Source organism: Miscanthus floridulus, chromosome 12, assembly GCF_019320115.1.
Source record: "Miscanthus floridulus cultivar M001 chromosome 12, ASM1932011v1, whole genome shotgun sequence".
NCBI lineage: Eukaryota > Viridiplantae > Streptophyta > Magnoliopsida > Poales > Poaceae > Miscanthus > Miscanthus floridulus.
Genome location: NC_089591.1, coordinates 11,332,656 through 11,404,744, shown reverse-complemented (window position 1 = coordinate 11,404,744; position 72,089 = coordinate 11,332,656). Strand labels below are relative to the sequence as shown.

Genomic DNA, 72,089 nt, shown 5'->3' with positions numbered 1-72,089 from the left:
ACAATGCGACAACAACAATTCTACCCTACCAAGAAGGAGACTCGATCTGCAACCTTGAAGCCTCTACTAAAGTTATCAACAACTCTGACAGCACGGAAACAAAGGCCGATGATGGAACAACTCACGCTCGAGAAGTTTTCATGATTCACCGTCCTGGATCACCATTGGTCCCCCTAGAAGCGCCCGACATCAGGTCTTCAGATGAATCTGAGTCCAACATATCACCATTTATCCAAGGGCACGATGGTGAGACTAAGAGTCAGAGGCAAGCCAGAGAGAGAAAGAACAAATTGAAACAAGTACGTCAACGCCGTGCTAAGCAGCGAAAGGAAACTTGGATCAAATATGAGTTAGACCTAGCTGAGTACAATAGAAGAAAATCAGAGCGAGAGGTCGAAGAAGGACGAGCAGCAAATACACCCTACGATAAGATCCGAGAAGCACTAGAAGAACTCAGGGCGACTTCACATCCCAATGAAAAACAAAAATAGCTCTGGGATTTCCTCCAATCAACAGTCCTAAGGACGCACGATGGAAGGGCCCGCTCAAGACTACCTGACAGGTCAACATCTCATGAGTAGGAAGATCAAAATCAAAGAAAGTCCACTTTCGAGAGACTTGGACCAAGTGGAAGTCACAACAGATAAAGTAGAAGAAATCATAGTCAAAACGACCGAGTGAAAGGTCCTAATGGCTAGAGGGGGGGGTGAATAGCCTAATAAAAATTTCTATAACAACACTTAACAAAAGGTTAGACAATTATGAGGCGAAGCAAGTGTTGCGCTAGCCTACTCAAAATGCAAGCCACCTACCACAATTCTAGTTTAGATAGTGTCGATTCACACAAGAGGTATGACACTACCCTATGTTAGTGTGCTCTCAAAGACTAACTAAAGAGCCACACCAACTAAGCAAGCAAGCTCTCACAACTAGTTACACTAAAGAGCTTGTCAACTAGTTTATGATAATGTAAAGAGAGTGATCAAGATAGTTATACCGCCGTGTAGAGGAGTGAACCAATCAATCACAAGAATGAATAACAATGAAGACCAATCACCTTGGAATCAAAGGATGAACACAATGATTTTTACCGAGGTTCACTTGCTTGCCGGCAAGCTACTCCTCATTGTGGCGATTCACTCACTTGGAGGTTCACGCGCTAATTGGCTTCACACGTCAAACCCTCTGTAAGAAAAATGGACCCTTGGCCCATTTACTTTGGATTTTGGTGTTTGATGACCAACACAATAAAATTGGACTAATGAATTTGCAAGTGTTTATTTTGTAGTCCAACAGGGTGCAAGACGTGACTTGGACGAAGGCGACGTGATGATCCGATGATTAACACCTTAAGCAAGACTTTAGGAGCACAAGAAAAGACCCAAGATATCAAGCAAAGTCCAAGCATGAAGATAGGAACCAAGCCGTACGCAAGATCGCGAAGAAACGAGCTCGCAGAGGCGACCGAACGCTGGACCGAACGCTGGAAGCGCGACCGAACGCTAGACCGGTGGCTCGGCAGACAGGCAACTGGACGCAAGGACTGGACGCTGGCGGCAACCGACCGGACGTAGGAATGCAGCGTTCGATTGAGTACAGCAAGGTTCCAGAGTGACACATCTGCGACCGGACGTGTCTAGTGGCAGGCGACCGGACGCTGGCCAGCGTTCGATCAGCATATTGCCGGCTCAACAGTCGGGACGACCGAACGCGTCCGGTCAGGACGATTTAGTGTCCGGTCAGTAGCAGTTTCACAGGAATTCGACCCCAACGGCTACTTTCTCAGTGGGGCTTATAAATAGACCCCCCCAACTGGCCATTTGAGAAGGGGGAGCTGAGGAAACAAACCAAGGGTGTTGATACACCATTTTAGTGATCTCCACTTGCATAGTGCTTAGTGTTTCATTAGGTGATTAGCGTAGGTGCTTTGCGAAGTGCTTAGGTTGATTAGACCACCGCTTAAGCGCTTGCTCTAGGTTTAGGCCTAGTGTTTAGTGAGGTTAGCATACCTCTTGCCACCCCATGCTTGCGAGCACAAGTGTTGTACATCGGAGGGGCTTGAAGTCTTGCGAGATCACACCAACCGTGTTTGTGGTGTGGCCGCCACCGTGTACCGGAGGGAACAAGGCCCGTGGCGTTTTGGCCGGAAGCTTGATAGTAAAGACGACAGGGAGCATCCAGGAGAGGCTTGCCGGAAGGCATGTCGGAGACCCACTTGCGCATGGGGAAGGCCCGAGGCTATCCACGGAGTTACCCGACCGGGAGCTTGGCCCTTGTGAGGGATTCCTTGCGAGGGGCTCCAACGAGGACTAAGGGGAAGCTTGCACGCTTCTTGATACCTCAGTAAAAATACCGGAGTCATCGACGGGAGTTTGCATATCTCTACCTTGCTCTTTAGCTTCCACATTTACATTGATTACTTTACTACTTTTGCGGTAGAGATAGCAATAAACTAGCAAAACCGTAGTTGCACATTTAGATAGTTTATCTTTTGCATAGGTTTTGCTAAGGTTAGAAAAAAGAGGCCATAGTTTTGAGTTAGTATTTTTAAGTTTCCTAATTCACCCCCCCTCTTAGGCATCACGGTCCTTTCACCCTCAATAGGGTGCCGCACAACCAACACAAGATGAGGATCACACAAGCCACGAGCAATCCACTAGAGTATCTTTTGGCGCTCCACCGGGGAAAGGTCAAGAACCCCTCACAATCACCACGATCGGAGCCGGAAATAATCACCACCCTCCGCTCAATGATCCTTGCTGCTCCAAGCTGTCTAGGTGGCAGCAACCACCAAGAGTAACAAGCAAAATCCGTAGCGAAACATGAACACCAAATGCCTCTAGATGCAATCACTCAAGCAATGCACTTGGATCACTCCCAATCTCACTATGATGATAAATCAATGATGGAGATGAGTGGGAGGACTTTGGCTAGGCTCACAAGGTTGCTATGTCAATGAAAATAGCCAAAGATCTGAGCCATAGCCGGCCATGGGGCTTAAATAGAAGCCCCCATGAAATAGAGCCGTTGTACCCCTTCACTGGGCACACTGCGCTCTGACTGGATGCTCCGGTCAAATTGACCGGACCCTAGACTCAGTGTCCGGTCCACTAATGGACGCCACGTGTCGCTAGCTTCAAACGTTGTTCGTTAGTTTTCAACAGCTATGAAGTTGACCGGACGCTCCGGCAAAACTGACCGGACGCTGGAGCCTCAGCGTTCGGTCGAGTACAGTAAGGGTCAAAAACCGGTTTTCCTCGACCGGACGCGTCCGGTCCACCTCGACCGGACACAGCCCAGCATCCGGTGGTAAACCCTAGCCTCTATACCACCAGTCAACGCGACCGGACGCAGGTAGTCAGCGTCCGGTGCTTTTGGATCCAGCGTCCGATCACTTGACCGACGCTAGCATCTCCTCTGTTTTCACTTCTAACTTCTTCACCCTTGCTCCAATATGCCAACCACCAAGTGTATCACCTTGTGCACATGTGTTAGTATATTTTCACAAATATTATCAAGGGTGTTAGCATTCCACTAGATCCTAAATGCACATGCAATGAGTTAGAGCATCTAGTGGCACTTTGATAACCGTATTCCGATACGAGTTTCACCCCTCTTAATAGTATGGCTATCAAACCTAAATGTGATCACACTCTCTAAGTGTCTTGATCACAAAAACAAAATAGCTCCTTTGGTTTATACCTTTGCCTTGAGCTTTTTATTTTTCTCTATCTTCTTTTCAAGTTTAAGCCCTTGATCATCGCCATGCCATCACCATTGTCATGCTATGATCTTCATAAGCTTCTCTACTTGAAGTGTGCTACCTATATCATGATCACTTGATAAACTAGGTTAGCACTTAGGGTTTCATCAATTCACCAAAACCAAACTAGAGCTTTCAATCTCCCCCTTTTTGGTAATTGATGACAACCCTTATACAAAGATATGAATTGAAATTCAATTGAATCCATGTTGCTTGCCCAAGCATATTTACCATTTGTAAAAGGATATGGACAAGTTTCATGAACCCTAAATGGTAGCAATTGCTCCCCCTACATATGTGCTAAGAGTTTGGATTATTGCTTGCACATATGCTTTAGATAGGAAATGTAGGAGTCAATGTCTACCATATGATGCTAAGGTATAAAAGATGGACCTTTGAAGCGTGATGCCAATCGGAGTGCACCAATATACCATCCTTAGCACCATGGTTAGCTCAATATCACTTGGAAACATATTTTGAAAAGATACCACTTATAAAGACTTACTTGGAAATGAAAGTTATCTAGTGATTTCATTTCATCATTCAATCTTACAACTAACATTCATCACACAAGCATGGATGTGTAAGTTTAATACTTGTGCCATGCAAGCAAACATATGAAATGCACATTCAAATGCACCATACAAGTTCATGAGCTTGCTCCCCCTACTTGTGTGCTCAAAATTTTAGTTGATCCCTTTCCTTTTTCATATCTCTCCCCGATCTTTGTTTCTCTCTCCCTTTGTCATCAATGACCACAAAGGTTCTAAATGTAGATAGAATGTCAATGTCAATCAACGGGGTGAGGATCATTTTCCCAAATTTGGTCCAATCTAGATCATTTACCAAAGATATTTAACTCGGTTTGATCCAAGGACAAGCTTCTTCACACCTCCAAATAAGGGTTATCTTGTACCATGTTGAGTTAAACACTTAGAGCTCATATTCTAGATTAAACATTAGGTTTACAAGCCCATAAACATGTTATATGCCATCACTAGATCAAGTCAAATATAGAAGCAATAGTGATACCATATAGACATCAAAATCATTTGATTTTCATGAATGAGCCTAAAATAGAACCATTTGAAAGTTCCTAATAGGATTGAAAATATGACTAGATGCACTAAACATGTCCTTAGCAAGGATGTATGTCATGCCAATCAACTTTTACCTTGGGATGCTCGAAGGAGAGGCATGTCATATTGGTGGGGGTGCATCAACACATATTTGAGAAATCCAATATGTTCAACTCATTCCTTAGCTTGCAAAATCTTTTCTCATCCAACAGCTTGGTGAATATATCGGCAAGTTGATCTTTGGTGCCTACACTCCCAATGCAAATGTCCCCTTTTTGTTGGTGATCTCTTATGAAATGGTGGCGGACATCAATGTGCTTTGTTTTTGCATGTTGAACCGGATTGTTTGTCAACTTGATTGCACTCTCATTGTCACATAGCAATGGCACTTTCTTGAACTTGATTCCAAAGTCACTCAAAGTGGCCTTCATCTAAAGTACTTGTGCACAACAACTACCGACGGATATGTATTCGGCTTCGGCGGTTGATAATGCAACACTATTTTGCTTCTTTGATGACCATGAAACAAGTGATCTTCCCAACAATTGACATGTGCCTGAGGTGCTCTTCCTTTCTACCTTGCATCCCGCATAATCCGAGTCGGAGTAACCAACTAGCTCAAACTTTGCTCCTTTGGGATACCACAAACCAACATTTGGTGTATGCTTCAAGTACCTCAAAATTCTCTTTGTAGCCTTCAAATGACTTTCTCTTGGTGAGGCTTGAAATCTTACACACATGCATACACTAAACATGACATCCGGCCTTGATGCAGTCACATAGAGTAGGCTTCCAATCATAGACCGATATAACTTTTGATCTACCATGTTTCCACTTGCATCACTATCCAAGTTGCCATTGGTTCCCATTGGTGTGCTAATGACTTTGCTATCAATCATGCCAAACTTCTTGATCATGTCCTTGATGTACTTGCCTTGACTCACAAATGTACCATTTTTCAATTGCTTGATTTGAAGACCAAGGAAGTAACTCAACTCTCCAATCATGGACATCTCAAACTCATTAGCCATCATCTTTCCAAACTCATCACAAAATTCTTGATTGGTTGATCCAAATATGATGTCATCAACATAGATTAGCAATACAAATAGATCTTTTCCAATCTTCTTGATGAAAAGAGTGGTGTCAACCTTGCCCATGGTGAACCCTTTAGAGAGTAGGAAATCTCTCAATCTCTCATACCATGCTCTAGGTGCTTGCTTTAAGCCATACAAAGCCTTCTTCCACTTGTATACATGGTTGGGCTTCTTATCATCTTCAAAACTAGGAGGTTGCTCAACATATACTTCTTCATTGATGTAACCATTGAGAAATGCACTCTTAACATCCATTTGATAGAGCTTGATGTTGTGAGCACAAGTATAGGCTAGCAAGATTCTTATTGCTTCCAATCTAGCAACCGAGGCATATGTTTCTCCAAAGTCAAAACCTTCAACTTATGTATAGCCTTATGCTACCAATCTTGCTTTGTTCCTTACTACTATCCCATCTTGATCTTGCTTGTTTCTAAAGACCCATTTGGTTCCAATCACATTGTGTTCCTTTGGTCTTTCTACCAACTCCCATACTTGATTTCTTGTGAAGTTATTCAATTCTTCATGCATAGCATTCACCCAATCAACATTCTTCAAAGCTTCATCTATCTTCTTTTGTTCAATGGATGACACAAATGAGAAGTGTTCACAAAATGATACCAATCTTGATCTTGTTTGTACACCTCTTGAAATATCTCCAATTATAGTGTCCAAAGGATGATCTCTTGACACATTGGTTGGTTGGAGGATTGGAACTTGATTGCTTGCACTTGCTTGATCATTAGGTTGAGATGATGTACTAGCCACTTGATCTTGTTCATTTTCATGAGATCCAATTGCACTAACTTGATTTGTATCATCTTACACACTTGAGTTAGAGAGCACTTGCACTTGATCATCTTCATCATCATTCACTTGCCTAGGCCTCAATTCACCAATATCCATGTTCTTCATGGCATTTGAAAGTTGAATGCCTCTAACATCTTCTAAGTTCTCATTCTCTGCTTGTGAACCCTTGGTTTCATCAAATTCAACATCATGAACTTCCTCAAGAGTACCACTATCCAAATTCCAAACTCTATATGCTTTGCTTGTAGTGGAATAGCCAAATAGGAATCCTTCATCACATTTCTTGTCAAACTTACCCAATCTAGTGCCTTTCTTCAAGATATAGCATTTGTAACCAAAGACCCGAAAATATGCAATGTTGGGCTTTCTACCATTCAAGAACTCATATGGTGTCTTCACTTTCAATCGGTGATAATAGAGGTGGTTGCTACAATAGCAAGCCGTGTTGATAGCTTTGGCCCAAAAGGATTGACTCACATTGTACTCACTAAGCATAGACCTTGCCATATCAATGAGTGTTCTATTCTTCCTCTCAACAAGGTCATTTGATTGGGGTGTGTACTTGGCCAAGAATTGATGTCTAATTCCAAATTTATCACATAACTCATCAATTCTAGTATTCTTGAACTCACTACCATTGTCACTTCTAACTCTCTTAATGGTTGTTTCAAACTCATTGTGAATGCCTTTGACAAATGATTTGAATGTTACAAATACATCACTTTTGTCCACTAGAAAGAATACCCATGTGTATCTAGTGTAGTCATCCACTATCACAAATCCATATTTGTTTCCACCAATACTAGTGTATTGTGTTGGCCTAAACAAATCCATGTGCAATAACTCAAATGCTTTACTAGTGCTCATCATGCTTTTCTTAGGATGGGTGTTTCCAACTTGTTTGCCGGCTTGACAAGAGCTACAAAGCTTATCCTTTTCAAACACAACATCTTTCAAGCCTTTAACTAAGTCATGCTTAATCAATCTATTCAATTGTTTCATTCCAACATGACCAAGCCTTCTATGCCATAACCAACCCATGCTAGACTTAGTGAACAAGCATGTAGATAATCTAGCTTCACTAGCATTGAAATCAACCAAGTATAGATTCTCATATCTAAAGCCTTTGAAGATCAAGTTAGAGCCATCTACACTTATGATTTCTACATCATCTATTTCAAATATGCATTTGAATCCAAGATCACACAATTGAGCCACGGATAGCAAATTGAAGTTCAAGCTCTCTACTAGCAACACATTGGATATGCTCAAGTCATTGGATATTGCAATCTTACCAAGCCCTTTGACCTTGCCTTTGCCATTGTCACCAAATGTGATACTATCATAACCATCATTGCCATTTGTGTTGATTGAGTTGAACATTCTTGCATCTCCGGTCATGTGTTGAGTGCACCTACTATCAAGAACCCAATGCCTTCCTCCGGCTTTGTAATTGACCTACAAAAGAAGATCAATTCTTTTTAGGTACCCAAACTTGCTTGGGTCCTTGAAGGTTAGTAACCAAGCTCTTTGGCACCCAAATGGCTTTCTTCTTTGAGCCCATCCATGGTTTGCCAATGAACTTAGCCTTTACACCATTTGTACCCTTAGTGAGCATATAGCATGAATCAAGCTTTATGAAGGATACATTAGCATTTTTGCTTTTGTTGGTGCATTCATGCTCTCTATGACCAACTTGCTCGCAATTAGTGCAAAACCGACCATTGTTCTTCACAAAACTTGTCTTGTGAGGAGCAAAGGCTGCCTTGCCTTTCTTGGGGGTATAGCCCAATCCTTCTTTATAGAGAGAAGCTCTTTGGCTACCCAAGGCCATAAGCAAGCGGTCCTCACCACCATAAGCCTTAGCCAAGGTGTGAGTGAGCTTAGTGACCTCCTTCTTGAGGTTCTCATTCTCAACCACTAGTGAGGCATCACAAGTGAGACCATAACTACTAGATGAGGTAAAAGTGGAAGTGCTACAAGAGGGGTCAGTAGTAGCAACAATGATAGGCATAGATAGTGATGTATCAATTAAATCACAAGTTACACCTACATCACAAGTTTCAACATGGTTCTTTTTATCTTGTTCATTGAGCAAAGTGGAATGAGCTTTTTCAAGCTTTTTGTGAGCCGTGCCAAGCTTCTCATGGGCTTCCTCTAGCCTCTTATGAGATGCATTGAGCTCATCAAAGGCTTGCTTAAGGGCTTTTAGTTCCTTACGCAAGCTTTTGCATTCTCTTCTCTTGATATCAAAGTGTTCTCTAGCATCTTCTAGCATGTCAAATAATTCATCCTTAGTAGGTTCATCATCATCACTATCACTATCATTTTTGTTTTCATGTTCATCATCATCAATATGTTCTTCATCACTTTCATCATCACAAGATTGTACCTTAGTGGCCTTAGCCATGAAGCATGATGAAGATTCGAAGAGAGAAGGCTTCTCATTGATGGCAATACTTGCAAGAGCCTTCTTCTTGGTGGTCTTGTGATCATCACTATCATTGTCATCATCACTCGAGGAAGCATCACTATCCCAAGTGACTACATATGAACCACCCTTCTTCTTCTTGAAGGCCATCTTGTCCTTCTTCTCTTTCTTTTCCTTCTTGTCCTTCTTGTTCTTCTTGTTGTCATCATCATTGTCACTATTGTATGGGCATTGAGCAACAAGATGATCTTTACTTCCACACTTGAAGCACCTTCTTGACTCTTCTTTGTTCTTGGATGAAGACTTCTTTCTTCTAGCACGGTAGCCCTTCTTCACCATGAACTTGCCAAATCTCTTGACAAATAGAGCCATCTTCTCATCATCATCATCATCCCATGATTCATCTTCTTCACTTGATGTTTCTTGCTTTGCTTTGCCCTTGGATGATGTGGCTTTGAATGCCACGCTCTTCTTCTTCTCATCCTTCTTCTCATCTTTCTTCTTCTTCTTTTCTTCCTTCTCATCATCATCTCTATAAGTGTCATCGGTCATTATATCTCCCAACACTTGGTTTGGTGTCATGGTGTCCAAACCACTCCTCACTAGAATAGTGACCAATGTACCAAATCTTGAGGGTAAGCATCTCAAGAACTTGTGGGAGAAGTCCTTGTCCTTCACCTCTTCTCCAAGTGCTTTGAGATCATTGATAAGCACTTGAAGCCTATGAAACATCTCTGGCACACTCTCATCCTCCTTCATCTTAAAGCTTGCAAACTTTTCTTTGAGGATATATGCCTTTGCACCCTTCATGGCTTGAGTGCCCTCAAATGATTCTTCCAACTTCTTCCAAGCTTCATGTGCCATCTCAATATTCTTGATTTGCTCAAATATTCTTTCATCAATTGCATCATGAATGGCACTTAGAGCAATGTCATTGTTTTGGAGAAGCACTTCTTCGGCGGCGGTGGGATTCTCCAGATCACCAATCTCAATTTTGGTTTCTACCACCTTCCACACCTTTCTATTGATTGACTTGATGTGTGTTCTCATCTTTGACTTCCAATAAGGATAATTTGTGCCATCAAATTGGGGTGGCTTCTTGGTGTTGTTGATTTAAGCCATTTTAACACTGAAGGTTGTTAAGCCTCAAATAACGGTGACCTCGGCTCTAATACCACTTGAAAGGTCCTAATGGCTAGAGGAGGGTGAATAGCCTAATAAAAATTTCTACAACAACACTTAACAAAAGGTTAGACAATTATGAGGCGAAGCAAGTGTTGTGCTAGCCTACTCAAAATGCAAGCCACCTACCACAATTCTAGTTTAGATAGTGTTGATTCACACAAGAGGTATGACACTACCCTATGTTAGTGTGCTCTCAAAGGCTAACTAAAGAGCCACACCAACCAACCAAGCAAGCTCTCACAACTAGTTACACTAAAGAGCTTGTCAACTAGTTTGCGATAATGTAAAGAGAGTGATCAAGATAGTTATACCGCTGTGTAGAGGAGTAAACCAATCAATCACAAGGATGAATAACAATGAAGACCAATCACCTTGGAATCAAAGGATAAACACAATGATTTTTACCGAGGTTCACTTGCTTGCCGGCAAGCTACTCCATGTTGTGGCGATTCACTCACTTGGAGGTTCACACGCTAATTGGCTTCACACGCCAAACCCTCAATAGGGTGCCGCATAACCAACACAAGATGAGGATCACACAAGCCACGAGCAATCCACTAGAGTACCTTTTGGCGCTCCGCTAGGGAAAGGTAAAGAACCCCTCACAATCACCACGATCGAAGCCAGAGACAATCACCACCCTTTGCTCAATGATCCTTGCTGCTCCAAGCCATCTAGGTGGTGGCAACCACTAAGAGTAACAAGCAAAATCCATAGCAAAACACAAACACGAAGTGCCTCTAGATGCAATCACTCAAGCAATGCACTTGGATCACTCCCAATCTCACTATGATGATGAATCAATGATGGAGATGAGTGGGAGGACTTTGGCTAGGCTCACAAGGTTGTTATGTCAATGAAAATGGCCAAAGATCCGAGCCATAGCCGGCCATGGGGCTTAAATAGAAGCCCCCATGAAATAGAGCCGTTGTACCCCTTCACTGGGCACACTGCGCTCTGACCGGACGCTCCGGTCAAACTGACTGAACCTTGGACTTAGCGTCCGGTCCACTGATGGATGCCATGTGTTGCCAGCTTCAAATGCTGTTCATCAGTTTTCAATGGCTATGAAGCTGACCGGACGCTCCGGCAAAACTGACCGGACGCTAGAGCCTCAGCGTCTGGTCGAGTACAATAAGGGTCAAAAACCGGTTTTCCTCGACCGGACACGTCCGATCCACCTCAACCGGACACAGCCCAGCGTCTGGTGGTAAACCCTAGCCTCTGTACCACCAGTCAACGTGACCGGACATAGGTAGTCAATGTCCGGTGCTTTTGGATCCAGCGTCCGGTCACTTCATCGACGCTAGCATCTCCTCTGTTTTCACTTCTAACTTCTTCACCCTTGCTCCAATGTGCCAACCACCAAGTGTATCACCTTGTGCACATGTGTTAGCATATTTTCACAAATATTATCAAGGGTGTTAGCATTCCACTAGATCCTAAATGCACATGCAATGAGTTAGAGCATCTAGTGGCACTTTGATAACCGTATTCCGATATGAGTTTCACCCCTCTTAATAGTACGGCTATCAAACCTAAATGTGATCACACTCTCTAAGTGTCTTGATCACAAAAACAAAATAGCTCCTTTGGTTTATACCTTTGCCTTGAGCTTTTTGTTTTTCTCTTTCTTCTTTTCAAGTTTAAGCCCTTGATCATCGCCATGCCATCACCATTGTCATGCTATGATCTTCATAAGCTTCTCTACTTGAAGTGTGCTACCTATCTCATGATCACTTGATAAACTAGGTTAGCACTTAGGGTTTCATCAATTCACCAAAACCAAACTAGAGCTTTCACTGAGTCGAACAACCAAGAAAGGCCAGAAGCAAAGCACCTACTCGGACAGCCATGCAAAACTACTCTCACCAAGACAATAGTTGGCAAGAAGGGGGCGCTGAATCAGAATACACATAAGCTAGAACACATGATAGATTCCCCTGTTTTGCAAATAGGCTTGCTTCAATACGACTACCTCATAAGTTCAAGCCGTCCAACCACTCCAAGTATGATGGCAAGACCGAACCAAGACAGTGGCTCAGAATTTACTTGCAATTGATTGAATTGGCCGGAGGAGATGATGACATCAAGACCTTGTTCTTTCCCATGGCCCTCGAAACCATGCCTCTTCAATGGTTTGACAAATTGAATCTAGGATCAATCAGAAACTAGGAGGACTTGCAAAGGGCTTTCTATGAAAATTTTGCGGGTATCATTACACACCCAATCACCCACACAGAGTTAAAAGGACTGAAACAGAAAGGAGGCGAAAGTCTCAGAAATTACTATCGATGATTTGGCGAACTACGAGCTCAAGTACATGACATCACCCAATGAGAAGTAATCAAAGCTTTCTCTCACGGAATCATGGCTAGGTGGCAATTTCAAGACTTCTGCAAAGAAAATCCAAGAAACAATGAAGAATTCAGACGAACAGTGGAAAAGATGATTACTGTAGAGGAAAAGACACGAGAAAGATTCCCGGATAGAAACAACCGAGACAACCTGGATAGGCAAAATCATCGAAACAACAGATAATAGGAAAGAAAACGTGGACCAGACAACACCGTAGCAGTGACCGACAAATCAAGGAAGTTTTCCAAGCCCAGAAGGTATGACGACATTGAAAACATGCATTGCCCCTTGCACCCCAAAGGAAATCACACCATCGAAGATTGCTACACCTTCAAAGATCTATACACGAGGAAAGATAGTAAGGAGAATACCAAAGAAGGCAATCAGAAAAAAGAAGACAACCACGAAGATAAGGGATTCCAAAAATCTAGGGGGCCAGTAGCAGTAATCTTTGCCAGGGTTCTAGATTCCAGAAACAAACATCAAGAAAAGCTGGCCTTACGAACCATCATGGCAGTAGAACCTGCTACACCAAGATATCTCAATTGATCAGAGTATCCAATCCAATTTTCAAGAGAAGACCAATGGACCAGCGTAGGAAACATAGGCCATTACCCACTGGTTCTAGATCCAACCATTGCCGGTATGACTGTTACGAAAGTACTAATCAATGGAGGAGTTGGGCTCAACATCATTTTTCAGAAACTCTAAGAAAGATGGGACTACAACTCGCTGGGATGATTACACCAACAAGCACGCCTTTTTATGGCATAGTACCCGACAAGGCAGCAATGACACTTGGACAAATCACTCTACCGGTTACTTTTAGGACTCTCTCGAACTACCGTATAGAATTCATTAAGTTTGAAGTTGCGGACTTTGATTCATCATATCACGCAATCCTCGGGCGCCCAGCACTAGCAAAATTCATGGCAATACCACATTATCCATACCTATTGTTTAAGATGCTAGGGCCTAACGGTGTCCTTTCTCTTTGGAGTGATTTGAAGCATGCTTTTGACTGCGATGTTCAAGCAATCCAAATTGTAGCAAAAGCACAAGCCACCGATGAAAGAAAAGAAATAGCCACTGTTGCAGCAGAAATGAGCCTAGAAGAGCTAGTGATATCGGCTAAAAAAACCCAGCATCTTAGCACCACCAAAAGAAGCCGATGTCAAGCAAATTGACCTAGGCACCGGTGATCCCTCCAAAACAGCAACAATCAGCGCTCACCTCTCGGCAAAATAGGAACTCGCGCTCACCAACTTTCTTCGGGACAACAAAGATATCTTTACTTGGAAGCCGGCCGACATGCCAGGGTCCCAAGAGAGTTGGCTGAGCACGGAATTGATATCAATGAAGGCTCCAAGCCTGTGAAGCAACGACTACGACAATTCTCACCTGACAAGAAGGCAGCAATTAAAAAGGAAATTACAAAACTAATGGCAGCCGAATTCATCAGAGAAATCCTCCATCTAGATTGGCTAGCAAACCCAGTTCTGGTATAGAAAAAGAATACGGACGAGTGGCGCATATGTGTCGACTACATAGATCTCAACAAACACTGCCCGAAAGATCCGTTCGGGCTACCACGCATTGATCAGATAGTTGATTCAACAGCAGGATCTGCCCTATTATCCTTCCTTGATTGCTATTCAGGATATCACTAGATTGCATTAAAGGAACAAGACCAGAGCAAGACATCTTTTATCACTCTATTCGGTGCCTACTGCTACAAAACCATGTCATTTGGACTCAAGAATGCTGGTGCAACTTACCAAAGAGCTATCCAAACATGCCTCGATGATCAGATCGAAAAAAAAATGTAGAAGCATACGTGGATGACGTAGTGGTAAAGACAAAGAACCCGGATACACTAATTGAAGACTTAAAGCAAACCTTTGAAAACCTAAAAAGATGGAGGTGAAAATTGAACCCAAACAAGTGTGTATTCGGAGTTCCTTCAGGACAACTACTCGGATTCTTGGTCAGTCATCGCGGAATCGAAGCAAGCGCCAAGCAAATTCGAGCCATAACAGAGATGGGCCCTCCTCGAAGTGTCAAAGATGTATAGAAGCTAACAGGCTACATGGTGGCCCTAAATCATTTCATATCAAGACTCGGCGAAAAAGGGTTACCTTTCTTCAAACAGCTAAAGAAGACAGACAAATTTGAGTGGACAGAAGAAGCCAATGAAGCTTTCAAGAAGCTCAAAGCATACCTAACTTCCTCACCCGTTCTCACACCCCCGAAGAAATACGAAGACATGATGTTGTATATTGCAGCAACTTCCACTGTGATCAGCACAGCGATTGTCATAGAAAGAGAAGAAGAAGGGCATGTATATAAAGTACAACGCCCCATATATTACATCAGCGAAGTACTGTTAGAATCAAAAATCCAGTACTCGCATGTACAAAAACTACTCTATGCCCTACTGATCACTTCACACAAGCTTCGCCACTTTTTTGAAGGCCACAAGATTACCGTGGTGACAGATTTCCCACTCGGAGACATCCTGCACAACAGAGATGCAACAGGGCGCATATCTAAGTGGGCAGTTGAACTTGGTGCTCTCAATATCGATTTTACCCCATGGAAGGCAATTAAATCTCAAGCCTTGGCTGATTTTGTTGCTGAATGGACAAAAATTCAACAACCTATGTCAAGTACTATCCTTGATCATTGGAAGATGTACTTTGATGGATCACTCAAGCTAGGCGGAGCCGAGGTAGGCGTCCTCCTAATTTATCTAGACGGAAAACAACTCAAGTACGTCCTTCAGATATTATGGCGAGCTACAAACAATGAAGCAGAATACGAAGCCCTCATCCATAGGCTACGAGTGGCAATTACCCTCATAATCAAGCGTTTACTCGTTTACGGCGATTCAGCAGTGGTAATCAATCAAGTCAACAAAGATTGGGACTGCACCAAAGAAAACATGGGCGCTTACTATGCTGAAATACGAAAGCTCAAAAAACATTTTCAAGGATTAGAAATTCTACATGTCCTACGTGATTCTAATATTGCGGCAGACATCCTCGCCAAGCTTGGATCAGACAGGGCGAAGGTCCCACCTGGTGTATTCATAGAGGAGTTATCAGCTCCCTCTATCAAACAACCCAGTGAGATAACCCCTGAAATCTCAGCCAAAGACACCCAGATTTTGATAATCACCACTTCATGGACCTAGGTTTTTATTGATTACATCAAAGAGAATAAGTTGCCAGTGGAAAAAGAGGAAGCTACCCGAGTTGTTCGCAGAAGCAAGAATTACGTCCTAGTAGGAGACAAGCTCTACAGAAGAGCCGCATCATCAGGAGTACTCCTAAAATGCGTCTCATTTGAAGAGGGCAAAGAGATCCTAGATGAAATACACTCAGGTTGCTGTGCAAATCATGTCGCTTCAAGAACACTAGTCGGTTAAGCATTCCGCACCGGTTACTACTTGCCAACCGCTTTGAAAGACGCAGAAGAACTCATCAAAAGATGCAAAGGTTGTCAAATGTTCGCAAGACAAGCTCATGTGCCAGCTCACAACCTCATCTGCATCCCACCCGCTTGGCCTTTCTCCTGCTGGGGGCTGGATCAAGTAGGACCTCTCAAGAAAGAAAAAGGCGGTTTTGAGTACATCTTCATAGCAATTGACAAGTTCACCAAGTAGATTGAGTACAAACCACTCGCAAAATACAGCGCAGCCAAAGCAGTTGAGTTCATCCAAGACATTATGCACCGCTTTAGCATGCCCAATCGAATCATCACAGATTTGGGTTCTCCCTTCACAGCCGCTGAATTCTAAAGTTGGGCATAGGACTACGGGTTCAGAATAGATTACGCATCAGTCGCACATCCAGAGGCCAATGGATAGGTAGAAAGGGCTAATGGACTCATACTAACCGGATTAAAACCAAGATTGTATGAAGAACTAGTGGACTATGGATCAAAATGGATTGAAGAATTACCCAAGGTCGTATGGGGGCTATGGACTCAAATAAGCAGAGCCACCGGATACTCACCTTTCTTCCTTGTTTACGGATCAGAAGTCGTACTACCTGCCGACTTGATCTGGACGTCACCAAGGATAGAACAATATGACGAAGGAGAAGCAGAACACACCCGAAGGTTAGAACTCGACAGTACAGAAGAAGTCAGAGTAAACGCTACCCTTCAATCAGCAAGATACCTCTAAGAATTAAGACGCCACTACAACAAGAATACCCAGTCTCGATCATTACAAGTCGAAGACCTAGTCTTAAGAAGAATACAAAAAACTGACGGACACCATAAATTACTCAGTCCATGGGAAGGTCCTTTTATCGTCACAAAAGTCACCGGACCAGGCACATACAAGTTGACAAACGAAGACAGAAAAGAAGTCAACAATACATGGCACATCAGTCAGCTAAGAAAATTCTACGCATGAAAACAACTCAAGGGAAAATATATATACAAGCTACAAGAGGTCAATGTTCATGATCAATAAAGATGATGCTCATCGACAACATTTGTACTATTATGACTTATCAATGTTCATGATCAATAAAGATGGTTCTTTCTAGACAACATATGTCTTATTATGGCTTTCCCTAAGTTGTTTCCAATGAGCTCAACCAAAAAGCAAAATGGCTGAAAAGACGCCTGAGCATACCGGCCGAGAGCAAAAGAACTGAAAACATGCTTGAGCCCACCGATGAGGGTAGATAACAAGCTAACACCCAAACCAAAAAGCAAAATGGCTGAAAAGACGCCTGAGCATACCAGCCGAGAGCAAAAGAGCTGAAAACATGCTTGAGCCCACCGATGAGGGTAGCTAACAAGCTAACACCCGAACCAAAAAGCAAAATGGTTGAAAAGACGCCTGAGCATACCGGCCGAGAGCAAAAGAGCTGAAAACATGCTTGAGCCCGCCGATGAGGGTAGCTAATAAGCTAACACCCGAACCAAAAAGCAAAATGGCTGAAAAGACGCCTGAGCATACCGGCCGAGAGCAAAAGAGCTGAAAACATGCTTGAGCCCGCCGATGAGGGTAGCTAATAAGCTAACACCCGAACCAAAAAGCAAAATAACTGAAACTAAGCCTGAATGTAAATCAAAGCAACTTCAAGACAAGACCCTCCAGCTCCTTATTCCAAATAGCAAGAGGCTCGGGGGCTACACTTAGAAGATCCCAAGAAACGCTACACGGTTTCGCTCAAGAAAGCACTCAGACAACGCTTGTTCCTGCTCAACAAGACTTGAAGAAAACAAGACGAGGCTTCCAGAGCTCTACCATGAAGTGCTCGAGGGCTTGCCGGTCCTAGGATATTTTTGCAACCAGAGATAGGACCAGATGCTGACCACACTCCGAGCTAAGCTGAGAAGAAGCTGGAGATATCCTAAGTCTTTTTAGTACTAACAAGAACACAAAGTTTGCCGAGACAATGGTCTATACCGAGTTGTTTACAAGTCACAGACGAAAGCCAGACAAGCACTCGACAAATCAAGGAAGTCCATCAAGACATCAATCTACATATACCGAGTTGTTTACAAGGCACAAACGAAAGCCAGAAAAGCACTTGACAGATCAAGAAAGTTTGTCAAGACAATGATGTACCTAAGCCGAGTTGTTTACAAGACAAAGAAATACAGACAAAGAAGACATCAACAAAAAATAAAGATTCTCCATTTAGTTTTCAAGTATAGTGTTTTGTTACAGAAGCTAGAATACAAAGGTCGATTACATTAGGCATTATCATCAGGAGAAGAAACATCAATGTTAAGATTATCTACAATCTTCCTGGCTAAGTCATCGACCTCAGGCTCCAACCTCTCAACAGCATCCAGGTACTCTTGGCTCTCGGCTTCATCAGCAACTTTGGACAAAGGGAAGTCCGGAGAAAGAACCTGGACTTGGGCAAGAACGTTCCTGGTACAAAGATGGGCACACCGCTTCACGAACTCTTGGAAATAGGTCGGCACTTAGGGAATGAATTGAGCCCAAGAATGACCATCGTCTGCTGAAGTCCGAAGAAGGTCGGCTACTGACCAAAAAGACTTCCACAAAGCTTTCTAGTTTTCAGTAGCCATTGCCAACTTGCCAGTCAAGTCCTCGACGATCTTTTGGGCCTGCACAAGATCTCTGTCAGCTCCACGCCTAATCAATTTAGCAAGCGCGAGTTCTTCTTTAGCCTAAGTAATTACCTCCTCAGCCTTATTGTGGCTAGTTTGAACGAGTGTCTTCATCTCCTCAATACCCTCTGAGAGCTTCTGCTTTCCAACTCAGAGAGCTAGACCAAGCAAAAAAAGACAAGTCAGCAGAAAAGCGAATTTGAATACAAAGGGAAGCGAAAAAGAACTCACGATACCATGGCACTCCTTCTTTATGGCCTCCACATTTTCCAAGGCCTCCTGAGTAGCTGCATCCTTTTGCTTTTCTACCTCAACTACCTAGGCACAGAGAGCCTTCTCCTCATTCTGATGTGTCTGACGCTCAGACTCCAACTCAGCCTAATAGAGGTCAAGCTCAGTCTTTAGAGTACTCACCTCAGAAGACAACTTTTTCTCGTTCTCAGACGAGAAAAAGAAGTCGGTATGATCATGAGAAAAAGACTGAGCAAAAAGAGAGAGAAAAACAAGACATAAGGATAGAAGAAAAATGAACATCCAAAGAAAAAATTGCAGAAAAACTTACCTGGAGCCTTTCCCCAAAAGAAGTCACAAGGGTCGACAAGCTTCCCCAGGCAATGGTTAGCTCTGACAATCGATGAGTGGCATTAAACTACTGCACCACATCATCAGCCAAAGGCGGACCACCAGAAGCAAGAAGAGGAGAGGGAGAAGATGGCCGAGGCGAAGAAGGCACGACCAGGGCAATCTCCTGGGAAGCAACGACCAATCCCTCTGATGAACCCGTTGCCATGGCCACGATCACCTCGGGAGCCAGAACGGCCAATCCCTCAGATGAACTCGCCGCCATGGCCACGGTCACCTTAGGAGCTGGCAATTCAGCAGCAGCGGACTCTGTCCCCCTCACAGCCACCTCGGCGACCGTGCGTTCTGAGTCCTGAGACTCAGTACGCAAGGGCGCACCAGAGGTTTGACAAGAAGTCGACTAGAGGCTCGGGGAAGACGAAGGCCTAAAAGTTGACAAGGAAACTCGTCAAAAAGAATAAGAAAAAAGGAGAATAGAAGCAAAGAAATAAAACCAGAATTCACTCACTCAGCTATCTTCTTCTTCATAAAGCCAAAAGAAGACCTCATAGGGGGAACCACAGCAGCAAAAACGTCACCGCCACCCTACGACATGAGCGGCGCGGCATGTACTGGAGCCCCAAAGGAACTCAAACCACCCTGTGATAGGAGTGGTGTGGCAGGTACTGGAGCCCTCGAAGAACTTGAACCAGATGACCGCCTACTACAAGGGAACAAGACCAAAGTCAAAACAAGAAGAGGGTTTCAACAATAGGAAAACAAGAAAAGAACTCACCGACGAGTAACGAGGGGAGCATCATCATCCTCTTCCTCCTCACTCTCGACCAAGGCCACCATAGCGCCAGCTAAAAAAATGACAAAAGTACTCGGTCAAAGATAAAAACAAACAGCAAAGGGACAGAGCGTATTAATATGCTCACCTAAGAGCATGCTAGCTACAACTGGAGTACCTAGATGAGTACTCGACTGGCGAGACTTCTTGGCAGCAGATGGAGCAGAAGAAGAACTATCCGCTCGCCCCCTCTTTCTGAAAGTACGAGGAGCTCGAGGAACTAGATGAGGAACATACTCTTCATATACGTTAGAAAATGTGGAAGAAACACTAGGAAGCATCATGGTAGTTTGAGACTTACTGGTCAAGGACGCCCCAGCAAGACTACCCCCAGCCTCCACAGTTGCAGGGAGATCATCAAGGGGAATTGGTTCAGCGAAATTACGCCCAATTCCTATAAAAAGAGTAAAACAATAAGACAAGGAAGATTAAGCAAAAGTGGATACAACGAAAGAGAATCAAAAGTACCCATATAAAGAAAAGAACAACTCACAGTAGGGGGTGGGTTCTTTGCGCTGTACTCAAGTACGGCAAGCGGAACAACGCTTACTCCTTTTAGCATCTTCTGGAGATGCTCGAGCACTTCCTCATCGGTCAACTCAAGGGCAGGGACCATATGAGAAGGGTCCTCCACCCCAGAGTACTCGAAACCGTAATGTTCGTGCTCCTTCAAAGGTTGAACTCGGCGGCGAAGAAAACTTGAAATAATCCCGAAGCCAGTCAAGCCTTGTTGTTTCAGAGTGCAAATCTTCTCGAGAAAAGGCTTGATCGTCTGGAGCTCAGCAGTCATCACCAGGTTCTTTTCCCATTGGTCATTAACCAAGGGACCAGATCCAGAGTGAATAGAAAGAGGAGGAATCAAGTTAGCAGCATAGAACCAGTCAGCACGCCAATCCTTTATAGAATCAACCAGGTCATAGTAAAAAAATTTGCTCTTAAGACCCTAATGAAACTAGATCCCACAGCCACCAAGAACATTGGTGCCATCGCGGCGGGGTTGTGGCTTCAGGCGGAAAAAGTAGCAAAAGAGGGAAAGAGAAGGAGGAATTCCAAGGAAGGTTTCACAAAGATGAATGAAAATGGAAAGATGAAGGACAACATTGGGGGCAAGGTGATTCAGGCTAATCCCAAAATAGCCGAGAAACCGATGAAGAAAAGTAGAAGCCGGGAGACAAAGTCTAGCACGGATAAAGGAAACGAAGAGAATAATCTCACCAGGACCTAGAGCAAGGACCCGATGCTCGCTCAGAGCCCTCCATTCAGCAATGTCCTTGCTCTAGATCAGACCATCGCCAACAAGCTCGTGAAGCTGGTCTTTAGTCATTATTGGAGCCGGCCAAACCTTCTGGGCAGCCCTCATGGCCATGAACTCTTGGTTCTCGATCACGGAAAGTGATGATTCCTCGTCCACAAAGGCTGCCTTGGACTTGCTCGTGGCTTTCTTCCTACCCATGTACTAGCGGAAGCAAAAAGGCACTAGGGAAAGAGAAGGCTCGGACGGTAGCGCTCAGATGACGGCGGCAATGGCGATGGCGGAGTTGCGAAGGCTAGGGTTTCAAGGCAAAGGCAGGGTACCAAAGAAAAGGAGGAGAAAGACCTTTAGATAGATTTTACACTAGTAAAAACGTGGCCCACCAGGCCCATTTTAACATGGCATGAGGACGCAACGGTCCATTTACCGACGCAGCTAAAATAATGAACGGCTCAAATCCACACAACGGTATAGTTCAACGGGCAGATTTCAGACTTATCTATCCAGCACAATGGTGGAGTTATCATATTACCACAAAAAGAACTCATCAACAATAAAGCAAAGAAGGGTTACCTCACAAGGAGCGCAACAACCTGGTCCTTATAGAAAGAACTCAGAAATCTCATCAACAACCGGGACATCAGGAGAATAAAGAATGACAACTCAGAAGGCAAGATTCTTTCCATTATAAATGGTTTCAAAAAATAGAAGATTATATATCTTATAAGACCCAACAAACTCGGTACCACGACAAGCAAAGTAGCAAAGAGGAACCCGAACACGTCTAGGCTCTGGAACGACTACGTGTTCCAAGTTGCTACTCGGTAGAACAAACCGCACTCGGCTACACTGTTTTCTTCAAAGGACGGACGTAGTGCATCCAAGGCGGAGATCAGCAGCACGGTAGGACAACATGGAGCAGAGAAGGCCGGCAGGCATCTGTCTACCCAAGTTTGATGTGATGCTGGATATGGTGTTGATCTGCACCGGACAGTCTCAGGGTAGGCGGCGAGGATCAACCCAGAACTGCCAGATGAAGGAACGAAGCCCACATCATAAGACTTCCTCCAACTACCGCCACGTACATCCTGGTACATTGCTGCTGTGGGATTAGTCTACCTCTAATCCCTATCACAAGACTCCCTCCAGCTACGACAAGATACGCAAGAACTGTAAAATATGCCCGGGGGCTGCTCTACTTTATAAACTAACATATTCATGACTACGGAGACTTCAGACCACACAACAAAAATGCTCGATGAATCAAAATAGCACAGGAGGAGGATATTTATAGGCCAAAGAAGCGGTGCACATGAACCAGGAGCACCAGCGGAACAAACCTAACAAAGGACACAGTGAAAAGACAGAATTCAATGAAAGAGGACTCAGGCGTGAAGGAACAGTACTCAAGGACAAGCATATTCGAAAGGATATACCAACACTGTACAACTCGTAAACAAACAGTATTTACACTCAACCACCACCATACAACTACATCTGACAACAGCAGACAACCAGAGAATATGCCAAGACCCTGTATCCGAGTTCTTTCTGAACAAAAGAACCTGGATATATGCTCGGGGGAGGCCTCGGGGGCTACACTTAGAAGATCCCAAGAAACGCTACACGGTTTCGCTCAAGAAAGCACTCAGACAACGCTTGTTCCTGCTCAACAAGACTTGAAGAAAACAAGACGAGGCTTCCAGAGCTCTACCATGAAGTGCTCGAGGGCTTGCCGGTCCTAGGATATTTTTGCAACCAGAGATAGGACCAGATGCTGACCACACTCCGAGCTAAGCTGAGAAGAAGCTGGAGATATCCTAAGTCTTTTTAGTACTAACAAGAACACAAAGTTTGCCGAGACAATGGTCTATACCGAGTTGTTTACAAGTCACAGACGAAAGCCAGACAAGCACTCGACAAATCAAGGAAGTCCATCAAGACATCAATCTACATATACCGAGTTGTTTACAAGGCACAAACGAAAGCCAGAAAAGCACTTGACAGATCAAGAAAGTTTGTCAAGACAATGATGTACCTAAGCCGAGTTGTTTACAAGACAAAGAAATACAGACAAAGAAGACATCAACAAAAAATAAAGATTCTCCATTTAGTTTTCAAGTATAGTGTTTTGTTACAGAAGCTAGAATACAAAGGTCGATTACATTAGGCATTATCATCAGGAGAAGAAACATCAATGTTAAGATTATCTACAATCTTCCTGGCTAAGTCATCGACCTCAGGCTCCAACCTCTCAACAGCATCCAGGTACTCTTGGCTCTCGGCTTCATCAGCAACTTTGGACAAAGGGAAGTCCGGAGAAAGAACCTAGGACTTGGGCAAGAACGTTCCTGGTACAAAGATGGGCACACCGCTTCACGAACTCTTGGAAATAGGTCGGCACTTAGGGAATGAATTGAGCCCAAGAATGACCATCGTCTGCTGAAGTCCGAAGAAGGTCGGCTACTGACCAAAAAGACTTCCACAAAGCTTTCTAGTTTTCAGTAGCCATTGCCAACTTGCCAGTCAAGTCCTCGACGATCTTTTGGGCCTGCACAAGATCTCTGTCAGCTCCACGCCTAATCAATTTAGCAAGCGCGAGTTCTTCTTTAGCCTAAGTAATTACCTCCTCAGCCTTATTGTGGCTAGTTTGAACGAGTGTCTTCATCTCCTCAATACCCTCTGAGAGCTTCTGCTTTCCAACTCAGAGAGCTAGACCAAGCAAAAAAAGACAAGTCAGCAGAAAAGCGAATTTGAATACAAAGGGAAGCGAAAAAGAACTCACGATACCATGGCACTCCTTCTTTATGGCCTCCACATTTTCCAAGGCCTCCTGAGTAGCTGCATCCTTTTGCTTTTCTACCTCAACTACCTAGGCACAGAGAGCCTTCTCCTCATTCTGATGTGTCTGACGCTCAGACTCCAACTCAGCCTAATAGAGGTCAAGCTCAGTCTTTAGAGTACTCACCTCAGAAGACAACTTTTTCTCGTTCTCAGACGAGAAAAAGAAGTCGGTATGATCATGAGAAAAAGACTGAGCAAAAAGAGAGAGAAAAACAAGACATAAGGATAGAAGAAAAATGAACATCCAAAGAAAAAATTGCAGAAAAACTTACCTGGAGCCTTTCCCCAAAAGAAGTCACAAGGGTCGACAAGCTTCCCCAGGCAATGGTTAGCTCTGACAATCGATGAGTGGCATTAAACTACTGCACCACATCATCAGCCAAAGGCGGACCACCAGAAGCAAGAAGAGGAGAGGGAGAAGATGGCCGAGGCGAAGAAGGCACGACCAGGGCAATCTCCTGGGAAGCAACGACCAATCCCTCTGATGAACCCGTTGCCATGGCCACGATCACCTCGGGAGCCAGAACGGCCAATCCCTCAGATGAACTCGCCGCCATGGCCACGGTCACCTTAGGAGCTGGCAATTCAGCAGCAGCGGACTCTGTCCCCCTCACAGCCACCTCGGCGACCGTGCGTTCTGAGTCCTGAGACTCAGTACGCAAGGGCGCACCAGAGGTTTGACAAGAAGTCGACTAGAGGCTCGGGGAAGACGAAGGCCTAAAAGTTGACAAGGAAACTCGTCAAAAAGAATAAGAAAAAAGGAGAATAGAAGCAAAGAAATAAAACCAGAATTCACTCACTCAGCTATCTTCTTCTTCATAAAGCCAAAAGAAGACCTCATAGGGGGAACCACAGCAGCAAAAACGTCACCGCCACCCTACGACATGAGCGGCGCGGCATGTACTGGAGCCCCAAAGGAACTCAAACCACCCTGTGATAGGAGTGGTGTGGCAGGTACTGGAGCCCTCGAAGAACTTGAACCAGATGACCGCCTACTACAAGGGAACAAGACCAAAGTCAAAACAAGAAGAGGGTTTCAACAATAGGAAAACAAGAAAAGAACTCACCGACGAGTAACGAGGGGAGCATCATCATCCTCTTCCTCCTCACTCTCGACCAAGGCCACCATAGCGCCAGCTAAAAAAATGACAAAAGTACTCGGTCAAAGATAAAAACAAACAGCAAAGGGACAGAGCGTATTAATATGCTCACCTAAGAGCATGCTAGCTACAACTGGAGTACCTAGATGAGTACTCGACTGGCGAGACTTCTTGGCAGCAGATGGAGCAGAAGAAGAACTATCCGCTCGCCCCCTCTTTCTGAAAGTACGAGGAGCTCGAGGAACTAGATGAGGAACATACTCTTCATATACGTTAGAAAATGTGGAAGAAACACTAGGAAGCATCATGGTAGTTTGAGACTTACTGGTCAAGGACGCCCCAGCAAGACTACCCCCAGCCTCCACAGTTGCAGGGAGATCATCAAGGGGAATTGGTTCAGCGAAATTACGCCCAATTCCTATAAAAAGAGTAAAACAATAAGACAAGGAAGATTAAGCAAAAGTGGATACAACGAAAGAGAATCAAAAGTACCCATATAAAGAAAAGAACAACTCACAGTAGGGGGTGGGTTCTTTGCGCTGTACTCAAGTACGGCAAGCGGAACAACGCTTACTCCTTTTAGCATCTTCTGGAGATGCTCGAGCACTTCCTCATCGGTCAACTCAAGGGCAGGGACCATATGAGAAGGGTCCTCCACCCCAGAGTACTCGAAACCGTAATGTTCGTGCTCCTTCAAAGGTTGAACTCGGCGGCGAAGAAAACTTGAAATAATCCCGAAGCCAGTCAAGCCTTGTTGTTTCAGAGTGCAAATCTTCTCGAGAAAAGGCTTGATCGTCTGGAGCTCAGCAGTCATCACCAGGTTCTTTTCCCATTGGTCATTAACCAAGGGACCAGATCCAGAGTGAATAGAAAGAGGAGGAATCAAGTTAGCAGCATAGAACCAGTCAGCACGCCAATCCTTTATAGAATCAACCAGGTCATAGTAAAAAAATTTGCTCTTAAGACCCTAATGAAACTAGATCCCACAGCCACCAAGAACATTGGTGCCATCGCGGCGGGGTTGTGGCTTCAGGCGGAAAAAGTAGCAAAAGAGGGAAAGAGAAGGAGGAATTCCAAGGAAGGTTTCACAAAGATGAATGAAAATGGAAAGATGAAGGACAACATTGGGGGCAAGGTGATTCAGGCTAATCCCAAAATAGCCGAGAAACCGATGAAGAAAAGTAGAAGCCGGGAGACAAAGTCTAGCACGGATAAAGGAAACGAAGAGAATAATCTCACCAGGACCTAGAGCAAGGACCCGATGCTCGCTCAGAGCCCTCCATTCAGCAATGTCCTTGCTCTAGATCAGACCATCGCCAACAAGCTCGTGAAGCTGGTCTTTAGTCATTATTGGAGCCGGCCAAACCTTCTGGGCAGCCCTCATGGCCATGAACTCTTGGTTCTCGATCACGGAAAGTGATGATTCCTCGTCCACAAAGGCTGCCTTGGACTTGCTCGTGGCTTTCTTCCTACCCATGTACTAGCGGAAGCAAAAAGGCACTAGGGAAAGAGAAGGCTCGGACGGTAGCGCTCAGATGACGGCGGCAATGGCGATGGCGGAGTTGCGAAGGCTAGGGTTTCAAGGCAAAGGCAGGGTACCAAAGAAAAGGAGGAGAAAGACCTTTAGATAGATTTTACACTAGTAAAAACGTGGCCCACCAGGCCCATTTTAACATGGCATGAGGACGCAACGGTCCATTTACCGACGCAGCTAAAATAATGAACGGCTCAAATCCACACAACGGTATAGTTCAACGGGCAGATTTCAGACTTATCTATCCAGCACAATGGTGGAGTTATCATATTACCACAAAAAGAACTCATCAACAATAAAGCAAAGAAGGGTTACCTCACAAGGAGCGCAACAACCTGGTCCTTATAGAAAGAACTCAGAAATCTCATCAACAACCGGGACATCAGGAGAATAAAGAATGACAACTCAGAAGGCAAGATTCTTTCCATTATAAATGGTTTCAAAAAATAGAAGATTATATATCTTATAAGACCCAACAAACTCGGTACCACGACAAGCAAAGTAGCAAAGAGGAACCCGAACACGTCTAGGCTCTGGAACGACTACGTGTTCCAAGTTGCTACTCGGTAGAACAAACCGCACTCGGCTACACTGTTTTCTTCAAAGGACGGACGTAGTGCATCCAAGGCGGAGATCAGCAGCACGGTAGGACAACATGGAGCAGAGAAGGCCGGCAGGCATCTGTCTACCCAAGTTTGATGTGATGCTGGATATGGTGTTGATCTGCACCGGACAGTCTCAGGGTAGGCGGCGAGGATCAACCCAGAACTGCCAGATGAAGGAACGAAGCCCACATCATAAGACTTCCTCCAACTACCGCCACGTACATCCTGGTACATTGCTGCTGTGGGATTAGTCTACCTCTAATCCCTATCACAAGACTCCCTCCAGCTACGACAAGATACGCAAGAACTGTAAAATATGCCCGGGGGCTGCTCTACTTTATAAACTAACATATTCATGACTACGGAGACTTCAGACCACACAACAAAAATGCTCGATGAATCAAAATAGCACAGGAGGAGGATATTTATAGGCCAAAGAAGCGGTGCACATGAACCAGGAGCACCAGCGGAACAAACCTAACAAAGGACACAGTGAAAAGACAGAATTCAATGAAAGAGGACTCAGGCGTGAAGGAACAGTACTCAAGGACAAGCATATTCGAAAGGATATACCAACACTGTACAACTCGTAAACAAACAGTATTTACACTCAACCACCACCATACAACTACATCTGACAACAGCAGACAACCAGAGAATATGCCAAGACCCTGTATCCGAGTTCTTTCTGAACAAAAGAACCTGGATATATGCTCGGGGGCTGCAACAGGAGAGGTTTTTAGTTCTTTTGAACAACTCAGATTCAAGACCCTCCAACTTTTTATTCCAAATAGCAAGAGGCTCGGGGGCTATACTCAGTGAGTGCACTTTTTCCTTCAAAAAAGCGCACGTCACCAAGAGGATTACTTCAAGACAACAGTCTTTCAAACAACATAAGATTTAAGACCCTCCAACTTTTTGTTCTAAATAGCAAGAGGCTCGGGGGCTACACTCAGTGAGTGCACTTTTTCCTTCAAAAAAGCGCACATCACTCAGAAGACTTCTTCAAGACAGACGACTTCAAGGCTACACAACAAAAAGAACCCGGACAAAGCTATATCCAAGCTCTTTTCGACAAAGAACCCGGGTATATGCTCAGGAGCCCTTCGACGAAGAATCAGGGCAATTTTAAGAAAAGACCCTCAAGCTTCTTGTGCCAAACAGCAAGAGGCTCAGGGGCTACATCCAAATGGGAGTACTTTTTTCTTTAAAAAGGTACACACCACGCAAAGATCTCACGAAGCGCTATACGGTTTCGCTCAAGAAAGCACTCGGATGATGCTTGTTCCTGCTCGACAAGACTTGAAGGAACAAGACGAGGCTTCTAGAACTCAACCATGAAGTGCTCGGGGGCTTGTCGGTGCGGGACCCATAGGATACCCTGCAAGTAAGGGAGAAGATCTAGTCTAACTAGAATTCTTTCCCTGTAATCTTAGTAGTAGTATTATTCTGTAATCCTACTAGGAACTCTCATTGTAAACCGACTAGGATTCTGACCTCCTGACTATATAAAGGAGGGCAGAGATCCTAAGTTCGGGGACTCTGAACAACAATTGTACAACACAACACTTTACAATCAATCCAACGCAAAGGGTAACGCCGAACTGGACATAGGGCTATTACTCGATCAAAGATCGAGGGTCCGAACCAGGATAAATCGACTGTCTTTTGTGTTTAATGTCGAGTTTTGCATAAGCTGAAACCTGAACATACTGCCTTGGGTACTCCCATGACAGGCTATCGGTGGTGAAAATTGGACAGGCACATAACGGTTCGTTTTGAATGAGGGGGTATAAATACTTTCTCTATTCACTTAAGGGATCACTTTTGTTTATTTCAACAGCTGAGTAACACCCTTGAGAGTGCCAAAGAGAGCAAGGTCCTAGTGAGGTGATTGAGATTTGAGAATCCAAGATTAAGGCCTCATTAGTGAAAACAAGAGTAGCAAAGTGTGCATCCACCCTTTTTATTAGGTTTGTTGTGGTCAAGTGAGAGTTTGTGCTTGTTACTCTTGGTGATCGTCATTACCTAGACGGGTTGATGGTGATTGGGAGTTTGGTGATCATCCGGCGGAGCTTGTGGATGACCCAACTCAAGTTGTTAGCGGTCGTGGGTGATTCACCGCGGTGGAGTGTCGAAGAATCAACCCGTAGATAGCACTTAATCCTTAAGCGGATCAAGGGGGAGCTACACCCTTGCGCGGCTGCTCTAACAAGGACTAGTGGGAGGTGGTGACTCTCCGATACCTCGGCAAAACATCACCGTGTTCCCCCTTCTCTCTTTACTTTAAGCATTTACTTTGAGCAATTCGATTCTTGTCTTTACATTCATAGAATTGTCATGCTAGAGTAGGATTGGAACTTAGGTTGCAAAACTTTTGTGCGGTAGAACATTAGAAACACTTTCTAAGCATAAGGGGTGAAGTGCCCTAGGTGTAGGGTTTAATTATTGCAAAAAAAATAGAATTAGCCTAATCCACTCCTTCTTGGACATCTTGATCCTTTCAAAAATTTAGCAGTACAAGCAACTAAAACAAACTTGTTTCTTTCTCTGGGAGTTAGTTAGAGTATATCCAATTTTTTCAAAAAAAAAGTTAATTGGTAAATTACTAAAACTTTTTTTAATTACACATTACGATGTAGACGCTCACAACACGCACACACACTCATCCCTAGCCGAGAACTTGAACCCAGGTGGACCAACTGATCTACGATTGGCTTGCAAAAATCGCTAAAACTTTCATGTCACAAAAAAATAGGAGCATGTTTGTTGCCTTTTCAGTATCCAAGGTCTGAAGCTTATTTTCACGCACATGCAACATTTAAGTAGACGCCTCCTCGGCTTACTGTTGCATGCCTGCATGCACCATATCTATATGCAGGCCGTGTTTGGTTCCAAATAAGTCATCTACTTATAAGTTAAAAAGTGAAAAAAGTGACTTATTTTGTCAAACACTACCAACTTATAAGTCACCCATGCTTATAAGTTTTAAGTTGGTTCACCCCTGCTTAAAACTTATAAGTCACCCTTTTTCACGTGGGGCCCACACCTTTAATGAGCTTATAAATCATCTACAACCAAACAGACATGACTTATAAATTACTATTTTTCAATCACCTGACTTAATAAGTCACTTCTTATAGAAACCAAACAGGGTCGTCGGCGTTTTCTTTCTTGCTACTACACTATCAATGACATTTTCTCGTATATTGTGTTTTGCTTGTGAATCGAAGCATCACGTGTGGGGACTAGTAAAAATTAATGGCTTTCTTGGTCTATGTGACGAGTACTTGGCCTTTGTATACTTTTACATTTTTTCTTTTGTATTCCAAATCAGTTCCGTTATTTTAATATTTTCTTTCTTTTATATATTTATATTGAAAACCTTGTCCTTTCTCCTTATTCTTTTCACACGTCCTTCTATCTCTAGATTGACCGATTAGATACACGCATGTATCTTTCTGTGTTTGGATCGATTTCGTGAAAAGACCGAGAGTTAAGATAAGATGTTATTGGAGAATTTTTTTTTACATTTGTATTGGAAACAACCTTCTCTTTTTCATTATTTTTCTACACGTCCTTCCATCTTCAGATTGGCAGATTGTATGTATGCACGTATCTTTCCGTGGTTGGATCGGTTTTCCCAAGTGCGAAAAGATTGAGAGTTAAGATAAGAAGTAATTGGAGAGAGTCTTTTTTTTTCAATTTTATCAAAAAATCAAGATTGGGAGTGGTTTTTAAATATCTCAGGAAATGTTCATAGAACAAGTCCAATAATAAGGTCAAGTATTTAGCTATATGTCAAACAGTAAATGTTAAGTTATATAATAGTTGTCTCTTATTTATATATAAAAACTTTTAATTATTTTTTTATCTATATCACATCTTCTCTTTTCTAATCCTCCTCAAATTCACTTATACCTAGACTCACCACTGTATAGATGGCTACCATGCCCAGCTAGTTATTTGTACGAGAGTCGAGCTCTCTTTTCTTCTCTTCTAGGTAGACTTCTACATTAATATTTGTTTGGCTGTAAAATTATTACTGTACCCGCTCTTATTTCGAGACCACAGACGGACGCAAGTGTTTACTCACATACAGTAGTAATTTTTATTTAAAACATTTATTTCCAATTGAGAAGGAAACCGAAGAGTCGTTCTGTGATCCTCTGCTTCGTAACCTCATTCAAGACACCGGGCCGTACGCTGCAGTGCAGCGTCCAGCATCGCCATGCCATTGCCCAGCGACCCTGGTCCTGCTGCGCGCGCCATGGCGAAGCAGTTCAAGGTCCTGCTTCCTCCTTCCTTCCACAAGCTGGTAAGCACAGCCTCCCTCGATCGCCGGTCGACGCTTTACTGTGCTAACGAAACCCACTGATTGCGCAGCGCATCACCGATGAGCTCGCCGGGTGCTTCGACACCGGCGAAGGCGAAGGGGCGCCAGAGCCGACGGCCCTCGTGGTCAGCCCGTTCGGCAAGGTGTGGCGCGTGGAGGTGGGCCGGGACGGCGACGGTGCGTTCCTGGGGCGCGGGTGGGCGGAGTTCTTGGCTGCACACGGCGTTGAGCTCGGTTGGTTCGTCGTGCTCCGGCACGAGGGCGGCGGCGCGCTTACCGTCAAGGTGTTCGACACCAGCTTGTGCATTAAGGAGTTCGGCGCTGCGGCTGCAGGTAAGCATTTATTTCCAGGAAAATCCTGGATGATGCTTATTGATTTAGGGACCCTAATCTCCTAATTGGTCTGGGACGTTGAGAAACTTAATCGAGGACGTCAAGATTGCAGTGCTGAAAATATATAGCACATTCAATTTTTAAGATTTGAGCTCTACTAGTCAATGAAAAAAAAAAGATCAATTCTAATTGAATGGTCCCATGAATCGCAGTTGAACCTATTGCACTTGTAACTAATGATGATATTGTATTGGTAACATTATTTTTAGTAATTAATTAAATATACTACATCTTCTAATTCCAAATGCAGGGTGTTTACGGTAGCGACACGGTCTTCAATATAATGCATTGACTTGTATTTTTTTATCGAGATATATACCATTTCAAATAGAGAAAAATATATAATGTAAAAGTATTTTCCAGTATGGGTGACATCAACTATGTACTGTGAATTTATGCAACTTCTTGTATATTGATGGTCAAGTTAAAAAAGTTAATTTGGCTGTGACTTGAATTCTAAAATTATCTGCATTTGGAATTGTAGCTAGTATAATTTTTCAGTTCATATTGAATTATTATTGATATGGAAATCACATTTTCTTCAGTTATGACATCCAGAAGCAGCAAAGGTGTTATCTGTAAGCCACAGTTCATCAGGATTTTTCATCCGTATCTCTCGGAAAAGATGGTATATATGCAAACTCTGGATAATATATTCTGATAAGAACATACATCATAAGAATATACATCTTGTTGAACATTTAAACTTTAGCTGTATCATGAACATTGCGCCTTTTTACTTTGCATGTGTTATCGCAGATATTGCCTGCTAGGTTTGTGAAAGATTACATCAGAGACGAGTGCCTAAACAGCCAGACGGCCATCATTCTCAGCCCCATTGGCAAATTTTGGCATATTGAGCTTAAGAACGATCAATCAGGCATCTTCTTCACAGGTGGCTGGTCACAGTTTCTGGAGTTCCATGGAATATGTAATGGTGACGTTTTGCTCTTTAGATATGAAGGGAACATGGTTTTCAAATTCAAAGCATTTGGACTTAGTGGACGCCAGAAAGATTTCAGGAACCCGAACGCTGGGATTCAACCAAGTGAGAAAATGAATTGCTGTTTAGTGTATTGAGACTACTGGCAGACATGAGGGTATGTGTATAACTTTTGTCTTCTCATTGACAGATGCGGAAAAACAACAGGAAACACATTCTCCCATCAGGAAACGTAAAAGCAATGATGAGAAGTCAAGCAGTGAAGAAAACAAGAGGCCAAAAAGTTCAGTGACATCCCCAACACTGAAACTGAAAGAACCCTATCAGATAGGGACAACATCTTGGATAAGGAAAAAGATCAACACCTATGCACTTGAGCGCCTTCTTGTAAGCTCAGCATTTGGTCTTCTTGAGTATCTTCTCTCTTTTTTGTTATTTTATTATTTTGATGCTTTATTACATTGCGTCTTTTATCATACAATTATATCTGTTACTAACTCCAGTCATGTAAACATGGGTTTCAGACTTTTTATGGCACAGCTTGTTTTGTGCATCCTTTCCTTATCTGAACTTACAGTATTCTTCACTGGATATAGTATAACTTCTAGTCCCTCCTTTTATCTGTACCCCTCTAGTATTTCTTCACAACCTAGAATCTGGTTCATTTCAATAAGCAACTGAAGTGAGGATTTTTTTTTTCCTGAGGAATCAAAATTAACATGCATGCATGTTATAACCAAAATAAATAGTATTTTAGCAAGAAAAGCTTTGGCATGATATAACATGTTGATGTAATAAACGACAGTAGACTTATGCATTTGATAATGCAAAGGTGGAATCCGTTATCCTTTATCTAAAAAAATAAAGAAAAAACTTTGACCAAATAATAGAGCTTCCACAGTATTTCTCATATATATTTCTAAGCCAACCCACATGAAGAGGCACTTAGCAATTATCCAATAATTAGTATTTACCCACTAGCGATCAAATGTTGATACTTAATGAAATAAGCTGTTACATCACAATGCTTGTAGTCGTTGTCAAAGAAGTTCTGCGATTGGATCGGGTTCCAGATGAATTGCACAATCACCCTTAAGATAAAAATGGACAGCACCAGATCATGGCAGGTGCGTGGTGCTGCATGCAAGAACTATCGCTACATTCTCGGAGAGGGCTGGAAGAGGTTCTGCCAGGAGAACAGTCTCAAGACAGGCGACCTGTGCACCTTCACCATCATCGAAACCACACTGTGGCATGTCACTATCATGCACTGTAAGAACAAATAATTTTTTTTTTCATATGTAGAGATTGTTCGCAATAGATTGAATGTGAGTTAAATACTAAAGTGCATGTTCATTTTGTTTTATGATGCAGCAACATTAGCAGATACTTTTAAGCAAAAAAAGTCACCTTGTTCATCCAGTAGGGACCACAAGACCAACAAGGGTAGTTCAAGTAGTGAAGGAACAAAGAAGCCAAAATCCTCCATGACATCTTTGAGCAAGGTTCCATCATACACAAGATGTGTCTACGACATTGGGCCACCATCTTGGATACGGAAGGAGATGAATACCAACTCAATAACAAAGCATTTTGTAAGGATGATCATTCTACCGTCGATTCTAGGAAGTTAGGAATATGGTTAAAATTAAAGTCATTCAAAATATGAACTGATTGAACACCTCGTTTTGATATTTTTAATTAGTCAGAGCATACATGCACATGCTATCAAAAAGTATAGTACTCAAACCTACATGAACAAGAATTAAGATATATTAGTGGTTTGTATCCACTGTGATATATACATCAATAACTGACATATATAGCTTATTACAATAATCAGTTGTGTAACTAACCTGATTGTGATTATTCAGTCTTTGGCATCGACCTTCTATCATCCCTCCTATTATCTGTAACCCTCTAGTTTTGCTTCACTACCTAGAATCCGGTTCATTGCAATAAGCAATTGTAGTAAAAGGATCTTTTTTCTGCAAGGTTGAGAAATAGAAACTAACATGATGCATGCTATAACCAAAATAAATAGTACTTTAGCAAGAAAAGCTTTGGCATGATATAATAGGTCGATTTAATAAACAACAGTGGCCTTATGCATTGGATGGTGCAAAAGGATGGAACCCATTGTCCTTTGTGTAAAAAATAAATAAGCATTTTTGACAAAATATTAGGGCTTCTACAGTATTTTCATATGTATTGCACCAAGAAAAACTTGTAAGCCAACCCACCTGAAGAGGCACTCATAACTAATTAGCAATTATCCAATTAGTATTTGCCCACTAGCGATCAAATGTTGATGCTTCATGAAATAAGTTGTTACATCACGATGCTTGTAGACGTTGTCCAAGAAGTTCTGCAATTCGATTGGGTTCCGGATTACTTGCACAATCACCCTTAAGACAGAAATAGACAGCACCAAATCATGGCAGGTGCGTGGTGCTGCATACAAGGACTCTTGCTATATTATTGGAGAGGGCTGGAAGAGCTTCTGCCAGGATAACAGGCTCAAGACAGGCGACCTGTGCACCTTTAACATCATCAAAACCACACTGTGGCATGTCACTATCACACACTGTAAGCACAAATATAAATCAGTTTATTTTTAATATGTAGAGATTGTTCACAATAGGTTGAATGTGAGTTAAATACTAAAGTGCATGTTCATTTTGTTTTATGATGCAGCAACATTAGCAGATACTTTTAAGGAAAAAGAGTCACCTTGTTCATCCAGTAGGGACCACAAGACCAACAAGGGTAGTTCAAGTAGTGAAGGAACAAAGAAGCCAAAATCCTCCATGACATCTTTGAGCAAGCAGGTTTCAAAATCTGTCTACGACATTGGGCCGCCATCATGGATACGGAAGGAGATGAATACATACTCAATAACACAGCATCTTGTAAGAATGGTCATTCTCCCGTTGATTCTAGGAAGTTAGGAATATGGTTAAATTAAAGTCATTCAAAATATGAACTGATTGAACACCTCGTTTTGATATTTTTAATTAGTCATCAGAGCATACATGCACATGCGCTATCAAAAAGTATAGTACTCAAACCTACATGAACAAGAATTAAGATATATTAGTGGTTTGTATCCACTGTGATATATACATCAATAACTGACATATACAGTTTATTACAATAATCAGTTGTGTAACTAACGTGATTGCGATTATTGCAGTCTTTGGCACGGGACTTCTGCGATCAGATTGGATTGCAGCAACACTGCACGATCACACTCAAGACCTCAATCAACAGCAATAATTCTTGGCAGGTTGGTGGTCTCTGGCAAAAGGTTGGTAGTTACGTTATTGAGCGGGGATGGAAAAGGTTCTGCAGGGAGAACAAAGTGAAGGTTGGTGACGTCTGCACCTTCAATGTCATCGAAACCAAGCTGTGGCATGTCGTCATCACACGTTGTCACTAAGCTATGGCTTGGGCTGTTGAGTGCGTGGCTTCAACACCTCTCTGTAGGGAACTTTGCTGCCTACTGATGTCCCAGCAACTTGCAGTTACATGTTTCAACACTCTAGCTTGACTGCATGAAATTAAACTAGCTCATTGTGTTAATATGCTGTATTTTGCTTCCTATGGATGTCCTATCTTCTTGCAGTTACATATTTTAGATTTTTGGCTTAACTATGTACATAAAACTAGCTTATGTCAAGTATTCATGTTATGGCCAATTAATGGTGATCCGGCGTTACCGCTAATGAATCACGAGCCAATGAATCAGTGATTGAAAGAATATATTCACGATCAGACATTAGTGCAACGTCACTGATATAGACACTTGCAGGCTTCCTAGTTGCAGCGAGTCAGCACTAGAATATGTGCTTTTGGTCAATGGCGGACTCAGCCAAAAATTTCAGGTAGGGCAACTGCCATATACATATACTAAACTTGACCGATATTCTGATCTAACCACATATATGTATACCATATTTATATTGGTACATCACATAACAATTATATTATAATCGGTAATTTGGCAACCAAATAGTAGAGGTGGAGATTGAAGATGATTACCTCTCAAATGAAAAGCATATAAGAAGAGTTTTTGTTCCATAGTCCATATAATTTGCCACACATCAAATGATGATCAAAACAAAAAGGCATAGAATTTGAGCTGCCGGCCTACTCATGGTGCTGCTGCCAGCTCCAGCTTCTTCTCCCACACCCACAGCTTCATCTCCTCCCCCAACCATCACACTATCACCAAGAACCTTGACTATCACAGTCATAGGATTCTCACTTCACAGAAACCATAGCTTCAAGAATCAAGCCTTGAGCAGGGTCAGAGGCAAGCATTGGGTCCTGGGGGTGGCCGAGTGGGGATTAGGGCTCCGGCCTCAGGGGCTGGCCGCCTGCGCCTGGCCGAGCCGCTGCGCGCCGATGCTGGGCGTTGGGTGGTGTCTGGGGCTCTGGTTCTGGGCCGGAGACCGCTGGGCGCTGGGAGCAAGGAGCAAGAAGCCAGGAGCCGAGAGTCTGGCGCCGGGGTAGCGAGACATGGGAGTTGGGAGGCTAGAGGCAGGGGCGGATCCAGCGGCGGGGGGGCTCGAGCGCTGTGGAACCCCGTGGAGCACCTATAAATTTTTAGACAAAAGAGTTAAGACACTGAATCCGCCGCTGGCTAGACGCTGAAGCTTGATGGCCGACCGCTAGGCGGCCGTTGCTAGAGCACCTGGAGACGAGATCCTCCGAGGCCGAGCGCTCTAGGCTCAGCCTCCGAGTCAGGGATGTCGTGCCGCCGCCGCTTGGTACTATCCGCCTGTACGTGAGAACTGGCGAGCCGGGCAGGGCAACTTTTTTGGCAACTGGCCTCCCGTAATGGCTAATGGGCTAAATGAGGCCCAATGGGCCATCCCAGAACTTAATCTTTCCTACCTATATGGTTTTAATTTATTTTGTTACCATACTTCGGCCGCTCCTGTTCCCTAAAAAAATACAAAAATGCATTGCTATCATAATACAGGCAAAAGTTGCTATAGGGATGAGATTAAATTATCCGAATATACTAAGACTATAATCGGAATTGGGAGTTACCATACTTTGACGTAGAAATAAACCAATTTATCATGAAATAATCATGATAATTCTGTAGGTGTTCCGAGGAATTTAAAAACATTTTTATCATCAATTTTGACGGGTCATTTTCAGGTTTAAACACAAAGTAATAACATGTTTATGGTCAACCCACAAGCTGAGTTTCATGTGTGATGGGACTCATTGTGAAGCAAATGACATAATTGAGATATGAGACCAAGATTATTGATGGTCAGTTGTCAATGCTTGAATGGTCCATAGATAAAGATCATTGAGAAGGAAACTCATGGAAACAATCCAGTTCAAGCAGAAGACAACAGTGCAAATGAAATTGTATTCAATATGTGCTTAAAGTTGATTCAAAGCAAGATGTGACTTGATAGCTCAATAAGGAAAGGGTTTCGAGGTACTAAACGGCGGTGAAGGAAAATTAATGTGGTTTAAATATATTCATTTAATCTAAAATATAAATGAAATAAATCATATAAATGTATTTACTATGCCTAGATCTTCAGATATAGGATTTCCTCGATCTATAGGTGACCAGCTCCAAGGATCTGGTAATTGTCGATCACCGCTAAGAGCAAAAGAGTAAAAATCGTGGCCAGGCGTCAAGGAACAATCCCCATGTTGCCCATCACAGTGCCATGGTCAAGAGAAAACATACCTATTTTTTAGAAGAAAAACACACAAAAAAAACATCCACAATAAAAAAAGAGAAGCAAAAACACGAAAATTAAGGGGAAAACACAACCTACAAAATAAAGAACAAAAGGTTATAAAAGATCACCAGCGAAGCACCACCATATTTTTTTATACTATATAATATACTATAATACAACAAAGGGTTTCTTCTGTCTGATATTTTTATTTCTCAAACATCCTCATGTCGTTCGTATTCTGTATGTGATCCAGATTCATGAGCCGTTCTCATATGAGTTAGAATAACACATACAATGACTATACAGACTCTAATTACAAGATGCATTTATTCTTTTTCTTCGGCAGTGTTAGCGCCTGGATGTCCGCCTACACTCCCCCCCACCCCACCCCCCCCGCGCGCACCTGCATCTCGTGCACCCCACTGCATGTGGGGAGTCCCCACTTGCGCCCCCTCCACTTCTCACGTGCATGCATGCGACCAGCAGCTGCAACAGGTGACTACAGTAGGTGGTTACGTCAGCATCCAAAAAGAGGGTAGGGGCGGCGGATGCCAAGCCGGCGCTGGGAGGAGGAGGAGACATCGAGAAGAAGGTGAGGTAGCAGAAAGCGAAGACAGAGATGCAACACCCGATCTACTTTTGAAACATCCGGATACAACACTTGCCACGTACGTCTGAAGGCAGATGAAACACATGAAACATGCATCTAAAACACTAGCAACAACACTGGATCTACTTTTGAAACATCCAGATAAAACACTTGCAATATATGTACGAAACATCTGAAACACTCGAAACGTGTGTATGAAACACTTGCAAAAAAACACCTAAAAACACTTCATATGTATGAAAACATATGCAACATCTAGATGAAACAATTGCAAATATAATTCTGAAAAATGAGATGAAACATTTGGAATATACACTTGAAACATACGTGTATAGGCACTACAACATGTGCAACATTCCTTGCAACATCCGGATAAAACGCTTGCAACATCCAGATGAAACATCTGAAACACTTGAAATATACTCTTGTAACATGGGCTTTACTTGGATGAATGGAGGCACGCCAGCGCGGAGGTCGACGGCAGCGCATGGACCTCGCTTTGTGGTAGCGGCATGGGCTACTCGCTGGCAGGCGCGGCGTCACATGAATCTCGGCCCCCTCGCCTGCTTGCTGGAGCATCCATCATGGAGACTCGCCTGCTCGGTGGAGCGGCCGCGGCGAGTGGGCCGACCGCGCCGAGGAGGCAGCGCGGTGGAGGTGGGCGAGGCAGATTGGGCACGGTGGGGAATGCAGCGCGGAGGAGGCAGCGTGGAGGAGGCCGTTGGGGATGGGGCGCGGCGCTGCAGGGGACCAGCGGGGGCGAGGCAGAGTGGGGTGGGTGGATGGGCATGGCGACGCAGGGAGGAAACGACGCAGCGAGCATCAGGGCGTGCAGACGCGACGACCGGATAGGGTCGCTGGGCGAGCAACGCGTGTGAGAGTGAGTGGAGAGAGGCGCCCGTCCGTCCACGTCTTAATTATATCATTATAGTTTTTTTTACAATCGCACGACACGTTTGCTACGTTTGCTAGTTATGGAAAATACATGGAGTTGCTTTTATTTCCTTTATTTATAAACAAACGGCGCTGATTTTGCACATGTATATTAATTAAGATAAGAAGGAAACCTAAACGTCATTGCCTGATTATCTGCTTGACTCAAGGACACGGCCGTTCCTACGCTGCAGCGTCCACCATCGCCATGCCATTGCCCAGCGACCCTGGTCCTGGTGCGCGCGCCATGGCGAAGCAGTTCAAGGTCCTGCTTCCTCGTTCCTTCCACAAGCTGGTAAGCACAGCCTCCCTCGATCGCCGGTCGATCTCAATCGCCGATCGACGCTTCACTGTGCTGACGATCTACTAAACTCACGAACTGATTCCGCAGCGCATTTCCGACGAGCTCGCTGGGTGCTTCAACGCCGGCGACGGCGGAGGCGAAGGGGCGCCAGAGCCGACGGCCCTCGTGGTCTCTCCGTTCGGCAAGGTGTGGCGTGTGGAGGTGGGCCGGGACGGCGACGGTGCGTTCCTGGGGCGCGGGTGGGCGGAGTTCTTGGCCGCGCACGGCGTCGATCTCGGTTGGTTCGTCGTGCTCCGGCACGAGGGCGGCGGCGCGCTCACCGTCAAGGTTTTCGACACCAGCATGTGCATTAAGGAGTTCGGCACTCCGGCTGCAGGTGAACAATATTTACAGGCAAATCTTGGGTGATGCTAATTAATTTAGTGATCCTAATCTCCTAATTATTTGGCGTGGGATGTTAAGAAACTTAATCGAGGACTTCAAGATTGCAATGCTGAAAACATATAGCCCATTCAACTAGTCAGAAACTCAGAATTGATGTTTCCATGCAATCTAAGAAAGAACTGATCTCCCTTCAAAAAAAAAAGAAGAAAGAACTGATCTTGTGTTAAACTAGAATTGGGAACGGGTGCTTTGGAAAGACGATTATTTCCTGTTCATGCGGAAATTTGAACTATTTTTAAAAAAATTCTTGCAAATGGTGGAATTCATGGGTTCTAAATGGTCCCCTGGATCGCAGTTGAACCTATTGCACATACAATGTATGGTCATTGGTAGCATCATTTTTAGTAATTAGTTAAGTATACTACACCTTCTGATTCTAAATGTAGAGTGTTTACGGCAGTGGTCTTCAATATAATGCTTTGACTTGTAATTTTTATTGAAAATATACCATTTCAAATAGCGAAAAATATATAGTATAAAGGTTATTTTCCATGATGGGAAACATCAACTATGTATTCTAAATTTATGTAGCTTCTTGTATATTGATGGTCAAGTTAAAAAGGTTTGGCTACGGTTAGAATTCTAAAATGATCTGCATTTGGACTTGGAGGTAGTATCATTTTTCAGTTTACATTGATACTTAAATCACATTTTCTTCAGTTATGACATCCAGAAGCAGCAAAGGTGTTATCTGCAAGCCACAGTTCATCAGGATTTTTCATCCGTATTTATCGGAAAAGATGGTATGCAAACTCTGGATACTATATTCTGATCGATAAGATCATAAGAATATACATCTTGTTGAACATTTAAACTTGAGATGTATCATGAACATTGTGCCTTTTCACATTCATACATATGCTGTTGCAGATACTGCCTGCTAGGTTTGTGAAACATTACATCACAGAAGAGTGCCTAAACAGCCAGACGGCCGTCATTCTCAGCCCCCTTGGCAAATTTTGGCATATTGAGCTTAAGAACGATCAATCAGGCATCTTCTTCACAGGTGGCTGGTCACAGTTTCTGGAGTTCCATGGAATATGTAATGGCGACGTTTTGCTCTTGAGATATGAAGGGAACATGGTTTTCAAATTCAAAGCATTCGGAATCAGTGGATTGCAGAAAGATTTCAAGAACCAGAACGCTGGGATTCAACTAAGTGAGAAAATGAATTGATGTTTCGTGTATATCTACTAGCAGGTATGAGGATATGCGTATAACTTTTACCTTCTCATTGACAGATACTGAAAAACAGGAAACACCACCTCCCATCAGGAAACGTAAAAGCAATGATGAGAGGTCAAGCAGTGAAGAAAACAAGAGGCCAAAAAGTTCAGTGACCTACCCATCACTGAAAGAACCCTATCAGATTGGGACATCATCTTGGATAAGGAAAAAGATCAACACCTATGCGCTTGAGTCCCATCTTGTAAGCTCAGCTTTTGCTCTGTTTGAGTACCTTCTCTCTTTTTGTTATTTTATTATTTTGATGCTTTATTACATTGCGTCTTTATTGACACAATTTATATACCAGATGCCTCGATATTCTATATATTTTACTACCTATAGTCATGTAAACATGGGTTTCGGAGTTTTTATTTTTTTCGCGAACAGGCCTCGTCAGCCAGTTTTTCATTAAGAGGAGATTAGAGTTTGTTACACAGCGCATACCGTTCGAACTTCCCTGAGGACAGCGATTGTTGCCCCGCAGTGAAGCCGAAGGTATGCGCTACAACATTTTACTTATATACAATTATACGCAGAAGCTTTTGCGACAAAAGACATCAATAGAGCTGAAGCTAATTCAGCCCAGCAGCGAGCGTGCCAACTGACAAGCTCACAACTTTCGAATGCCGAGGTGTCAAGCTCACAACTTTCGACTGGCATGCCCCACTTCTTCAAGTAGTACATTGGATTTTCTGGCTTCACAACCCTCTTCTTGTTTTTAGCCGCCAGCCGACTACTATGAGGGACCAAGGATGTATCATTCTGTCTATTGGAGTTGGAGAAGATAATCCAGCCGGCTTGGGGGAAGAAGCCAGGCTGGAGCATCAGCCTCCCACCTTGGTCAGGCTCCAGAGACGTCCCGCAGCCTAGGATGCCGAGCGAGTCGGCGCTGAATGTTGGCAGCACCAACGGGCACCTTGCCATTGCGACGACGGGGGATGAGCGTGCCAGGTGGTGGAGGCCATGGCACCTGAGGCGCCGCTGCGACAACTTGCAAGTGGCGGCCTTGAAGCCCAGGTGGAATCCGACGCGACGGAGGTGGAGTGCTTGCTGGAGCATGCATGACCCAAACATGCGCAGGAGGGGAGCACGGCAGCACTCATCCTCATCTGGCAGGGTAGCGCAACGGTGATGAGAGATGCGCGGACCCAAACGTAGCGGATAGGGATAAGGGCCAGCTCGTCATGTCAGCATCTCCTGACCACGGTACTAGAGGCCCCGGACGAGCTGAGCGGATGCACGACCCTGACGCTGGTGTCGTGACGGGCGGCGATGTAGCGGCGACTTCTCGCACCGCCAAGCACGATGGCTGAGTGGATCATGGGGCACAACATCGACCGCGTAGGAGAGGATTTTCTTTTTGACTGCAAGGTTGACAAATAGAAACTAACATGCGCATGAATGTTATGACCAAAATAAATGGAATTTTAGCAAGAAAAGCAGCTTTGGCGTGATATAATATGTCGATGTAATAAACAACAGTGTTCTTATGGATTGGATGGTGCAAAAGGACAGAACCCATTATCCTTTATCTAAAACAATAAAGAAAAAAAACTTTGACAAAATATTATACCTTCTGTTAGAATAATGTATACGTGCTGTGCGTGTGTATATGGTAGGCCCGAGCCTGGTGTAGCCGGCCGGCCCCTGTATTTGGTTAGAGAGATATGAGATCTTGGTTGGTTCTGTTTCTATAATCCAATATTTCCATGTAATCCCTATTGCTTTTATGGTATCACGAGCCTATTTTTTTCCTTTTCTCCGCTTTCGTCGCCGCTGCCTCTCTCGTGTGTGCCCTCCACTGCCATGGCCGGCGACCCACCAGCCGCAGCAGCCCCTGCCTCCGCCGCTGCTGCTAGCGCGACCGGCGCTGTCGTTGTTGATCCCTCCGATGCCACCGCCGCCGTGGCCCGCCAGCTGGCTGAGACCACTCACCTCGCCAAGGAAGAGCGCGATCGCGCGGCCCAGGCAGCCTGCGATGCCGCCACCGCTCGCGTGGAAGAAGCATAGCGCGAGGCCGCCCTCACCCAGCAGGAGCGCGACACTGCTGACGCGTGCCCCGTGCTGTCCTCAAGCGCGCCGTGTCTGCTCTGCCTCCGGAAGACGACGCTGCTTCCAGCGAAGATGAGGGCTACGCCTCTGCAGATGGCGGCGCCCCCCACCTTCGCGCTGCTCTGCTCCAACACGAGGCTGCCGCGCTCCTCAATCTGCACGCCTAGGCGATGGCTTTGCAGAACATCCGCAACCTCGTGCCGCTCCTCGATGTCGCCTCGACCTTCTACGCTCGCTGGCGCGAGGTGTTTCTACTCGCTGTCGGCTGCTACTCTCTGGAGAGCCATGTCCTCTCCGGCGTACAGCTGGCGTCCACCTCCTACTTCGACTACAGCCAGGGCAGCCATGGCAGCGCCGCCTCCCGTTCGCCTCACCAACACCCTGCACGGACTACCAGCACCGCTCCTGTCGCCACCGGTGCTGCTTCTCCGGCCGCTGCACCGATCACAGCTGATTCGATTTCTCCTGTGTGCCTCCCTGCTGAGGCGGCTCCTGTTGTCCCCGTGGCCAATTAGCACGCCATGTGGACACGCGGGAAGGCCGGCTTTCGACAACCAGTGGATCGACTAGTCCTTCAGGCGGCACCACTGTCGCCCATTCTGCGGACTTACCACTCCGCTCTCACCGATCCCAATTGGCGTGCAGCTATGCAGGAGGAGTTCTCTGCACTTCTTGCCAACCACACTTGGGATCTCGTTCCGCGGCCGCCTCGATCCAATGTGGTGACTGGTAAGTGGGTGTTCAAACACAAGTTCAAGGCAGATGGCTCCCTCGAGCTCTACAAAGCCCGTTGGGTTCTTTGGGGCTTCACTCAGCGCCCAGGCATTGACTATGATGAGACCTTCAGCCCCGTTGTGAAACCCGCTACTGTCTGAACGATTCTCTCTCTCTCGCTGTCTCTCGCCACTGGCCAGTGCATCAGCTTGATGTGAAGAACGCTTTTCTTCACGAGAATCTCTTAGAGACGGTCTACTGCGCTTAGCCCTCAGGATTTGAAGACTCTTCTCATCCGGACTTCGTGTGTCGCCTGAATCGGTCTCTCTATGGGCTGAAACAGGCGCCTCGTGCATGGTACAGTCGCTTCGCCACCTTTCTTCTTCGCCTGGGTTTTGTGGTGGCCAAGTCAGATACCTCGCTGTTCGTATTTCATCGTGGCAGCGACACTGCCTATCTCTTGCTGTATGTGGACAATATTGTGCTGACTGCCTCCTCTACGGATCTGCTTTGTTGCATCATTGCAGCCCTTGAGCAAGAATTTTCTATGAAGGACTTGGACGAGCTTCATCATTTTCTGGGTATGCATGTTCAACGGACTACCTCTGGATTGTTCATGTCACAGCACCAGTACATGTTGGATATCCTGGATCGTGCTAGCATGGCTGACTGCAAGCCGTGCTCCACTCCGGTTGATCTCAACCCAAAGTTATCTGCTGATGGTGCACCTATTTCAGATCCTATGGATTTTCAAAGTCTCGCTGGAGCCTTGCAGTATCTCACCTTCACACTGATCTCACCTTCACACTGCCCGATATTGCATATGCTGTTCAGTAGGTGTGTCTCCATATGCATGACCCGCGCGAGCCTCATCTAGCAGCATTGAAGCGCATCCTACGCTACATCCGTGGCACCTTGGACTTGGGTCTTCATCTGCGTGCTTCTTGTCAGTCTGAGCTTGTGGTCTACTAAGATGCCGATTGGGCTGGTTATCCCGACACTCGTAAGTCTACATCGGGCTATGTTGTGTTCCTTGGCGACAACTTGGTCTCTTGGTCCTCCAAGCGCCAGAACACTGTCTCCCACTCCAGAGATGAAGATGAGTATCGTGCTGTTGCCAATGCCGTCGCTAAGGCTTCCTGGTTGCACCAGCTGCTGGCTGAGTTGCACACACCTCTGCGCCAGGCGATCCTAGTCTATTGCGACAACATTAGCACCGTATACATGTCTTCCAACAGGGGCGGATCCAAGGGTATTCCCCAGTATTCCCGGGAATACCCAGCTATTTTGGTACACTTTTATATGTGTATATACTCATATGTATAATGTATATTGGTGTTAATTCGCTGTTTTTGAGTAGAAACTCAGCCCACAGCTACCTATTCATCGCCTCCTTTCCTTTCCAGCTGTATGCATTGGATTTAAAACCCAGGCTTCGGAAGCGGGAATACCCAACTTCAAGATCCTGGCTCCGCCACTGTCTTCCAACCCCGTTCAGCATCAGCGTTGAAAGGATCAAGATGCCCAAGAGGGGGGTGAATTGGGCTAATTCGAAATTCTCTTGCAATAAACAAATCATACGGATAGCCCAATTAACCCCTTGTGCCTAGAAAAGTGTTTCTATCAAACTAATGCACAACGAACTCACCACCTATGTTCCAACCTTACTCAAGCAAGCAATTCTATGGATGTAAAACAAGTATTGAATTGCTCAAAGTAAATACTCAAAGTAAGTGCTCAAAGTAAATAGGGAGAGAAAGGAACGCGGCGATGTTTTGCCGAGGTATCGAAGAGTCGCCACTCTCCACTAGTCCTCGTTGGAGCACCCGCGCAAGGGTGTAGCTCCCCCTTGATCCGCGCAAGGATCAAGTGCTCTTTACGGGTTGATTCTTCGACACTCCGTCGCGGCGAATCACCCAAAGCCGCTCACAACTTGAGTTGGGTCACCCACAAGCTCCGCCGGGTGAACACCAAACTCCCAATCACCACCAAGCCGTCTAGGTGATGGCGATCACCAAGAGTAACAAGCACGAACTCTCACTTGACCACGCGAAGCCTAATGAGAAGATGGATGCACACTTTGCTACTCTTGATTTGCTAGTGAGGCTACTCTCTTGGATTCTCAAATCACAAACACCTCACTAGGACCTTGCTCTTCTTGGCACTCACAAACGTGTTTCTCAGCTGTTGGAATGAGCAAAAGTTACTCCACTCACGAGTGGAGCTTCTATTTATAAGGCAGCCTGAAAAACTAACCGTTATGAGCTTCTGCGGGGTGACCGGACGCTCCGGTCGTGATGACCGGACGCTCCGGTCAGTTCAACCCGCGAACCAGTTTTCAAGTGATGACCGGACGCTGCCAGGGTCCGGTCAGTACCGACCGGACGCGTCCGGTCGCTCTTGGATGCTTACTGTAAACGACCGGACACTGGATACACAGGGTCCGGTCACACTGACCGGACGCGTCCGGTCACTCTTTTCCAAGTCTGGACCCTTACTGGAGTCGACCGGACGCTAGCCCTCAGCGTCCGATCACACAACCTTCCAGCGTCCGGTCACAACAGACTTAACCACCTCAGTCAAACGAACTGACCGGACCCTGCGGCCAGCGTCCGGTCGCACCGGAGCCAGCGTCCGGTCAGTGTTTGACCCTCCATTCACTTCCAACTTTCGAACATATGTGAATGAAGTTTGCTCCAAAGGATCTTAGGCATTCATAGGAGCTGCCTCGAGCTAGTTTTAACAAGTGTGCACCACACCTAACTCACTAGACTCAACTAGGTCAAGCTACCCGTTCATACCCCCCTTCATAGTACGGCCAAAGGAAAAACAAAGTCCTAAACTACTCTAAGTGTCTCTCCAACTCCAATTGACACTTAGAACTAGTTATCCTTAACCTTGTCGTGCGTCCTTTGAAAACCGAAACGATATCCATCGTAGGGGCATGACAACCTCGATTGCCCAATCGATCTCTATTACAATGACCTAACTTAATTGCCTCTGCAAAACACACGTTAGTCATAGTAATCTTGTATTGACATTAATCACCGAAATCCAACTAGGGGCCTAGATGCTTTCAATCTCCCCCTTTTTGGTGATTGATGACAATACCACCTCGAGTATGTTATGGAGTGAGGTTTTTGACGGGCTTGGTTCATATAAGCTTTTGTCAATAAGAACAAAAGAGTTAGTCAAGCTTATATGACCCAAGCCAACACAATGTACTCAAAGGATATGAATTAAGCATGAGTACTAATTACAAAGCTCATTTGCTTCGAAGTATAACCGCGGAAGCAAAGGGCAAATGAGCATTACTCAAGTGATATGACATATAGATAAAGCAAAGTAGAAATCACACATGTCAAATATCACGTAGATAGCACTATCACATATATATAATAGTATGCATGAAAGTAAACACACGAATGCATAAGTAATAGTGTATCACACAAATGAAACTCCAAATGTATATAATAAGCTAATACTAGATAACTAGCCCCCCTAAAACTCGCTCCCCCTGAGTCTACATACTCAAACCCTCTCCCCCTTTGGCGTCAAACACCAAAACCTAAGGGTCGGACGGCGGGGCTGCAGCGGACGAGTCGGGCGCTGAAGTACATGGAGCAAGATGGAACTGGGCGGCATCATCATCTGATCCTGAGCTCTGAACTGACTGACCCTCTGAAGCAGGAAGTGTCGCTGAAGCGGTCTGGGTCTGAGCTGGGGCTGGTGCTGCCTGTGACGCTGCAAGTAAGTCTGTCGTAGGATCTGACGAGGCGACAGACGAGGGGAGCCTCTGAGTGGTCATGATAGCTGGAGCTGCTGTAGACGGTCCGGCAGTATGCATGTGAGGCGGAGTAGGCATGCCGGTCAACTCGCTGAATGATGCTCCAAGACTCCTGGAGACTGACGACTCAGGCACGAACAGCGAGGAAGACTGCTCTGGTGTAAAGCCCGTCTGAAAAGGCGTGAACTGCGGGGCAACACCCGGTGAGGCTAACCACTGGGACACCTGTACTGGAGGTGACGTGTACTGAACTGGAGGCTGTCCCTGACTCTGAAGCCCGATGGGCTGTACTGCTGGAGTCGTCGAAGTGGTAGGAGGCTGTGCAAGCTGGGGCGAAGGCTGTGGCATTGGGACCCCAATAGCTGTCACTACATGCTGCATGAATCCCATGAGCTGCTGCTGCATTAGTAGCTGCTGGTGCTGAAGGAGCTGCTGCTGCCGCTGGAACTCGTCCTGACGAGCCTGAAACTGTGCGAAGTTGGCAGCTGTCTCCTGTGCCTGTCGTGTCTGATCCTGCTGCATCCGCTCAAGAATAGCAATGAGAGCGGGGTCTGTCTGTGGAGCAGGTGGAGCAGAACTGGAGCTACCGGCCTCTGCATCGTGTCTGCGTGGAGGCATCTGAGGTATAGGCTGATAGTCGTCGTCGGAGCTATCACTGTACTCGCTCACCTCTTGCTGTGCCTCTAGCTCCTCCTCCTCAGTAGCTGCAATCCCTCTGATGATCTCATCCTGCTGAGCTGCAGACTCTGGCACGTCGGGGCGACGGCTAGGCTGACTGGGTGCCTGAGGAGTGGCGTGTCTGATCCGCTGTGACAGGTTGTAAGCTGGGAACTCTGTGGTGGCACCTGTATACTCATCTATCATGCCAGGGGGCTTATCCATCACAACTCTGCGAATGAGGAAGGTGATCCAGTGAGCATAGGGAAGCTGCCTGCGACCCTTGAATCCCTCAGCTATAGTATCCTCCATCTCAGAAAGAAGGAGGTCCCAGATGTCAAACACTGTCATCTGCATGATGGCATTGAGAAGCCAGAGCTGTAAGCGAGTCAGGCCCTCCCTGTATCCCAACCTGGGAAGCAGTGTCCTCCTGATGATGGCCTCTAGTATCCTCGTTGTAGGAGTCAAGTCACTGGGGTTCCTGCTCGACCCCTCACCAAACGGCTCCTTGAAGCAATGCCGCACTAAATCTGTAGGGGGCACCTGCCCTCCATGAGGACGCCTGGGAGGCCCCTGCTGTCCATAGCAAACCTCATGCATCTTTACAGGCTGCTCCTGTAGTCTCAGTATCTCCCTGGCTCTGCCACTAGTCACTCTGTGGTCTTTGCCGTTGAAAGCAAAGTGAATGAATCTGTGATGAGGATCAACATAGAGCGAGGCATAAAACTGACGGACCCAAGAAGGTACATATATCCCTGTCCGTCCAATCAGATCTGACAGTCCTGGCAAATATGACAAGTATTGCCGAATGCCCTCTCCGGCTGCTGCCACAATGGACTCTATCTGACAGACCCTCTGTGATCTGAACACTGCCCCACTGTTAAGATATGCATTGTAGAAATCCTCATGCAGTGGCGTGTAGAACCCCTCAGCTGCTCTCTCATCCCTCCTCGGAGGAAACCAGATCTCAAACTCAACAAACCGCAGCTGCTGAACCTGCCTGGCTGTAGCGGCCCTCAAGTCGAGGTGTACCACTGGAGGCGGACCCTCTGGTCTGGGCGGGGGACGTGAACCCCTGCGCCGTGTAACTGGCCTTGGTGGAACTGCAGCACTGGTATGACTCGAGCGGCGTAGCTGAGGTGCCGGCTCGGTCTCCTGACTCTCCTGAGTCTCCTGGGCTGGCTGAGGCTCTACTGGTGGGGGCTGCTCCTGTGCTGACGGACCCTCCTCAATGGCAACCCGTCGTCCTGCCAACGTGGCAGTCCCAGCTGGACTACCATGACGACGCTCAGCCTCCTCAATCGCAGCTCTGACTACGGGTGAAACTGGCTGATCTGCAATGACAACTTCGCTGCGGGTACCACCTCTCTCGGCACGCTCTGCGGCCTCTGCAACAGCTGCTGCTCTCGCTGTCTCGGCGTCGGGGTACTTGCGCTTCTTGGATGTCAGCTGCTTGGTTGACTTGCCTTTGGATCCGGCTGGCTGACGAGGCGGGGGCCTCCGATCATCATCACCTGGACCACCACCAACATTCTTGGTGCGAGCCATCTGAACTGACAAGATGGTGAACTGTCGCTGATGAAGATCAACTGTCAAACTGTTGCTTTCGAGGCTTGGCCTCGATCCTTACTCGTGAGCTTGGCTCCGAGTTTACTGCCAACTGCCAGACGAAACACAACGGAACCGACTCGCTGCATGATAGAATAGATGGATATACAAATAAATACCATATATCTAATAGATGCGAAATCCTAATAGAGAAAGCAATGTAGATGCGAAATTGAATCGTATGGCTTTCTACCTGACGAACCGCGAACCGAGAAGAGGTAAGTTGTCACGCGGGGGATCTCGGAACCGGCTAGGGTTAGGTCAAACGCCCTGAATGCAATGGGGAATCAATGTATTTAGAATTGATCGAGATCACAATTGGAGATCAAGATAGAAACGCAGAAATCGCCTTACCAACCAATGGGAGGATAGGGCAAGATGAGCAGTCTGGCAACGGTGGGGCGGCGAACTTCTGCGCGAGGTGGCCGGCGCGGCTGGCAGGGGCACGGAGGCGCGGGCGCGACTGAACAGGTGCACGGAGGCGCGAGCACGAGGAGAGACGCGAGGAGGCGGTGACGCGGCTGCTCGGGCTAGGGCTGGAAAGCGAGGCTGCGGCGGGTTCGGTGAGGCAGCGGCGGCGCGGCTTGGTGTCGCGTGGGCTAGGGCACGGCGGCGGCTCGGGCTGAGGTCAAAGAAGAAAAGGAGATCCGGATATATAACCCCCAACACGCGACAGCGAAGGAAACGGGAAAAGAGTCCTTAAGACGCGCGAGATCCACTGACCGGACGCTCCGGTGGTAGCGACCGGACGCTACCACCCAGCGTCCGGTCGATTCCAGAGAGGTCCAAATCCTCTGGAATCGTGACCGGACGCGTCTGGTGGTCCATGACCGGACGCAGGCAGGGTCCGGTCAGTACAGCTTGCCCTTTCTTCATCGACCGGACGCTGGACCCTTTCTGACCGGACGCACACACGCAGCGTCCGGTCACTCCTTCAACAGCAGTTCACCTCCTGTGAACTGATCGGACGCTGGACAGCAGCGTCCGGTGCAGCGTCCGGTGCACCTTTTCCAGCAATCCTTCAACATGCCTTCGCGCTACCTGTTCCCAATCAAGTCCCAACTTGAATAAGATCCAAATAAACACCAATTGGGACTGATGTGAGTGACCTCTCTCAAACCCTCATATTTTTCAAAATATTTTGCCTTAGGCTATAATTCTTTTTAAGAAAATAGGCAACAAGAGGGCAAATGGAACAAAATGACAAAACAACATTTATGCATATGTAATATTTGTAAGTAAATCTAGTTGCTTGTCAAGTTTGATCCAAGGTTAAGCTTCTTCACACGCTTTTCGGCGGTTATCTTAACCATGTTAGACAAGCCCTATATGCATTGCCACAAATTAAACATGTTGTATTTTACAATGAATGCAAGGGACAACACAAGCTCAATTTTTTGTGAAGTTACTAAAATCAAGTACATTGAGCTCGTTCCGCAATCTACAAAATGTAGCTTCATCTAGCGGTTTAGTGAAGATATCCGCTAATTGATCTTCGGATCTTACACCTTCTAGTGATATATCATTTTTAGCTACATGATCTCTTAGAAAGTGATGGCGGATATCTATATGCTTGGTGCGAGAGTGTTGAACCGGATTATTTGCAAGTTTTACCGCACTTTCATTGTCGCACAAAAGAGGTACTTTCTTTAGAACTACTCCATAGTCTAGTAAAGTTTGTTTCATGTATAATATTTGTGCACAACAAGCACCCGCGGCAATGTATTCCGCTTCGGCGGTGGACAAAGCCACACTATTTTGTTTCTTGGAGGACCAAGACACAAGTGATCTACCAAGCAAATGGCACCCTCCGGATGTGCTCTTTCTATCAACTTTGCATCCGGCGTAGTCCGAATCGGAATAGCCAATTAATTCAAATGAAGCTCCTTTGGGATACCAAAGGCCAATGCTTGGTGTGTGCTTAAGATACCTAAGGATTCTTTTTACGGCAATTAAATGTGTTTCCTTAGGACTAGCTTGAAATCTAGCACACATACACACACTAAACATGATGTCGGGCCTAGATGCGGTTAAATATAACAAGCTACCAATCATAGAACGGTAGAGAGTTTGATCAACCGAGTTACCTCCCTCATCTAGGTCGAGATGTCCATTGGTAGGCATTGGGGTCTTGATTGGCTTACATTCATCCATCTTGAATCTCTTGAGAAGATCTTTTGTGTATTTCTCTTGAGAGATGAATATGCCTTCTTTCATTTGCTTGACTTGAAAACCAAGAAAAAATGTAAGCTCGCCAATCATTGACATCTCGAACTCCTTAGACATCAATTCACCAAATTCTTTGCATGAGTCTTCATTTGATGATCCAAAGATGATATCATCAACATATACTTGACAAATGAAGATATGCCCATCAAGCTTCTTGGTGAATAGTGTGGTGTCGACCTTCCCAATGGTGAAGCCCTTCTCAATGAGGAAGTCCCGAAGGCGCTCATACCAAGCTCTTGGGGCTTGCTTAAGCCCATATAGTGCCTTGGACAACCTATAAACATGATTAGGATATCTAGGGTCTTCAAACCCGGGAGGTTGATCAACATAGACTAGTTCATTAATAAAGCCATTTAAGAATGCACTTTTCACATCCATTTGATATAGTTTCATTTCATGATGTGATGCATATGCAAGAAGGATACGGATGGCTTCTAATCTTGCAACCGGTGCAAAGGTTTCTCCAAAATCTAAACCTTCAACTTGAGAGAACCCCTTTGCCACTAGTCTTGCCTTGTTCCTCACAACAACACCTTGATCATCTTGCTTGTTGCGGAACACCCACTTTGTTCCAATGACTCTTGCATCTTTTGGTCGCTCTTCAAGATTCCAAACTTCATTGCGAGTGAAGTTGTTCAACTCTTCATGCATGGCATTGATCCAATCCGGATCTTTAAGAGCATCTTCTACCTTGGTAGGCTCATAGCAAGAGACAAAAGAGTGATGAGCAATAAATGAGGTAAGTTTTTGAGATCGAGTCATCACCCCCTTTGTTGGACTCCCTATGATGAGATCTTGTGGATGATCTTGTAGGAGAGGTGTATTTCTTCTATTGATCACTTGAGGAGGAGGTTGTGGAGCATCAACATCTTGTGCTTGTACCACCATTTGCTCATGGGAGATATGAGTATCTTCATTTTCTACTCTCCCAACTTTTTCACCATCTTGTGGTACATTTGATGAAGAGGGTTGATTAATGACTTGTGCATCATCTTCATCATCTTTTGGCTTGATGTCTCCCACCGGAATATTCTTCATAGCCTCCCTCAATGGTTCATCACCTACATCATCAAGATTCTCATGTGCTCCTTGGGAGCCGTTAGATTCATCAAATTCCACATCATATGTTTCTTCAACCAAGCCGGTGGCATGATTAAATACTCTATATGCTTTGGACTTCAATGAGTAACCAACAAGAAAACCTATATCACAACGCCTTTGAAACTTCCCTAGGTGTTGCCGCTTCTTGTAGATGTAGCACTTGCAACCAAACACCCTAAAGAAGGAGACGTCCGGCTTCTTCCCATTGAGCAACTCATATGGTGTCTTGACAAGGAACTTTTGAAGAAATAGGCGGTTGGATGCATAACATGCGGTGTTGATTGCTTCCGCCCATAGAGCTTCGGGAGTGTTGTACTCATCTAGCATTGTTCTTGCAAGAGTGATCAAAGTCCGGTTCTTCCTCTCAACTACACCATTTTGTTGAGGAGTATAGGTTGCGGAGACTTCATGTTTGATTCCAACTTCATCACAATAAGCTTCTATGTTTGTGTTGTCAAACTCTTTGCCATTGTCACTTCTTATCTTCTTGAGCTTCACTTCAAATTCATTTTGAGCTCTCTTGGCAAACTTCTTGAAACAAGATGCAACTTCGGATTTGTCATGAAGGAAGAACACCCATGTATATCTTGAATAGTCATCCACAATCACAAGACAATAGAGATTTCCTCCCAAACTCTTGTATGTTGTTGGTCCAAATAAATCCATGTGTAGGAGTTCTAGCACTCTTGTGGTTGACATGAAAGCTTTGGTTGGATGAGTGTTTGCAACTTGCTTGCCGGCTTGACATGCACTACAAAGCTTGTCCTTCTCAAACTTCACATCCTTCAACCCTCTCACCAAATCATTCTTCATAAGCTTCTTGAGTGAGCTCATCCCAACATGAGCAAGTCTTCTATGCCATAGCCACCCAAGTGTTGTTTTGGTGAATAGGCAAGTCTTCAAGTTTGCATCTTCGGAGGTGAAGTCAACTAGATATAAATTGTTGTATCTAAATCCATTGAATATCACTTGATTGTCATCTACCTTGGATACAACAACCTCCTTCTCGGTGAATAAGCATTGAAAGCCAAGATCACACAATTGCCCAACGGATAGCAAGTTGAAGCTCAATGAAGCAACATAGAGCACATTGGAGATGGAATGATCATTTGATATTGCCACTTTGCCCAATCCTTTGACCTTGCCCTTAGAATTATCTCCAAATGTTATTTTCTCTTGTCCATCTACCTCTTCATCTAGTGAGGTGAACATACGTGGATCACCGGTCATATGTTGAGTGCAACCACTATCAATAACCCAATGACTTCCACCGGTCTTGTAGTTCACCTACACACAAGAGATTCAAGCTTTAGGGATCCAAGCTTGTTGAGGGCCCTTCACCTTCTCAACAAGTGACTTAGCCACCCAAATTTTCTTAGGCCTACTCTTGTTGGGGGGACCTAAGAACATGACTTTCATCTTTCCACTCGAATCTTTTCTAAGCATGTAGTGAGCATTGAAAGCAAAGGGTCTAGCATGCTTGGGCAAGGGTTGTGGTGGTGGAGTTTGACACTCATGAGCAAAGTGGCCTTCTTGTCCACACTCAAAACATCTCTTTGGCTTTGGCTTTGGCTTTGATTGTTGGTGTTGAGCTTGAGCCTTCTTCTTCTCTACACTTGCCATGTATCCAATGCCACTTCTATCCATCTTCATGACGGTATTCATGAGTAGCTCACTTTGGAGATGCTTGCCTCTAGCAAACTTGCTCAATCCCACCTTGAGATGCTCTTTCTCCATCTTGAGCTTCTTGTTCTCTTCTTTGAGAATATCATTGTTCTTTTCCTCCTTGAGTTTCTTGATTTCTTCTTTTAGCTTCTCATTCTCAAGGATCACCTCTTTGTCATGATCAAGAGTTTCTAGCACAATGGTGTTGTGACTTTTTATTTCTTCAAGATCTTTCATGAGCTTCTCATTGTCACTCTTGAGCTTGACAAACTCATCATAGTCATTGCACTCAACCACTTGCTTGCCCTTGCTACTAGATCCATGCTCAATGCTTTCATCAATTAAATCATCACATGAGGTAGCTATATCAATCTTAACAACATGGTTAGTAGCATCATGTGGCTCATTTGGTAAGAATTCTTGTGCAATAATAAGGGTATCATAATTGATCTTTAGAGTTGTATATTCATCTTTTAGCTTATGGTGACTAGTGACAAGCTCATTGTGCACCCACTCAAGTTTATCATTTTTATCTTTAAGCTCTTTCTTAGAAGATTTGAGCTCCTTGAGTTTGGATGATATAGAATCATTTGTTTCTTTGAGCTCATCATTAGCCTTTTCTAATGTATCACACTTAGTTAAGAGTGAATCATTTTTAGCATCAAGTTTTTCATTTGTGGCTCTACTCTTTCTAATGATCTTAGTATATTTTCTTAGTATTTTGACAAGATCATCATATGTAGGTGAGTCATCATCATCGCTATCACTATCATCACTAGCATGTTCATCATCACTACTATCATCACTCTTAGTTACCTTGCGTTCACCTTTGGCCATAAGGCATAGGTGTGTAGAGGATGATGGCGATGGTGGCGGTGAAGATGCAAGATCAATAGCAATGGCGGCCACCTTTTCATCGTCACTCTCATCATCGGATGATCCACTTGATGAATCAATGTCCGTGAGCCAATCACCGACAATGTAGGCCTTGCCACTCTTCTTCTTCTTGTAGAAGTCCCTCTTTTTGCCATCTCTCTTCTTGTATGGCTTGTTCTTCTTCTTTTCATCTTCATCACTTGAATCATCTTTCTTGCCCTTGTTCTTGAACTTGTCTTTCTTGGGCTTTGTGCATTGATGAGCTAGATGGCCAAGTTCGCCACAATTGTAGCAATCCATCTCGGAGATTGGCTTTCTTCTTGAGCTTGTGAAGAACTTCTTCTTCTTGCCATCAAACTTGATGCCACTCTTATTTAGCCTTTTTAGCATCTTGGTGGTCTTCTTCACCATGAGGGCAAGACTTTCTTCATCATCTTCATCACTTGAGCTCTCATACTCAAGTTTTGCTTTGCCCTTGTCTTGGCTAGCTTTGAATGCTAAGTCCTTCTCTTTCTTCTTTGTAGAGGATGAGCCATCTTGTGGTGTGATGTGCATGTACATCTCATGAGCATTGATCTTTCCCAAGATTTGTGTCGGTGTAGCGGTGGAAAGATCACCTTGATGTAGCACGGTCACAATGTGCCCATATTTATCAATGGGGAGGACACTCAAGATTTTTCTCACAACATCGGATGGTGACATTTGAGTAAGTCCAAGCCCATTGACTTCCTCTACAAGAACATTTAATCGAGAATACATCTCATTAGCACTTTCTTTGGGAAACATCTCAAAAGAATTTAGCTTTTTAATCACAAGATGATAGCGTTCCTCACGCTCACTCTTGGTTCCCTCATGGAGCGCACAAACGTCCGACCATAGAGCATGGGCGTCTTTGTGGTTCCTTACACGATTGAACACCTCTTTGCAAAGGCCTCTAAAAATGGTGTTGCGAGCCTTTGCATTCCATTTCTCATAATTTACTTCATCGCCTTGAAGTTGTGCGGCATTCCTAGGTGCGGGGAACCCTTGAGAGGCGGCTCTAAGAATTCCAACATCTAGAGCTTCTAAGTATGCCTCCTTGCGGATTTTCCAATATGGAAAATCATCTCCCTCAAAGATAGGAGGAGGTCCATCCCCGTGAGACATCTTGCTCTAAGCGATTGAGCTTAAAAACGTGAGCACGAGGCTCTGATACCAATTGAAAGGATCAAGATGCCCAAGAGGGGGGGTGAATTGGGCTAATTCGAAATTCTCTTGCAATAAACAAATCCTACGGATAGCCCAATTAACCCCTTGTGCCTAGAAAAGTGTTTCTATCAAACTAATGCACAACGAACTCACCACCTATGTTCCAACCTTACTCAAGCAAGCAATTCTATGGATGTAAAACAAGTATTGAATTGCTCAAAGTAAATACTCAAAGTAAGTGCTCAAAGTAAATAGGGAGAGAAAGGAACGCGGCGATGTTTTGCCGAGGTATCGAAGAGTCGCCACTCTCCACTAGTCCTCGTTGGAGCACCCGCGCAAGGGTGTAGCTCCCCCTTGATCCGCGCAAGGATCAAGTGCTCTTTACGGGTTGATTCTTCGACACTCCGTCGCGGCGAATCACCCAAAGCCGCTCACAACTTGAGTTGGGTCACCCACAAGCTCCGCCGGGTGAACACCAAACTCCCAATCACCACCAAGCCGTCTAGGTGATGGTGATCACCAAGAGTAACAAGCACGAACTCTCACTTGACCACGCGAAGCCTAATGAGAAGATGGATGCACACTTTGCTACTCTTGATTTGCTAGTGAGGCTACTCTCTTGGATTCTCAAATCACAAACATCTCACTAGGACCTTGCTCTTCTTGGCACTCACAAACGTGTTTCTCAGCTGTTGGAATGAGCAAAAGTTACTCCACTCACGAGTGGAGCTTCTATTTATAAGGCAGCCTGAAAAACTAACCGTTATGAGCTTCTGCGGGGTGACCGGACGCTCCGGTCGTGATGACCGGACGCTCCGGTCAGTTCAACCCGCGAACCAGTTTTCAAGTGATGACCGGACGCTGCCAGGGTCCGGTCAGTACCGACCGGACGCGTCCGGTCGCTCTTGGATGCTTACTGTAAACGACCGGACGCTGGATACACAGGGTCCGGTCACACTGACCGGACGCGTCTGGTCACTCTTTTCCAAGTCTGGACCCTTACTGGAGTCGACCGGACGCTAGCCCTCAGCGTCCGATCACACAACCTTCCAGCGTCCGGTCACAACAGACTTAACCACCTCAGTCAAACGAACTGACCGGACCCTGCGGCCAGCGTCCGGTCGCACCGGAGCCAGCGTCCGGTCAGTGTTTGACCCTCCATTCACTTCCAACTTTCGAACATATGTGAATGAAGTTTGCTCCAAAGGATCTTAGGCATTCATAGGAGCTGCCTCGAGCTAGTTTTAACAAGTGTGCACCACACCTAACTCACTAGACTCAACTAGGTCAAGCTACCCGTTCATACCCCCCTTCATAGTACGGCCAAAGGAAAAACAAAGTCCTAAACTACTCTAAGTGTCTCTCCAACTCCAATTGACACTTAGAACTAGTTATCCTTAACCTTGTCGTGCGTCCTTTGAAAACCGAAACGATATCCATCGTAGGGGCATGACAACCTCGATTGCCCAATCGATCTCTATTACAATGACCTAACTTAATTGCCTCTGCAAAACACACGTTAGTCATAGTAATCTTGTATTGACATTAATCACCGAAATCCAACTAGGGGCCTAGATGCTTTCAAGCGTACCAAGCACATTGAGATTGATGATCTTCACTTCGTTCGAGAACGAGTGGCCCTTGGAGCTGTCCGCATCCTTCACGTCCCGATGACGTCTCAGTTCGCCGACATTTTCACCAAAGGGCTGCCAACTTCTGTCTTCATGGAGTTTCGGTCCAGTCTCAACGTCCGACGTCCAACTCATTGACGCTGCGACTGCAGGGGCATGTTAGAATGTATATGTGTTGTGCGTGTGTATATGGTAGGCCCGAGCCTGGTATAGCCGGCCGGCCCCTGTATTTGGTTAGAGAGATATAAGGAGATCTCGGTTGGTTCTGTTTCTATAATCCAATATTTTCACGCAATCCCTATTGCTTTCACCTTCTACAGTATTTTTCATATGTATTGCACCAAGAAAAACCTTGTAAGCCAACCCACATGAAGAGGCACTCATAACTATTTAGCAATTATCAAATCAGTATTTGGCCACTAGTGTTCAAGTGTTAATGCTTGATAAAATAAGTTGTTACATCACGATGCTTGTAGGCGTTGTCCAAGAAGTTCTGCAATTCGATTGGGTTCCGGATTACTTGCACAATCACCCTTAAGACAGAAATAGACAGCACCAGATCATGGCAGGTGCGTGGTGCTGCATACAAGGGCTCTTGCCATATTATTGGAGAGGGCTGGAAGAGCTTCTGCCAGGATAACAGGCTCAAGACAGGCGACCTGTGCACCTTTAACATCATCAAAACCACACTGTGGCATGTCACTATCACACACTGTAAGCACAAATATAAATCAGTTTATTTTTAATATGTAGACATTGTTCACAATAGGTTGAATGTGAGTTAAATACTAAAGTGCATGTTCATTTTGTTTTATGATGCAGCAACATTACCAGATACTTTTAAGCAAAAGAAGTCACCTTGTTCATCCAGTAGGGACCACAAGACCAACAAGGGTAGTTCAAGTAGTGAAGGAACAAAGAGGCCAAAATCCTCCATGACATCTTTGAGCAAGGTTCCAACATACACAAAATCTGTCTACGACATTGGGCCACCATCTTGGATACGAAAGGAGATGAATTGCAACTCAATAACACAGCATCTTGTAAGGATGGTCATTCTCCCGTTGATTCTAGGAAGTTAGGAATAGGGTTAAAGTCATTCAAATTTGAGCATGGATATGAATTGATTGCTAAACCTCATTTTGATTTTTTTTTTAATTAGTGAGAACATACATGCGTGTGTTGTATGCTATCAAAAAGCGTAGTTCTCAAATCCACATTACAATAATCAGTTGTGTAACTAACGTGATTATTGTGATTATTGCAGTCTTTGGCACAGGCCTTCTGCAATCAGATTGGGTTGCAGGAATGCTGCACGATCACGCTCAAGACCTCAGTCAACAGCAAATCTTGGCAGGTTCGTTGTCAAAGCTGGCAAAAGGATAGTAGTTGTGTTTTTCGGTTGGGATGGAAAAAGTTCTGCAGGGAGAACAATGTGAAGGTAGGTGACGTCTGCACCTTCAATGTCATCAAAACCACGCTGTGGCATGTCGATATCACACGTCGCCAAGCTATGGTTTCTGGCTTGGGCTGTTGAGTACTTGGCTTCAATAACGCCTCTGTAGGGAATATGTTGCCTACTGATGTCCCAGCTAATTGCAGTTACATGTTTCAAAACACTAGCTTGACTGCATGAAATTAAACACTTTATTTTGTTTCCTATTGATGTCCTATCTACTTGTAGCCTTGTAGGTGGCATTGAGGCGCTCCTCCTCTTCATGGAGCTAAATGATTTGTTCCTTTAGGGTTCATTGCGTTTACTATCCCTGTATCTAGCTAGTCCATGAAGGTCTCCTGAGAGGGTCAGTGGCTAACTGAACTCTCCTCGATCGAGTAGAGCCTGAGCATCGGGAGGATGGAGTCCTTGATCATGCCAACTAGCGGGATCCATTCTCGATGGGTGAAGACCCATGTGCAAGCAGCAAATCTAACTATTGGGTGGTTGTAGATTGGACCGTGGATGTCCTGTTCCTCAATCTGTTTGGGGTCTGAGAGAGGGGCGTAATGTGATCTCTGCTAACTAGCTGTGGGGTCTGAGAGAGGGGCGTAATGTGATCTCTGCTAACTAGCTGGGAGAGGCTAGTTTCCTTTCCCTGATTGCAGTGGTATAGATGTTCATGTAGCTGTTTTTTTCGGGGCGTGTCAGTCATTTTTGTAATTATTCTCGCTTTTTTTTTCATCATCTAATAAAAACTGCGGCAAAGCCGTCCTTTCTAACAAAACATAGGTCTTTGCCGTCCTTTCTAACAAAACATAGGTGAAGCTTTGCCTATCTTGTGGACAAAGAAGTCTTAGCTCCCGAACAATGGAGAGGAAGCCAAAGCTGATGGACTGGCTCGGAGCGAAGTTGCAGATTGATTTGTTGGTTAAGAAACCCATATGGATCTATTCAGATTGATCTGCGCGCAAATCCCATACCTAATGCCCCAACTATCGATAGATATTTTTACCACTGGCTTTGATTTTAGGGCGTTTTATGTGTAGCATGTCTAGATGCACTACCGGATACAGGAGCTTTGCCGAGTGCCAGAGACACCCGGCGAAGCCCCAAAAACACTCTGACAAAGAATTTATCGAGTGTTACACTCGACAAACCATTTAACGGCAAACGCAAGCTTGCCGAGTGTTTTTAATTGGACACTTGACAAAGACGTTGCCGGGTAAAAAAAAAACACTCGGTAAACTTTTTTTCAAAAAAAAAATAAAAAAAAAGACACGCCGAGACCACGCCTACACCACCAGCACCGCCACCACAGCCACCACCATCCACGCCGCCGCCACCATCCACTCCCGCTGGATCGAAGTTATGAACTCGAGTTTTTCCCCAAAACGAAATCAGCTTGATTCGTGGTGCTCAAATGAAGGATTTGTCAGGGGATCACCCTAGCCTTGATCACACATGTCAGGGGCTCCAGAGGGAGGGGGCGCCGGGAGAGGAGGGGACGCCGGCGAGGGGAGGGACACCGGCGGGGAGGGCAGGGAGAGGGGAGGGAGGGAGGGAGGGGCGCGCGGTGTGCGGGGGAGGAGGGAGGCGGGGTTTTATTTAAAAAAATTGTATCTTTGCACTCGGCAAAGTTTTTTTATCTTTTTTTATTTTTTTAGAAAAAAGATTTTACTTCTTTGTTGAATGTTCTAGATCTGAGCACTCACCAAAAAAAATTATTTTTTTTCTTCTCCTTCTTTTCCAGAAAACAGATTTTATTTTTTTTGTCGAGTGTTTTTTTTTGACACTCGGCAAACCCACTCTTTTGCCGAGTGTTTTTTTGACACTCGGCAAACCCCCTCTTTTGCCGAGTGTTTTTTTGCCGAGTGTTTTTTGTGCAGCACTCGACAAAGAACTTAGTCGCCGAGTGCCCGAGGAAATACACTCGGCAAACATAAAAACACTCGGCAAATTTGAGGATTTTGATAGTGATGGTAGCACACAAGACAACCAGTTTATTCTGGTTCAGGCAAGGGTGCTCTACGTCCAGTGTATGACGAGTTGTATTGGTTATGTGCTAGGGTGCTAATGAGCAGGGTCTAAGGTAGGATGTCCTTACCCCACCTTATATAGCTCAGGAGTGTAGGGTTGCAGATGGATATCTGATCAGCTTACAGATTGGTTTCCTACTTTGTTATAGCAAAATCTCGGATGGTAGGTTTATATCTATACCTTGTTACCTTGTGCCCACCCTATGTCTAGAGGTTGGTTCTGTCCTCCATGACGATACCCAATGTAATCATCAAGAGCCTCTTGACAATCAACTCCTTTAGGAAGATCACCTGGTCCACCAGGCCATATAGATCTTGGCAAATTCCAAGATTAACAAGTCTTCGATCTTAAGTTGATCAAACTCCAAGCTAAGATCACAAAGATGCATACTAAGTCACTCACAAGACTCCTATTGACTTGAACTATCCTCGAACCTTTTCTCTAAGTCTTGCAATGTGTGAAACTATCTAGGGATAGAAAGAGTTCCAAATGAAATGCATGACAAACATATATAGATTAAGGGAGAGGTTACTGAGATAGTGACACAAGATGATCTTTGGTGCCTCACTGAGGGGCACCGGATCATCTGGTGACCCTATTCTTCCTTTTTTTAATGGTCACTGCTGAAGATTCCCGAATATTCCTTATTGGGTGATACAATGTGACCACCAAGGTACACAACAAATCATACAATGCACATAATTAAGCAAGTACAACTTGAACTAGCCATTGCATAGTACCACCATATGATCCGCCATGCCGATTATGGTGCCACCAGATCATATTGTGCACTCTAGCAAGCATGTCCAAGTTGAAATGATTCTTGCACAATGTTATCGGATCATCTGTCAGTCCACATACGATCATTCACCATATCATCCTGTGGGAAATACTACCTAACACACAATATAGCACAACGTCACTGGATGATCTGGTAGCATTTACCAATTGTTCCAGTGCACTTGAAATTTGAATTTAGGATCTTATGGCATTACATCAAAATTAGTAACAACTTTTGGTGACGTTGTATGTAATGAAAGCATATTGTTAGAGCATATTTAGTATGACACTATATCAAAATTAGTGTATGTATTGTTACAGTCCACATAGGTCATATCTTGTATGTGATGAAAGCAACAATACCTGAGAGGAAGAACGATAATTGCAATAAAAAAATATTTCTCAACTATACAGCAACTTTTGATCATTTACACAGATGCATACAATAGAGCATCTCCAAGAACTTGGCAAATGAACTCCCTATTTGAGTTTTTTAACAAAAAGGAAGAAACTTCTAACAGCTTGGTAACCCAACTCCTTAAAAATAAGAACTTGCTAAAACTACCCTCCAACTCGTACTTTCCATGCTCGATAAAAACTCCGTATTTGTCCGGGTTCCACGTTTTCCCCTGTCGCGCCCCCATGCACGTTGATTTGGTGTGAGTTGTTGTGTTCCCAACTCCTACCACCACCCTGGAAGGTACGTGCTTCCTGCCAATCCTTTCCTCGCCAAGCCACCGTTTGGACTCGCCGGGATGCCACTGGCCATGATCAGCTTAATTTGCTGCAGCTGCGCCTCACTGCCCTCAACCTGTCCCTTGACACGCCTAACCGCAGGGACAACCCTACTCGCCATAGTTGTCTACGCCAAGCTGGGTTGACGATTCTTTTCTTTTTTGAACAACACACTGAATGTGGAGCGGCATTTTGATTTATATTGCAACTTAAATTTCTTGTTTTCTGAATGTATTTTTGACATATAGGTTGTCAATCTTTTTTGTCATAAATGGACTCTTCAGAAGACAAACAATTTAGTGAGCTCGAGGGTGAATTAATTGTGTCAGCTTGGTTAAGATCCGATGAGTGGAACCAATCAGACTAGCTGGCTGGGCAAGGAAGGGCGGTGACGCCTGTTGGGGCAGTTGTCGATGTCTGCTCGCACGAGTCGGAGCAACAGGGATGCTGTGCAGACCTAGAATTGCCGCACAAAACAAAATATGATAATGTAGTCCAGATACGTAGCAAATTCTCTGTATCAAAAGAGTCAAAGTGACTTATAATTTGGAACGGAGGAAATACTTATTTTCTTAACTTGGTAAAGTCATTGATTTAGCAAGTAAATTACACAAACTTCCTGTAGATGCTCTAAGCTTTCATCACATACAAAATTGGTGGAAATGCAAACCAAATAGTCCAGTTCTATTGAAGATAAGACATGGTGTAGCAAACAAAGCTTTGTGCTTGCAAGCTTACAGAAACTCCTATAATTTATTTTTTCCTTTTCGTTAGATGCTATGCCTGTGCGTATACCTAAACTTTCTCCTATACTGTCGTGTTTTGCCATGAAAAGTGGTCTCATCCAACGGTTTCCTTCAAGCTAAAAGAGCGACTTGCATACTCCTGAACCATCGCACCAAAGAGTGATGGCCTCCCTATCAACTTGGAGGGTGCATCGAATTCTGCCACAAGACCTGATACGGATAAACACATACACAATGGTTGAACAGAGGCACAAAATCTTAATAAAGGCAATCAGCTCTCCACTTCATTTTCAATTTGGATGGCCTGTATTGCAGCTAGATCTTTTGCTACATCTGTGTGTGATAATCGTGGTACCTGAACCTGTGTAATTACTTTGTAATTTTGTTGCTATGGTAATGAAAAACATCGCAACATGTAACCTAGCAGTCTTCAGAAAATAGGGGAAAGACAGGATGATCAGTGCAAAGTGCTACCTGCGTCCAACACCAGAACTCGATCGCTGTCCATAACAGTCGGTATCCGATGTGCAATGCTGATGACAGTACATTCGGTGAATTCCTCGCGGATGATCCTCTGGATGGCCGCATCTGTTTGAGAATCAACAGAAGTTGTCGCCTCGTCCATGAAGAGGATCCGGCTGCGTTTCAGTATAACTCGGCCGAAGCAGAGGAGCTGCTTCTGCCCTACACTCCAGTTCTCCCCCATGTCGGCGACTGCAAAGAACAAACGATGAGCAAAGAAACATTGTTCATGTTTTGCTAATCGTGCCACAAAAAAGGGGGCCACAACTGAATTGCACTGCAGGTCTAAACTTGTGTGTATTTCAAACTGTATCCGTGAAGCTGTACTTTTAAGTAGCGGGTTTGTAACTTTGTGACACAAAGTAGTGTGTGGAAACCACACGGGGAATAACATTATACAAGTTCTCAAATATGCTTGGTTAATAACATAATTTGACAACTTGAATAAGCTTGAAACTTATAGCACAGTTATCTTTTACTCAAGAAACAGAGCAAACCTAGTGCATCAAGCTTCTCTGGTTTTGAGGCTATATATCCTTTAGCTGGCAACGCTCGAGGGCCTGCAGAGAAGTAAATTTGGCCAGATCAGGCTTGATAGAAGGGGGAAAAAACAGTTAAGCATCCAAGAGGGAGTTCATCTTGTTAAACAGAGCATAGGTTTAGGTTGTATTTCCTTCCATATCTCAGCCTCGGAATACCACCCTGTTGGGGCTATGTTGCTCCTTACAGTTCCTTCAAAGAGCACAGGTTCTTGGGGAATCACATCTAAGCGAGACCTCAGATCACGAAGCCCCAAAGTGCAGATATTGACACCATCGATGATGATATGGCCTTCTGCCGGCTCCACAATCCTGAATAAAGCCTGCACTAAAGTCGACTTTCCACTGCCCGTCCTTCCCACAACTCCAATTTTTTCTCCACTCTTAATACTCACAGTAATTCCTTTCAAGATTAGTGGTGTGTTTTGATGATACCGAACCTGAAAAGAGTTGTGCTTATTACTCATTCATCTTATCACTTATTAAGGTACTAGAACGTGATACAGATAAAAAGTCACATCGATATCTCCTTGGCTGGGCCAATCTGGTGAGGGAAGACAGTCGGCAACTTCCCATGCTACCTCAGAAGGTAGAGTACTGTACTGATGCACTCTCTCTATGGCTACCATATCATTTTCGATCATACAGCTTATGGAAATTGTGTAGTACACCAAGGAATTGAGAGAAAGACCATAGGAAAGGGACATGCCGACAAATTCTGCATCAGAATTGTGTTTCTTTAAGTTTCGCAAAGGATCAAAATGGGAACATAGAGTGATATATATCTTTCAATAGAATTTGTCAGTAATCCTTTTTGAGTATTCAGCTTTAGACATACAATGATGCAACAGAAAACTTTTTAAGACTTGACATGCTTTCAAAAAACTATTAATGCTTCATTGCTGATAGAAACATCTACAGAGTATTGCACTCAAGGTTTGAATATTCAGACAATAAGGACAATAAGCCATGCTATCAAGTTCACCCCATAAAAACAATTCATTCCTACTTAGCAATTCATTTATTTCTAGTATATTATATTATTCCCAAATGAGAACATCCAATATAACTCGTTTTAGGGAAAAAAAAAAGGCAAGAACTCTTATTAGAACAATATGACAGGCACAATAACTAGAAATTCTAACATGACTTTCATGACTTGAAAATTAGCATGGGTATCAATTGATTCAATATACATACTAAATGGGTATCAACTGATTCAATTCTACGCTACCTCATGATACAAAGTTTTATGAATATGCAACTAATTCAGATTAGAATATTACCTTTCTTGATGAAATTGCTAGGCAAGCTAATCATGAGAAAAGCAGTTATGGATAAAATAAGTGTGCCAATTAGCTCCAGGCGAAATCCAAGCCACTCATTAGCTGCATAATTATGAAATGACATACGCAAATTCGAATTGATCCTGTCCAGGTTTGTCTGGTAGAACTCATCATCCTTTCTGAAACACCTTACAGTTGGAGCACCCAAAAAGGTTTCTGTAAAGTGATCAATAATTGGCGCCCTTGTTACTCCTTGAAGACGAGTAAGCTCTCGAGATGTCGCAATATAACGATTCTGAAAAACAGGATGAAAGGAAAGAAATTCATTTTATTATTGATTCAATTATGAGTGTTGTATTTATGTTAAGTAGTATTAACAGAAGTCTGTTAGCAGTGGGATTCACTCGCTCAGGAAGAAGAACGAATCCAGAATACTAGACTGGAAAATGTGATGTACTGAATATAATTTGCTGGAAGTAACAGAAAAGTGCTTAACATAAGAGTACTTGAACAGTAATGAACACGTTACATTCCCGTCTGCCCTCCTCTCCTCTCATTCGCTAGACTATATACTAATATGTCTAAGTCCTCCATTCTGGGCCGGACAACCTGACGTTGGGCCGGCGCTCGCGGACAGGCCGGGCCTGCTCACTCGTAGAAGGTTCTTCATAGTGTATCACTGGAGCTGTAACTGAAGTGCTGACAATCCCGCCTCCTTTTGAACCGGCATGACCCCAGGCCGGAGTTTTTGGAAAACGCTGCTTCAATTGCTCCAGTTTCTCCCATGTAGCTAGCGACGGTGGCATTTGGGACCACTGCACAAGGACCTCCTCCACAGGTGAATCGCCCGGAGTCCAGTGACGATCCAGTATCCACTGAGGCACCTGAAACTGGGCAAGATCATCTGGAAGATCAGCAGATACCGGCAGCTTACCATGAGAAAGCTTGAGCTGTGATACATGGAAGACGGGATGGATGGATGATGAAGAAGGAAGAGCCAGCTTATAAGCCGCTGCACCAATACGCTCCAGGATCTAGTACGGGCCAAAGAACCGAAAGGCAAGCTTCTGATTAGCACGACGTGCAAGTGAAGACTGCACATAAGGCTGAACTTTCAGGAAGACCCAATCATCAACAGCAAAAGAACGTTCAGAACGGTGCTTGTCGGCCTGGCGCTTCATGCGGGTCTGAGCCCTGCTGAGGTGTTGTTGAATCACTGAAGTCATCAGAGCCCGGTCATCGAGCCAAGAATTGAGATCAGCAACAGGGGTGGCAGAAGGAGGACGTAGGCCAAAATGCCGTGGAGGAAAGTCGTATAGTACTTCGAATGGAGATCGACCCAATGAAGAATGGTGAGAAGAATTGTACCAGAACTCAGCGAGGGCGATCCATTGAGTCCATCTGGAAGGACAGGCGTGGGCGAAGCAGCGGAGGTAGGTTTCAAGACACTGATTAACATGCTCTGTCTGTCCGTCCGTCTGTGGGTGATAAGCGGAACTCATACGCAAGGTTGTGCCCGCAATGCTGAAAAGAGTCTTCCAAAAGGCACTTGTAAAAATGCGGTCACGATCCGATATGATGGCTAGCGGCATTCCATGAAGCCGATAGATATGATCCATGAAGAGGCGAGCCACCGAAGCTGCTGTAAATGGATGACGCAAAGGAATGAAATGAGCAAACTTCGACAGCTTATCGACCACCACCAGGAGTGCATTGGCTGAGCCGGATGGGGGAAGTGTAACACCTCGGGTGTTTTAAATACTAAAACCTGTCATGTCATCATATGCATTGTACATCATTTCGTATTAGTGAAAATTTTTATGTGCATTCACTAAAACAAGTTTACCTTTATGTTGCATGTGTTGAATTGTATTGTTTGAATCAAGTTCAAAGTTTTGTTTGGATTTGAATTTTCAAAAAACCCTAATTTCAGCATTTAAGTTTGCCCTGGAAAACCCATTTCAAAATCTAAGCACATTTTGGGGTTGAGCCTAAAAGCAAATGTGTAGAGCTTATCGAGTTGTACAAAGTTGGTTTTTGGAGTTTTCAAAGTTGTTTTATAAAATTTGAAGTAATTTGAAAAGGCGTAATTCTTTAAATGTCCCCTTTTTTAATTCAAATTTGCATTTCAGAATGTAGACTGAATTAGGGGGTGGTTATAAAAAGCAAAGTTGTAGAACTTTGAATTTTGAACAACTTTTATTTTTGGAGATTTTTGAGTTGTTACATAAATTTGGGAGTAATTTGGGTTTTCATTCGAGTAGCAATTTTGTAAATAAGGTGAACAGTGACCGTAGAAGCCACCTCACCGCCGGCGATCTTCTTTTTGCTTCCAGGCACGCTCGTGGTCGTCTTTGGCTTCACGCTGGCGCGGGGAAGGCTCCTGCGTGGCTTCCTTTTGCTTCTGAGCCGCGTTATAAGGCCTTCGTCACCGTCGTTCTTCGCCGTTTCTCCTCTGTTTTCCCGTCGCCACCGCCGCTGCTCCGTCGAGCTTTCACCGTCAACCTAGCGCTGTTACCATCTCGGCAAAGCCTATTCTAGCTTCGCCTATTCCTTGCACACCCAGCCAACCAACCATTGCAGCTTGATTTCACCGGGAAACATCGCTAGTCGCCTTTCTTCCTCGCGGCCGGCAGAATCTCCGTCGAGCGAGCGCCGTTGTGGCCAGCGCTCTACGGTGAGCCTCTGACCTTGTGAAGCCTTGCTTCAGCTTCGCCATGATGCTGTAGTGCTTTGTGCCTGGCTGATTAACCATTTTGTCCACCGTAATCGCCGGAACCTCGCCGTCGTCGTAGCTTGCTCCGCCATGGTTGCTGTGAACATCGACTAGCGTCTCTGTTGATCCTCCGGCCCTGCTCTTTGCTCAATCGTGTTCAGGGTGAGCTGCTGAACCTTCCTGTGCTGTTTGTTTAACTGCTACCGGTCCCATTTCGCCGGAGTCGCGCAGCCACGCCGTCGTGGCCGCCATGGCCGGTGTCGTGCTCGGTCCTGCCCATGTTTGGTCTCGTTTGTGCCACCAATAGACGCGTAGGGTTGTAGGGGACGTGGTGGTACTATCGCCGTCGCTGTTGATCTCACCGATGGCGAGAAATCACCGGTTAGCGCACGTATCGCCATGGTCAGCGCGGGAGGAAGGGGATGACAGGTGGGGTCAAGGTGTCAGTGGCCGTTTGATTTGAAAATGAAATTTTTCTTTTTTAGAAATGAATGAATAGTGTATACTTTTGTTATTTTTGTGTAGAATTAATTAGAGCTCTAAAAATTATGAACATTTTTGTGTGACCTCTCTGTGATGCATACTATTTAAGAAAAATATGAACTATTGATTTTTAGTACTTTTTGAATGTGATAAAAATTGCTCAATTAATTAATAAATGAGTTTCCATGATTTTTCTAGGCTTAAATAATTATCCAAAAATTATGAAAATTGTTTTGCCACTTAGTTATCATGTGATGAACCTTTACAAAAATTTTGAGCTCAATTGGAACAAGTTGATTTATTTCATAATTTTGAATTAAAGAATTAATTCATAAAAGCAAATAGTAACCTTTAATGATTTAGGTTTTGTTTGAATTTTTGGATTGAGTGATGACCTTGGGTCATTAGTTGGTAATTGGCAATGGAAATAAGTGTTATGAAAAAGGTTTAGTTAGTTTTGACTTGTAACTGTACCGCGAAGGAAAGTTGTATTCAAGTTTTTAACTTTCGCATCCATTATCAAGCATCGCGTTTTGTATCTCACATCATGTTAAACATGGCATTGTTACTACGTGTAGTGAACGAAAGTGAGCATGTGGTAGTTAATCAAGTTGAGGAGGAGGTTAATCCATCTGTTGAGGTCGGATCTGATATATGTGGAACGACTCCAGAACCTGACTTTTCCGCCAATCAAGGCAAGCCCCGGATGCATTTAAACCTACCTTATGTTTTACAAATTTATATAGCTTTTGCTTTTCAATACTACATTAAGTGATTGGGAGTGAGTGAAAAACCTAATTGGTGCA

At 44.6% G+C, this 72,089-nt stretch overlaps 2 protein-coding genes, 1 long non-coding RNA gene and 1 pseudogene across 4 annotated transcripts; 2 read left to right on the top strand and 2 right to left on the bottom strand.

The window, feature by feature from the left end:
• Positions 1-31,811: 31,811 nt before the first annotated feature.
• Positions 31,812-36,743, top strand: LOC136495327 (putative B3 domain-containing protein Os04g0346900). Its single transcript, XM_066491285.1, has 8 exons — positions 31,812-31,898; positions 31,967-32,249; positions 32,855-32,937; positions 33,069-33,357; positions 33,443-33,639; positions 35,604-35,841; positions 35,950-36,164; positions 36,449-36,743. The coding sequence occupies exons 1-8, from the start codon at positions 31,812-31,814 to the stop codon at positions 36,692-36,694; spliced, it is 1,638 nt and encodes a 545-aa protein (XP_066347382.1). The 3' UTR covers positions 36,695-36,743.
• Positions 34,902-36,231, bottom strand: LOC136495328 (uncharacterized). Of its 2 annotated transcripts, none has more exons than XR_010768969.1 (3): positions 35,986-36,231; positions 35,496-35,839; positions 34,902-35,240 (listed from the first exon to the last, which is right to left on the bottom strand). It is a non-coding gene; the product is annotated as an uncharacterized lncRNA (long non-coding RNA). The 2 variants fall into 2 exon arrangements; XR_010768968.1 differs by having other exon boundaries at positions 35,496-35,794.
• A 3,960-nt stretch (positions 36,744-40,703) lies between the features above and the next one.
• Positions 40,704-61,625, top strand: LOC136495324 (putative B3 domain-containing protein Os04g0347400). The gene is made up of 8 exons (XM_066491283.1): positions 40,704-40,813; positions 40,910-41,198; positions 41,927-42,009; positions 42,137-42,425; positions 42,508-42,695; positions 60,478-60,715; positions 60,824-61,044; positions 61,269-61,625. The coding sequence occupies exons 1-8, from the start codon at positions 40,727-40,729 to the stop codon at positions 61,536-61,538; spliced, it is 1,665 nt and encodes a 554-aa protein (XP_066347380.1). The 5' UTR covers positions 40,704-40,726; the 3' UTR covers positions 61,539-61,625.
• Positions 61,626-65,718: 4,093 nt separating this feature from the next.
• LOC136498388 (ABC transporter C family member 4-like) overlaps positions 65,719-72,089 on the bottom strand; it is a 21,099-nt pseudogene continuing 14,728 nt past the window's right edge.

Bases quoted from the DNA above. Each gene is read 5' to 3' on its own strand.
- LOC136495327 (XM_066491285.1), top strand. From the start codon at position 31,812: ATGCCATTGCCCAGCGACCCTGGTCCTGCTGCGCGCGCCATGGCGAAG. The intron at 32,250-32,854 runs GTAAGCATTTAT...CATTTTCTTCAG, and splicing joins GTTCGGCGCTGCGGCTGCAG to TTATGACATCCAGAAGCAGC. The intron at 33,358-33,442 runs GTGAGAAAATGA...TCTCATTGACAG, and splicing joins GAACGCTGGGATTCAACCAA to ATGCGGAAAAACAACAGGAA.
- LOC136495324 (XM_066491283.1), top strand. From the start codon at position 40,727: ATGCCATTGCCCAGCGACCCTGGTCCTGGTGCGCGCGCCATGGCGAAG. The intron at 42,426-42,507 runs GTGAGAAAATGA...TCTCATTGACAG, and splicing joins GAACGCTGGGATTCAACTAA to ATACTGAAAAACAGGAAACA. The intron at 61,045-61,268 runs GTAAGGATGGTC...TGATTATTGCAG, and splicing joins ACTCAATAACACAGCATCTT to TCTTTGGCACAGGCCTTCTG.